Source organism: Poecilia formosa, unplaced genomic scaffold, assembly GCF_000485575.1.
Source record: "Poecilia formosa unplaced genomic scaffold, Poecilia_formosa-5.1.2 Scaffold261, whole genome shotgun sequence".
Lineage (NCBI taxonomy): Eukaryota > Metazoa > Chordata > Actinopteri > Cyprinodontiformes > Poeciliidae > Poecilia > Poecilia formosa.
The window spans coordinates 135,288-207,376 of NW_006800200.1; the positions used below are offsets into that span (position 1 = coordinate 135,288).

Genomic DNA, 72,089 nt, shown 5'->3' on the forward strand with positions numbered 1-72,089 from the left:
TTTTTACACTCCGCGGCAGGAATGAGTAATATCCAGAGGTGCAACTAAGTATTTTCTGCGATTTATGCAGAATGGTCCCCATCGTACTTGTTAGATCCTCTCTCATGTTATTATACTTCCACTTTCCTGTCTGCATCTTGGTCCAATCCTTGTGCCATCCATGACAGATATGGCGTTTGCCTACTACATATAAGGAAAGCACTACTGATATGCTCACAGTACTTCACTTTGGGAAATCCAATGTATTCTTTTAAAGTCAGCTCCTACGCTGAACTTCTAGATAAGTAATATTTTCTGTGGATTGTCATGACCTTATGGTCACCAATAACGCCAGTTCAGTGGGTTTTCCTTCTAACACAAACTAAGCTCACCTAACTCCGTCAGTGGACTGAGGAAAAAAAGGACTTTATTGGGTGGCGTGTAAGGTGTTTTATGTTTGGACCAGGAGGGCCCATTTACCGTGAACTGCATGCTCAGTCTTGACCACAGGTATTGATTGCCAGCAATGGTCATGGCGTGGCTGACTAGTTAAAGCCATGCATGTGCCCTCAGTGGGAGATGAAAATGAGGCCTTTGTGTGTAATGATCTGTGTATGAGCAGGGAGAAGAGGCCACAGAGACGGAGAGGAAGAGAAATGAAACGATTCCCTTTCTCTTTCATGAGAGGAACTGCACTGAGCCATGCTTGGCTGCTTAATGTGAGATTTGTTTTTTGAGGGGAAAATTAAAAAGAGAGAGAACAGAATGAGATGGCAATCGGAGAAAAGGGAGATAAATGCCTGAATATGCAGGCAGTGAATGAGAGCATCCTGATGCTCAGAGCTGAATGTGAATCCGTCTATTGGGGATAGACCGTGATGTGATCTGTCTAGAAACTGGCAAGCCCAGGTCTCTGTCACAACACTCTATGTGAGTTGGCCACAAAAACAACGGTCCCCAACAAAAAAGGGGGAAATTATGAATAAAAGACAGAGGTACATTTTTGTTTTCGAAGGTGCAACTGCAACGTTTTTTCTCTTCAATAAGAAGCTAAGAGTCACGACTTACAAATGTGCCACCAACAAAAGGCTTGAGTCCACATCCACCGCCCAGCAGTCCCCAACTCCAATTACTATATGTTAACCGGGCAAGCTTCACTACATCACTGCTTTACAGTAAAATTGCGAGTCACAAATAAGCAACACAATTCCACCGTGAATACCACTTCTATTCATGGTCTGAATTTGTGAGTAGTCTGCAAGATGTGCGAATTGGACAATCACGCATTGTCAAAATCGTTTGGAAATGGGCTGAGTTCAAGAATAGAGTGGCACTTCCTTTACAACAGCTGAATGAAACAGCTTAAACAGCAGTGATGGTGGGTGTGAAAATGCCAATCACTGGGAACAACAGATAGGGCACTGTATTCACAGAAGGAAGTCATATAAGGGAGAAAAAAAAAAAACACTTCTGCAAAACTGGAAATAAACAAGTCCACATTCTCAAAAGATCTGCATTTAGTCTAATTGCAATGCAGGAAAATACGTTATTTAAAGACAGTCTGGACTTGAACGTAGCAGACGAAGTGTTACGTGACCTCATACCCAAAGCCTCCAACTTCCAACCTGCAGGGACAAGTGTCTGTTCATTTCTCCACAAAGGCCTCATTAACACAAAACCCTTTCCCATCATTAAGACATTTGCAGTAAAATTAATTGAAAGACAGATTAAAAATAAATTAAGAAAAATGTGTTGCAGAATGCCTACGTGCACTTCATAAATCACCCTGGCAAAGCCAGGAGCTGCCTCCCCATAATTAACTGCAGACTATTTATTTTATCCTGACGGTGTAAATTAGAATTCAGACGCACAGATTATATTAGGGGTGTCTGCCATGCGGAACTGCTGAGGGGTGTGCAGAATATTTTAAGGATACAAAGAGGAGAACAGAGAGAGTATGGGAGAGAGAGAGAGAGATAATATGTAGAAAGGCAAACAATATGTAAATGCACACAAAGCAGAAAGATTACATTTGCGTCCCAGTAGTGAAAGTATTTATTCAGGCACGGCATAAAGAAACAGGAGACGGCACAATTAAGAGCGACAATCAAGTGTGTGATTAAATGAAACTGCAACGCTTGATTAAATGAACCGTTCCATCAACTCCTCGTCATTAAGAACAAGATTCAAATTCTGCTGCAAGTTTAAGCAGTGTTGCTGGCATGAAGCCTGTGATAAGTAACCGACTGGTGACATAACACTGCCCAGGAAATTTCTGCTCATTTTTTCCCCTGCTGTTTCTTGCCGTGTTCTCCTGCTGGATCACAACCTGGTCATTTCACATGCAAATGCAGACCGAACCTCTCCTGCCAATCAGCCGCAGACACCCCCCACAGACACACTTGTGTTCTCCCAGCATCTCTCTTGCTATCTTTGCACCTTTCAGTGTTACAGTCAGCGTTGGCCACACACTGCCTCCTCGTGGGCACATTGCCCATACTGGCACAGAGCCAGAGCTGCTCTGCCACACTTGACGGGCAAAACACACCCTCCCTCTCAACTTGCTCAAATTCCCCATGCATTCTTTTATCTGAATGCCTGCGGCCGTCTCCTCCGTCTTTTTTCTGCACCGCAGCTGAGATCAACACTTTGAAAGTATGCCCTCCAACCAGCCTGAGAAAAATCCTAGCACTCGTAGCACTAGCACTGCAAAGGAACAAATGAAGCCTATTTGAATTCCTGGCGATTATGCAATCAAACATGACACTAAGTTACCTTTAAACAATGTTACATCAATGCACTGAATCAGGTATCCGGTGTAAAGACGGATATAGTTAGCCACTGAGGGAAAGTCAAATGTTACTGCATAAAAAGAGCCAGAATTTGAGCCAGGTTTGAGTTGTTTATCCAAGTATTGATAAGACGATATAGTTCAAGACTCCCAGCAAAGTGAACATTAACCACAAAAAAATACTATAATATAATGTGCAGTGGAGCAGCTCACCGCCGACAAACGCAAGTGAAGCTTCACTATTACACCTTACTGTGAATAAAACCCTGAAAAGCAATATTTATTTGTAATCTTTTGCATTTCTACGTACATTTAAAATAGTGGAATGGGTGTCTTGGAGTACGTTTTTTTCTAAAAACAACATCAGGTTATCACAAACACTGCATCCTACTTCCATGTGAAGCCTGCAGTCATTTAGCTAAGGTCACTGCAATTTCCCATCTCTCCACCAATTTCTTTCTTTTGATCACTAATATTTTTAAACCTGTCACTCACTGTATTGTGTTAACTGGGGCTTTATCAGAAGATATTATGAATAAGGACAAAATTAGGCTGTGTATCTTTAAGAGTTCATTTTCCTTGCTTGTTCTGTGAAACATGTCCCACTGTGACAGCCTCGCAGAGGGAGACTTGTGTACTATGCTGCTCCCAACACAGACTCCATTTAAAGCCGACTGTTTCACAGGGCTAGATCTACCTCCCCTCTGAGTGTAATTTCGGCTTCAGCGTTTGTTGCATATTTCTGTATTCTCAGTTTCAAAATTCCTGCTGTATTTTTTTTTTCTGCCTCAATAGTGGAGGGTGGCGAGCATGGAGTGGGAGGGGGGGTAAGAGGAGGCAGTGTGAAGGATAAGACATGATCCAAGTGCCGATCGCAGCAAGCTTACTTGGTGTCAGATATTTAATGGATTTTTTTTTTTTTAAGTAAATATAATTTATAAGTTATGAAAGATCAGCATATCGGCCGTCAACACCGCTGCTAAATCGACACTCACCAAACTTTACCTGGCCAATGCTTTCAAAGCTTGTACCTCAAATAAAAAAAAAAAAAGTGAATTTTTAACAGTCATGGCACGAAGAACGACCAGTCTGCCTCAGATGTATAATTTGGTTTCCTTGGTGAGTAAAAAGCCTTGGAGGTGTGCATACACAGCAGGCATGTTTGTTAAGATACATGGCTAGTGCTGGCCTTTCTTTACAAGCACAGGGAAAAAAAAAAAAAAAAAACAGTAAATCACCATAAAATAATAAAAAAATATATATATACTTATTACATTCTGCACACTGCATACATTCGCTTCCTTTACATATTGCCCAGGCACAGCGCAAATGTGCAGTGCTGCACATGGGCAAAAACATGGTATGAAAAATGACAGAAGGGAGGGGTAACTGCAGACTGGAATATAATGGTGTGTTGGAGCGAAGGAGAAGTAATCATACCTAGTGAAGGGGGAGAAAACGGGGGAGGGAGGAGCAAGAAGAAGATGAGTCTGTGCCCTGTAGCAAGGAAATGGAGCTCCACTGCTTGGCTGCTGGATCCCTGATTCCCTGGTAACACTGCCCAAGAATTTCCTTCAGAAAGGTGTAACACTATGAAGCATCTGTTCTCTACAAAAAAAAGCAAAAAAAACAAAAAAAAAACACACACTACCTTTACACTCTAGAAGCACAGACGGTATGGATGCTCTGGATGGTTAGGTTTCCTGCTGTATTTCGTGTATATGTTTTTGTTGCAGAAGTAAATATTTAAACCCTCAAATCAAATTGCTGAACCAAATTCTGCAGTGACACTGATATTTTAGCTGCTTTCTGTTCTCCCAACTACTTGTGATTAGTCCAAAAATCCTCCAGCAGTTCCATCTTTTGCCGTTAGGTGTCTCTCTTTCACTTCACATTACTGAAACGCTCTCTCTCTCTCTCTCTCTCTCTCTCTCTCTCTCTCTCTCTCTCTCGCTTTCTCCGTCAGTCTATCACTCTCCCTCTCTCTCACCAAAAAAGGGATCCTCCAGTCCTGAACTCCCATCTACACATAATATATACACCACCATTTGAAAATGGCAGCTTTTTGAAAATTCACCTTGATTATCAGACATTAAAAGTGACTTCTCCAGAGCTGAGTGTCTGGCTAGGGGGATGGCTGCAGACAGCAGAACAATGCAGCAGGCTTGGTATTAATGCCTGGTTGTGGTGTGCAGGGAGGGGAGAGGAGCCAGCCCTTTGTTCTCTCCTACAGCCAATTATTTTTTACGTGTGCCTCTTTTCACAACAAGAGAGAATTTAATTTTAATGCACTCTCTGGAAAGAAGGGGGGAAAAACATCTACAGTACGAGAGAGGACTAGCGTCAGCAGTTAAGTGTATATGCACACATTTCTGTATGAGGCAGAGATGGATGACAGGGGAAACAAGAATGACATCTACCCAAACACACACAGGCGCTAGGATCGTCTCATGCAATATGCTAAAACATCAACAGTCTTAGTCCGAAATTCATACCAAAACATAACGGTGCGCTACCTCACCCTGTGAAACAAAGCAGAAAAAAAGAAAAAAAATAGACAACCACCTAAAACCGCATAAGCATAACACTGCTTATACACAGCGCATTTTAGCATGTTCATACCCAGAACATGACGACAAAAAAAAAAAAAAGAAGGAAAAAAAGCAGTGTGAAAATAGCAAGAATTCCTGATCAAGAGTCATAAACAATAAAACCCTAGGATTGCTGTTGGTAGGTATGCGTTCAAATATTTTTCTAATTGGAAGGGCACTTTATCTTACTGTCAGAGAGGCAGTAAAAACCAGTGGTGTTCCCAGACGGAGAGGAACAAAGCTTGCTGGCCTTTTATTAGTACTAGAGCTCTGATATATGCCTCTGCTCGAGGCTTTCATCAGAAACCTGGACCTAAACACATAAACAGACACACATATACACATGAAGCAGTGTTATCAACTGGCTGCAGTGAAAAGCCAAAGTAACCATTGTCGAACATTTCAGTCGCTGTTTTTTTTTCCCCTACACACATATTTCAGCAAACACCAGAAAATTACAACAACAAAAAAAATGTTACCAGCAGGAACAGAAAATAATTTTCAAGGTTTACAGGTTAAAGCAATGATAAAACATTGGGGATGAAAAAAATACACAAGAATGAGTTCAAATCAAGTAACAACAAAGCAGTATACAATGAAAATAAAAACTTCAGTACAACCAGACAGAGAAAAATCTTGCAGAAACCAGCAATGTGCAATTTTTAGGTCACAGGAGAATAAAAAACAAACAAACAAACAAAAAACACAAAATACAGTAAACACAAATATAACAGCACAAACATTTATATGTCCATCATGCAAAGCTTTTTATTTCTAAAGTTCCACTTTAAAAATACTAAAATCACACTAGAGAACCATGTTCACATGTACACCCAGCTATGCACACTCACAAGCAGCCAGAACGGCTACACACAAGCTAAATTAAATTTCAGTCCTTGGGCAGACAACTAAACTCCTTGTGTCCGGCACCTACTCCCCAGCACGGTAAAACCAATTCTCTGGAGATGGTGGAATTAAAGGGCAGATTCCTGCCTGTTTATGGTTCTCACTCTCTTCGTCTCTCAATCAAATGTTTTATTGGCAATCATTTGGTCCTAAAAGTCATGGTCTTGTGTGTCAGCTGGCAGGGTGACAACAGCTGCTGGACAGACCAGACCCCACTCCCAATTATTTACACCTGCATGAGAGGGCAGTAAAAAGCTCTAATTAACCCTGTGTTTAAGGGTTGCCACAGACCGTCTGCTTCTGATCTATCACACACACACTTTTATACTGTTAAAAATCTATTCAAAATCATCATTAAAAGTTGTTATTAATATGAACACAAAAAACGTGCTTATCAATTTGTTGTAAAGGCAGAGGGAGTCTGGAGCTGGCTCGTGGAGAAGGCAATTTTAAAACTATTACTATTGCCCCATTAACGCAACGATTACATATGAAAAACATATTGCACTGTGCACTACTTCGGCAACATCAGACATCAGTGTTTTGTTTTCGTCTTGAGGTCTGTGCAGCTGTAACTATACCTGCTGAGGGAAGGAGCCATGTTGGATACTTTGTCATACAGTGGGGAGGGTCTTCACTTTGGTCTAGAGACAGAAAGAAAGAATGACCATTTAAAAAACATGCAGCATATCCATTCTACAAAACTATATTTGTTTGCTGATGCCACTGTAGGTAATTTCAGTCATAGAAAACTCTTTATGTTTGATCTATCTTATCACCTTGTAGGTACTTGTTTGAATATTTTCCAGCCAAGTGGCTTACTGATGTGAAAAGTCACACTAAGCATAGCAATCTAATTTGAACTGAACACATACAATTTAACGAACTAAAATGAAGCTTTTACAAGTTATATTATTTTATTTAACATCATATTGACATTTTCAGGATTAAAAATGCAATCATATTGTTGGTAAGCATTCTGTGCATGCCTTCTCCATTCCTCTGTATATTGTGTCAGTGAAGCATTGTTTTCTCCCCTGCAGCCCCCTCCCCTCTCTGCTGCTCTCTCCTCTGGTGTCTGGCAGCAGTAATCTGTTCCTGAGCTAGCGCTGCTGGGATTAGGTAGTTGACTGAAGGTAGGATGTATGCGTCATTAAAGCGGAGAGCACAGTGTTGCAGGAGGAGAGACAAAGTCAACAAAGGTGACATGGAGACAGAGGACACGGAAATCAGAAACACGTGTGCCCGCACGCACACGTGCACGCAAATGCACATCTGCATAAATAAAAAAAACAACAAATAGAAAGAAATAGAAGACCAAATCTTTACTATATGCTTTTAGAAATATGTGTCAACCTGCATCAGTAGGCATAAAATACATCTTCTTGTCTTTTAGATATAATTTTCTTAACCTAAAATGAAAAAGAATAATGTGCTGTTGCTGTAATTTACGTCTTGGAGAGGGGGCATGCATTAAGCCAGAGGCACTAATGCATAAAACACTATATATGCTATAGATAGATAGTACCAGGAATGGCTTTGAAAAATTTGCAATGTCAAATTAGTGGTGCTGCTTGTTTACAATGTTCCAGATGTACCTTATTTTCCTCATCTAGCTGAACTTGCTCATTGTTATTCTTCAAAAAAAAAAAAATAAAATAAATAAATAAAAAACTTTACTAAGGCAACCTACAAATGTGCTGATAAAAGTGAGCTTCCAGAAATATATTTTTCTACACTTTGAATCACAAAATCCACAGTGTAAGGAAGTAGATTTTATCATTCCAGTATTAATTAAAGAAGCGTTTTTAAACCTCAAGCAAGCAAAACATCTACAACATGCAATGAGTAAGGGAAATATGCATTTCTGTAACATAACGTGGGTAACATTCAGTCCTACAGCACGGATAATTACCACCTTTAGTAACACATAATTTATTTTATTCTTAAAAATATAACAAAGGTTTCTGTTAATTACCAAGATGACATTATACACAACATATAACAAATAGTAGGGTATTCTAGAATAGAAAGCCTCCAAAGGAAATCTAAATTTAGATTGACCAGATTGTAGTGTGCTTGGAGTGGCTGGGTAAAAAACACCTTGACCAAGCATGACTAACGGTATATATTCACACCAGAAAAGTCCTTTGGTCGTCTTGTTTGGTCTGGACTGAAAGCGGGCTTTTATTGTTTTTCATTTGATGTGCTTTGCATTTTAGCAAGCGGACTGTAAACAAAGCCACGCAGGTGGCGGTCATCGCTCCCATTTGACAGAAATGACAGAGGACAGGACAGAAACAAATAAAACAAAACAAATAAAACAAACTTTGAAAGTTCTGCAGCAGCTTATTGCTGTTAACTTTCAAATAACAGCAATAACAGCAAATAACAGCATTGTGCTGCTGTTATTACAACTGCAGCACAATTTTGAATGTCAAGAGCAGATGATATGATGCAGGTGTTGCAATGTGATATTAATTTTGGAAAAGCAACTGCAAATTCAGCTGGTATTATTTCAGTACACGGAGCAGCACCGTTAGCAATAATGAAGGACTCATTTTTACCATAATGCCCATCAACGGTGGCTCATTAAGTCCAAACAGACATAAGTTTCCTGTGGACTTTCCGAATCAAGTCCAGTCTGCCTTCACACCAGAAGCAAACCGTACCATTTGGAAGCCCCTCAAAAAGCGGGTCTCGATCCGGTTCTTTGGCTTGAACAAGGATTTCCTTGAGTATCTTCACACCTGCACAAAAGGCCCAGACGAAAGGGGAAAACAAACTGTGGTTTGTTTAAAGTGGATCAAATGTGTCAGGTGTGAATACACCAAAAAGCTGACCTCTCAGAAACATATATTCTTCTGCTTTTGCATCTCAATGTTCATTTCTTTGGTTGGTAGAAATTTTGACTGGCTCTATAGCAACCTTTCATAATCTATCTGGACATGCTAACGGTTCTAGGAGCTGATCTCTTTCCATCCAGACAACACAGCAGTTGGTCTGACCAATGACATCCAGATGCTGGTCAGTGGTTGGTTTAAAGTCAACCAAAGATTAGAAGTAGCGGAGACTATCTCCACTCATCAGCCACATTTTAACAGTCAAATTGAAACTGACTTAAAAATTAATTTCCAAAATATTGGCCAGGGTTTGGTAACTATTTTCTTAAGGTTGTATCACAAGAAAGTACCAAGCAATCTATGTTTTCTGACTACATAAATTATTATTTAAGACAAAAACAGACCAAAATAATCTGCATTGCCTGACACTGTTCTACACTTTGGGCAACTGTTACTCATTGATGTGCTCCATCTGCTCAAGCATTTCACTCAATGATGAATTCTGCAAGGAATAAATATCAACCATGACTTCTACACCTAAAAACAAGACACAGGCTATTCATTTAAAAAAGAATGGTGGATACTAAGTAAACAATTATCTTTTAGCTTCTTTTAAAATGTCCTTTAAAATTTGACCAAAACTGAGGGATTCGATTTCCATCTATGATGTGTTCGGCTTTATTGGAGTTGAGTGGTCTCATAATCAATGTCTCTCCACATAAAAAGGGAAACTCTTGGATAGATATATCTGATATATTTTTTAAGCATTCACAGAACCATCTTCAAAAATGTGAGAAATTCCGCCTAAGTGACATTACATTTTGAAGAAAATTTAACATCTCAGTCCCCAACCAGAGAACATGACATTCTAATGATAAAGATAAGCATTTCTTAACCTGTACGGCTCTAAATCTAGCTTACAAAAATAAAAAATGACACGTTCAAATTATACAGAATCTGCAGAATGGTGCTTAACTTTTCTGTGGAGATAATCTTGTCAACTTAAATTTCTGCACCTGAAATTATTGCATGATAGCAAGCTGTAGGTGAAACATCAGCTGCTTAGAAAAAGAATGTCTGCTAATATATCTTACATGTATAAGTTAGTTATGTTTCATTTAATTACTCTATTTGAAAAGCATTTTGATGAAAAATAAATGTAAACATTTTAAGCAAAACAAAAAACAAAGAAAAAAGTTGACATTTTCTGTAATCAAGGTTTTTTTTTTCCAAGTATCAAGCTACACTGATCTCACCTGATCAAACTTTATCATCAGTAATCCACCCACAGAAAGAAAAAAAAAACATTTAATTTCTCTCCTCTCACTTATACAATACGTCTTGAGTAGATTGCCACCTTGATTACATCACTGCAAAACCCTTATGCAAAATGTTGTGGCCAGTTTAACTTGTTGAGCTAAAATAAAGCTATGATGCCTTTCATGGATTGTAGTCTGATTGAAAAACATGTGCCCCTATTGATGACTCAAAATCTGGTAAGTTATTCATTTTCATCTAGAATACTTAGGCTTAAGAAGTCACAGTTTTACATCAATAACCTTTCATTTTTATTTGAAAAACTTGCTCTCTCAAGGTTTTGGAATGAATAATAACAGTTTCTTAAAAGATATATTTATATATATTTCATAGCTCTGCAAAAGCCTGTTATGAATCCATTATTTATAATTATTACACTTTTGTTTTATCCTGACTTTTCTTTCTTTACTGTCAGACTTTGTTCCTATCTCTGTGAGCTTCAGTATATTAACCACTAAAAACATATATTTGGTAAGAGGAGAAAGGGCAGTTAGGTGAATGCATGACACTTTTAACACAGCATTCAAAAATTACATCTGATCAGTTATTTATGAGTGCGATATTCAACACACAGGTAATGCAATGGAGATTGCAATTTGGTATACAGCTCCACTTGCTGCATATTGAAAATTGTTTTTCAATAGGAGGTTTTTAGGGGTTCGTTTTATTTTGCTGCAATAAATGGGACTGAGTCACTATTCAGTCCGTAATTTAACAAAGCATGTAGAGCTACAGTTAATTAGGTAATTATGAAAAATCACTGGCAATAGATAAAAGAATATAATAATATTTTTTGTCATAAGAGAAAAATGCAAATTTGATGGTTCAACAAAGCCTTATTTTGAACTGACTGATTGTGTTCGATTTAATCCACACTTCCATCAATTCCTCACACTCATCATCGTAATCTGCAGAAGACCAGAGAACAACTGAAAGGATGTTGTATAGAGTTAAGTAATATCCATTTCAAATATATAAAATTATAGGAATTTGACATAAAATACTTACATTTCTTGGCCATAACAAAAATCTATTGAGAAATCTACATATATCAAACATTATAAACCAATATGAATTAAAAGTTTTTTTAACCTTTGGTTAAAACAAACTTCCCGGGGGTTTTGCACTCAAAGTTGAGTATGGCATGAATGACTAAAGCAGATATATGAACATTTTTTATATATATACACACAATTTGTTTTAACTTATTCATCTATTGGTTTAACAAATTTCTTTTGTTCTGCCTGCCCTGGTGATAATTTATGAATTGGCTTTGTGAAAGAAGCTATCTGCTATTTCACTCAGACAATGGTAAATTAAGGAATTTTTTACTGAAATTACTGCAACACAAACATGACAAACAGCTGTATCACCAGAGTTGTACCAGCTACTGCAACCAAGGTAAGCAGAATGCCATCTCTGAGCACAAAACACCTCAAACATTGATCCTACAACATCAAAAGACCATACCTGCACAAAAACAAGTCCCCCATATCACCTAAAACTAAGGGTACAATTCACAAAGATTCACTCAAATTTGACACTGGACCTGGCAACATAGGCATACAGAGGCATTATGTATGCCTATAAAATACAAAATACCATTTAAAGGGGTGGTATTATGTATTTTGTAGGCACATAGTGCCATCTTATAGCATCCAGTAACTATGTTACCTTCAGTTGTTATAAAAATGCTGTGTATATATCAAACAAAACTTAAAAGAAATTTGATGCCCCATCACATCAATTTCAAAACGTCACCACATCACTTTCATGCTTTGCACTTCCATGTCTAAAGGAAAATTAAAGCTATAAACATACAGTGATTTTTGAAAGGAATTATAAACACTACAGTATTTTATGTTTTTATCATTGTCTTTTTTATACAGCCATGTGCATGATGGAATAGCACATGAACAAAAAAATCAGTCTGCTCTGAACCTTAGCAACAGGTGACAAACCCACTATTGATCTACCAAGTGTCAGAGTGGTTGGTTAGTTTTCACTGTGAAAACATGAACCTTATGTTAACCTCCAAACATCAAAACACATTCACCACTTGTCAGAGTCCTATGGACATTTAGCCTGTACATTTAACATAGAAAAAATAAATGTCCATATTCCACTACCTGGCGCCACTGTAGCCTCTTTGTTTTGATAATTTTCTTTCTCTTTCTACGACGCATTACAATATAATAAAATGTACTGTTCAAGTTGCTGTCCTGCTCTGAATCTGCTGTAGATGGGACTGAATTTGAGGCCTTCTGAAATAGTTGCATGCTTAGCAGTGAACACTGTACCTCACACTGGAGCTCCTAGGCCTGGTTGAGCTCTCAACCTGTTTCAGGTGTTCTGGCGTACAGCTGGTCCTTTAAAGATCCATCCAGTTTTCCAGCTGGTCAGGCAGCAACTGAGAGATATTTGCTCCAGGATGTCCAAATGCGGAACCACAAAGGAGGCAGGTGCTGAGAAGAGGAGAAAAATCAATCTGGCACATACCCTTTCTGTGCATCTGTGCAGCAAACTCGCTTACTCTTTGCTGAAGCTACAATGTACAATAGATCCCTGAGATTCTAAGAAGATACTATAAAGCAAGGAAACATACAGTGTCCTGTCTTTCAGAGGCAGGCCTAATGTATTTAACTACAGATTGTGTCATGGAAATATCAGAATAGACACATAGACTCAGAAAAAATATTACATATAGGTACAAATAACTGAAAGCTGAAATGAATTATTGAATATATATGTATATATATATATATATATATATATAATATGTACAACAAGGATGGAAAGTACATTTTATAGAATTTTTGTATAGTGCTTGATAGAACTGAAGAATATATCTGTATATATAAAAACTAATTCCCTAAAGTTTAAATTACAATTGTCCTCTGTGTTTTAACACTAATCTACACCAGAAAAGAGAAAAGTAGAATAGTTACTTGCAATTCTTGACAAGTCTAAAGGACATCCAATAATATTAAAGAGGCCAATAATTAATACAAATCACCGGAGGTAAATCACAAGAGAGGAAGGGTTGGAGGGGAAGAGAGCAAGCGAAAGACAGAGAAAGAGAGAGAGAGGAAAAGGAGAGAGGTTGGGTGAAAGGAAAGGAGGATAGCATGCAAAAGACGAACAGACCAAGCTCCTGGTTCAGTTGGACGAAGGCTTTGTCCGGTGAGCCCGATTCTGCTGCAGGTGTCATGGAGACAAAATGGACTCACGGACAGCTAACAAGACCAAAACTCTTTGACCATCTGTATTTGGACTGGCAAATACTCCATAAAAACATGAAACAAGAAGAAAAAAGGCAATTTCTGTTGTGCTCAAAACAATGTTGTAATTTCAGCGTCCATCTTTACCTCCCGCAATGTGTCACACAGAAGAACCTGGCTGTAATTCCTAATTTAAAAATGCAGTTTATGCAGAAATCCATTTTACGGAATCGCTTAAAACGTGTCTCTTCCGTTAGCAGTCTCTTTCTTGTGTGCGATCCACACCGATAACCCTGGTCTAGCTTTCTTTCCCTCACAATCGCTCCCTCTCTCTCCATTCTCCCCTCCTAAACTGATCAATACTTCATTTAAATCATGGCATTAGCCCACCACTACTGAAGGGAAAACGTAACAATAAATACAAATAGGTAACGATATACAGTATGTGATGATTTGTGTTAAAAAGTTAATTTCTTTCAACTATAACGTAAGAAACAAATAATTTATATAAGTGTGAAAGGCTTCAGTGCCGTTTGGATTTGAGCTCCTAAGCCTCACACTGATCAATACACATTTAAATTGAGGCTGAAGAACGCTTTCACAACGTCTCATCTCATCAGAAAAAAGCAAACATACTATCCCAATTATCATCTCAAATGACTAGCTTTAGGGACACAAGCTGGATGCTGATAGAAGCAATATTTCATATTTATTCAGCAGAAATTTTACATTAGCACCCCAGTGTATAATTATCTAATATATATGCACACTCACACTTTTATCTATTCACATAATTCACAATGAACAAAATCAATACTGCGCTATTCTCATAAAGTGTGTCTGCATTAGATCAAACAATAAGCCGTTGAGAAAACTTACAACAAGTCTTGCTAATTTCCCGCGGCTCCCTGAAATGGCAGGCTGAAGTAGATGGCTAACACTCCTGTTCATCATTAAACCCGGATATTTACCTGAGCGGCCATTGAGTAACGGGCCTGGTTCGAAAGAAGTACCTCTGCTGTTTTCTAGATGGTGTCATTCCTTGGGGATGGCGGGCAAAAAGCTGATCGGGTCAGAATTTCCCCATTGCGAACATGGACGAACATAAGCGAGAATGCAGGAGAAGAGAGAATGGGCAGGAACGGACTGCGAGCCCAACACTAGGAGGGTAGTGGGTGGAAATGGAGCTGAAGTCGATCACCCGGGGGAACATCACTTACATATAGTCTGGCGCCATTGTTGACCAATGAGCAATTAAGCAGACAGACTCAAATTATTGATCAAGGGTTCAGACTCTTTTCTGTGGGCTAACTAGCCTGCCTCAGGTTGTGTGACAGCTGCTACAGCTGTGGACTGCGACAGGGGAAGTAGGAGGAAGGGCAGAGCTGGTCTTTTTCTCCTCAGGCCCTGATTTAGGCAATGGATATCATCATTTAGGCAGCTATCGATTGCTACAGGCTTGATAAACCATCATATTGAGCAGTCACACACAAGCAGAAAGGCACTCAGAAGAATTCAAACATCCAATCAAAATATATTATGGGACGCAAACAGTTGCTCTTATTGATACTTTGAACGGTGGTTCATTATTCAGTGTTCAGAATAATGGGAAACAAATAAAGACAGATGCTAACAATACATGAAGTATCAACATGCAAAAATTATGTCCACAGATTTTGTTTAGCACAGAATAACCACAGTGCTTAATTAATAATGTCAACATGGAATATTTAGCGTGTTTTCTCAACCAAAGATGCCGTTTTGTTAAGTCACAAAAAAACAAATAGGTGAGCGCCACCTCTTGGACTGGAACAGCAATGTCGAAATTAGTAAATAAGCTAATGAATAAGGTTAGCCAAATAAGAATTTAAACTTTAACACATTTTGTGGTATTTATTATACTAAAAAGTATATAAGAATGAATCATCTCAAACTCAGTCAGCCTTGTCATGATGAGAATGACAAATGCCATAATAAATCACTGCTAATCATACAAGATTCCAAGTTGTTTTCAAATATGATATTGGTACAAGTAATGTGATTGAAATATTTTTCTACTTCAAGTATGAGTGCTGTGTAGATTTAAAACTGACATCAGGAAGAGAATAAGTAAAATATATTTAAAGAAAATGTTAAAGATACTTTCTGATATCTAATGTGAAGAGTGCAATATCTTCTGGGTGGCAGCAGCAAAGCAAGAAATTTTACTAAGTTCAACACATTTATTAAAAAAGGGTGGCTCTCTTTGATGCTCTGCTCTGAAACCTCCAGAGTAAATTGTGCAAAGAAGCACGTCTCATAAAATATATACCTTAATTGACAACCCCGAACCTCCTCTTTATAAGACAATAAAACAAACAAAAAAATGTCTTTAGTCAGAGACTTCTTCAGAGTGATTGTAACGCAAACTGCTACAGGAGACTCTTTGAAGAAACTTAGTGAGGGATTCAGTAATATTCAATTTACATTTGGGATTAAGAAATTATTTCTTTAGTTAAAAAAAAACAAAAAAACAAACTGTAAATCATGTAATGTCTGACATTCAATTCAAAGGCATGTTTTTATGTGATAATACTACTGTGCATTATCATGCACCTCTATGGTAAAATAAATGTGCCTAAAAATGTAATAAAAAAAAGGTGCCTAAATGTAAAATGTAATAAACATGGATATAAACAGGGAGTGTTTCCACGTTTCCCAAAGCTTTCTTTTTTCATCTAATCCTTCCTTGTGTTTTGAAAACCAATTCTGCTGTTTCAAAAGCGATAGGGATGATAATAAAAAAACGGCATAAAAAAAAGTCTCTCTGAGGCAATTGCTCATTCTGCACAGCTTTAATGGCCTCTGCATCAGAAGGACACCTTTAATATTTGGACTTTCACGTCACTCTAGGCTAAATCCCTAGCAACCACCATAGCAACATACTCAGAGTTCAACGTGAAATGCATGGCAAGTTGCCTCCTGCCACCAAACAGAGAAAAAGGGACAGAAGATCTTCAGAAAGAACAGAGGCACATGTGAGAGAGGACAAAACTGGATAAGGATTCAAAAGCACCGCATTATAAATGGGTACATACAGATTGAATGAAGCAAAAAAACTCCAGAATTGCATTTGTTTACTGAGTTTTTTTCAGTGAAATAAATCATATTATTGTACAACAAATGCAGTTTAGGATAAAGGCTATAAGAATGATCTCAAAAAAATGTTTTGGACAATTAAAATTGTATTATCAATATAATAATAAAACAGGAACAATGCACTGAACAATCCATGTCATCACCTTCATAAAATAACGACAAAACTGATTTTAGCAAAAATAAATAAATAAATAAATAAATAAATAAATAAATAAATAAATAAATAAATAAATAAAAGAAAAATAAAGATCCCCTTTTATTTGTGAAAGATTTCCTAGGCAAAAGAAAAAAAAAATCAATTTTGGCTAAATCAATTAGGCCATTATTTAAGGAAGGTGAAGATATGTAAATTTGTTGTGAGGACACACGCACACAAATGCACTTCAGCTAAATTAAGATAAAAAGCACAGCTGGGCAGACAATTAGAGAAAAAAGCAACAGAGAAAATTTGAGAACTGTGATAAAGTTGTGAGCTAATTAACTCAAAACAACTGAAAAAATCTCCTGTGCCTCTAAGTAATCTCTCAGTCTGGGTCAGTAGGCTACTCAAACATTGGGAAGATTGCTAAGTGGACAGATCTCCAATAAGACAGTCATCAACATCCTGCACAAGGAGGGCAAGTAACAAAACATCCTCGCTAAAGAAGCAGGATGTTTACAGAGTGCTTTGCCCAAGCATATACAGGCAACGTTTTATGAAAAGAAAAAGTGTGGTAGTGTAGTGCACAGCCTTGAGAGGATTGTCAGAAAAATGCCTTCCAAGAATCTGATGGAGGCAGATTTACAAGAAGTAGACTGAGACTGGAGTCAGCTGGCAAATCCTACATATGGTCCACAAGGCTAAGGAAAGAAAGAGACTAGACTGTTGCTCTTTAGTCCAGTTCACTATTTAGATGAAAGGAAAGTTTGCATTTCATTGGGAAATTAAGTTTGCTTTGTGGAGAAAGAGCAAAGAAGCACAGAATCCATATTTTTTGAAGCCTAACGTGAAGTGTTCACAGTCAGAGAAGGATATCAAAAACAGGTTTAGTGACCATGGTGTTACTGTGCATGATTGGGCAACAAAACTGGCCAGACCTGAACCTCATAGAGAATATATGGGTTATTGTTGAGTGGAAAATTAAAGATAATCGGCCCAATAATGCAGATAACCTGAAGGCTTCTATTAAAGTAACTTGGGCTTCCATTACATCTCAGAATGCCACAGGTTGATTGTCTCCATGCCACGTCCTAGTGATGCAGTAACTCATGCAAAAGGAGGTTCGAGTAAGTATTGAAAACACAAATGAATTTAAATACTTTTCAGAAGCCTGACATTTGACGTTGCTGAAAATTTAGGATTTCATTGTCAGGAGGGAATAGTCAACAAAATGACAATAAAGGCTGAAATATTTAATTCCACCAATCTATACAACAGTATCATTTTCGGAGGTGAAGAACAAAAAAATATTGAACTTTTTCACGATAGTTCATCCAATGTGGTATACATCCCATTATAATCATCATTCATATAGCAGCATTAATCTGAAAATGGCACACACTATAGCGGCACAGTATGAGTTAATGCAATCAAAAAGCAATATACATTTAAATGTAAATCAGACAGAATCCTTTGGCCAAGCATTTAGCCTTTGAAGCAACAAAGTCTTTGTGCAGCAAAAGGTGAGAAGGACTGAAAAGAAAGGCCTGAATCAGCTAGATTGCATCCAATTTTAAATGTAATTAATGACTCACAGAGGAGGATTATGCTGACGGGATTATTTTTGACAACAATGTAGAACCCGCTGCCACTCACAAACACACATACTTGCTATTCATGCAAACGTTAACCCTCTTTAATCCAAGATCACAACGGTTTTCTGAACACACATGCATGGCTTTAGAATAGTTAAGTGTCTCTTTGAAGTGACCATTCAATAACTTTCATTACTACTTATGCTGATTATTTTTCGTCATATTGTCCTTGTATTACCTTAATCCAATTCTGTATTTTTAACTTTTTACTAAGGCAACAGAGTTCTCTTAAGGTCTCGCCAACAATAATCTGCTCCTTAAGCAGTGCAGTGCAGGCAACTCAGTCAAGTCCTGTGAACTTTGCAGAAGAACAGAAATGTTTGCTTTGCTCCGACATTTGATCTCATGGCCTTGACAAGGATCTCAAAACTGTCTCCAGGCAAATAAGAGATGTCTGGTGTTTCTCAGGGCAATGCAAAATCTAATTAGTGAAAGCCATGTTAATTTCAAGCAGCATTTCATTAAAGAGAAAAACATGATCAGCAACAAAGAGTTCATGTTTGATTAATCTAATAATGCTTAGTTTGTTTGTTTTAATCACATTTAACGATTAAGAAGCAGAGACGGATCTAAGTCATCTAGACAGAGGGATTTCATAATCTGCTTGTCATGGCAACCGTCTGATTTCCTGCCATTCGTCACAGTATGGATGGGCAGGATGAGCGGATGGTGTTCCAACACTCCACTTACAACAGAGCGTTGCTCTAGCCTCAGGAGGAGACTGCTCATCTTCAGAGGAAGCTAAGGTATCAATTTACTTTAAAGAGTCTCCATGCCAGCATGACATTCTGATGAAATGCACCATAATGAGCATGAATAAAAAAGCAAATTATCTACTAAAATAAAACAAGCTCAATATCTCTCATATTCCTGATGCCAAGCTGTGTCAACAGCCACTTCCAGCTGGATCAGTGTCACCAGTTTGGCTTGTTTACATTGCTGGGTCTTGAAATATCAGCGAATAATTGTTTATAAATCCTTCATACGTACACAAACTCCTGTGTGTAACTCCTGTTTCCAGGGCTGTTGATGAAAAATAATGAATTGTAGATCATAATTTCCATTTGTGATGTAAAGAGTATTAAATACAACTACTGCATTAACTGTACTGGGAGAATATAATGGGGACAATAAAACATAACTTTCAAGAAATAAAAGGTGAACACTGAATGATGATAATTATCTGTAATGCTATTCTGGGAAGAAATTCAGAACACAAAAAGTGAGGATCAAACTTTTAGTGGAAGAGCTATTTTAGGTGATGTAATGATGCAAGGTCTGTGATTGTTTTCTGGCTGCTTAAAAACAAACTAGTCTGTGCTGTGTTGCTATGGAAGCACCTAAAATACAGCTCTGTGCCTTTCTGTAGAGCTGAAATGGCTTTGTTGGGAGGAAGACATGGAAAAAGCATGGTGTACTACATTCCTCGTCATTCATAACAACGATGAAACAACACACAGATTGTATTTGAAATTTTGAATGACTGTTGTCCGTTATATTCAGGAAGAATTCTCACTTTTAGGATGCAATGACATAATAAGAGTGTTTGTTTGCCTAGATAATTTGGTTTGCTTGGGAAGGCGTGAATGTGCAATTGATTTCTGATGTGGACCAAAAAAGCGAACTCTGGTCTACCTAAAAAAATAGAAGTTGAAGTGAACTCTCACATGGTTTGAATGTATATCTGAATGCCACGCGGAACCACTATAGAAAAGCAAGACGTATAGCGCAGGCCATTCTGGTTAAGTGCAACTAAAAAATGTTTGTCTAAAATTACTGGGGGAAATGGCTCACGGACAACAAAGGAGAACTCATACAACCGCTAAAATCTCATGTCACTCCATTTTTGTTTACATTTTGTGAGGAAGCAAGTTGCCCTCATTTCTTCTTCAGAAATGTCATTTCCTTCAGTGGTTTTTGGTGCAGCGCCACCACAGGCGACGAGGGAGAACAGGTTTTTCAAAGGATTTAGTTGGTATGACACTGCAGTGTGAAAGCAAACCGCACCAGCTGAAAATGTGACAAATGTTGCAACTTTTGTCCCAGTCAAACCCAAGTTTTGTGTGAAAACAACTTCTTTCACTATTTTAGATATGGGTTATATTTATTGCATCAGATGTTTGTGTTTGTACATGTTTAAGAAATCTAAGTAACAGTGACTAATGCTGTTGACTAACAGCATTAGTCACTAAAAGAACATACTATTTGTAAAGTGTTTTGCTGCATCACAAGGATTTATGGCAACCATTTATTTATGCAACTACACTGTAGGGTAGAGTGTGCTGAATATGGGACAGGCCATGAAAATACTTATGTTGAAATTTTAAAAGAGCTCATCAGATCCTCCTCCCTCAGGAAAAAAACAAAAAAAAAAAAACACAAAAGAAAAAAACTCATTCCTCATCAGTGGGTGCTATCACTTGAATGGAATCAATCAATTGTGTTCCGCTTGGCTTTGCTCTTCTTTGCTCTTCGTTTCCAAATCCAATCTCTTCCATGTCATCTCAGAGCACATTTATAAGGGCCCAGCTTCTTGATTATCTCCCTCCCTCGCCTCAACTCCCCCGCTGCTGCATGCTCCAATGTATTAAATTAAATGAGGTGACTGTCCAGGTCACCCCTTACCCCAGCTTCCAACAGCACCCTCCTTTTGCTCCCCCCCAACACCACCACCTCACTGTTCTCACTGCTGGTAATCAAGGGAGAAGACCCTCCCTGCTAGTTTTGTGCCAGCCTGACTGCATAAATTAGCATTAACGAGAGCTGAAAAGACCTGCAGTAAAGGGAGGGAGAGAAGGACTGAAAGGAACAAAAACAAAACAAGGGAAGAGAGAACGGCTTCAAATAGAACACTGAAAAAGGTTACATTTCTATGTCATCATACCATCTATTTACTTTCCAATCTGTCTATTCGGACATTCTGTATGCTAGCTTTCCTCTTTTACAAGCCATCTCCTGGAGGCAAACCCTGACAAAGCTCTGAGGGGCAAAACAGCTGTGGCTTCGGTTCTTGTAATAAATGAATCATAGATGAGGCTTTGTGAACACCGTTACCATAATCCCGTGGCTCGATCTTAAAATGCGACGGGGTGCAAACGTTTTTGTTGTTCATCAAATATTGATGCATACATAATTATTTGAGCATAAGTGTGCAGATTGTGTGAATATGTAGATGCGTGTCAGTGGCGGAGCCATTTTCAGTACAGGCTTTACAAAAGAAATATGATTCAGGTGAATCGTATTAAGACTTAATCACCTTGGGGATGGATATAATTATCTTGTCATAACAAAGCACTGAACATGTGATGTGTTTTATTTCGATCGTATTTATATGTATTTAGTAGACTATGATGCATAAAACTCTGTCAAAACAGCAGGCTAACACAGGCCACATTAACCCTGCTTACTCCTCTTCACTGCTCAAATCCAACAATCACCATTACCTGTGATAAATGTAGGAAAGACTGCTATGTCACTTCATTCTGCTGCTCCCTAACTTTAATTGCTTAATGCTTTCTTTAATGCAGCACCACTCAGCTTCTCTCAGCTCTCCCCTTCACCCAATTTTTCCAACTTTTCCCTCCACTTTTCCTTATCTCCTCCATTGCCACCTCATTTACTACCAAGTTCTTCCTGGTAATTAAAGTTGAACTAAATGTCAGCTTCTAGTTTGAGGATGGCAAATTGGCACAATCACCCAATAACTGTCCAGTGTAGTGTTTTCCCAAGTGTCACACAGGAGCGACTTCTAACCAGATTTTTAATTAGAGCCAGTGTAACAGCAGCCTCCCACATTCAGAGACATGACCAATGAAGTGGCATGTCTAATGTAGGCATTCTGGACAGTTGTGTTATACTTTAATTGTATTGTTAGCAGTTGACACAGATTAGGACCTGTTGTGAAAGACAGGCTCTTGTCGGTGTTACCACACTGGAAAAGGCACCAAATAATTTAAACCAGTGGTCCTCAAATGGTGGATGGATCTTCATATCCCACCCAAAGGTCGCGTTAACCGAAAAGTTTCTGTATTTGACCGGTTGTTTTTTTAAATGACGGGAAAATTTTAAGCCTGTCGGCCATTTTGACAGGTTATAATTAACACCCTTGACAGGTGCACATGCGGAGACATTATAGACTTCACGCAAAGATTTAATTTCATTGGCAACTAAACTCAATCAATAAAAAGATCCTTTCTGAATATCATCTCATGGACACTGAACCAAATGCGTCTTTCTGACCGGGAGCTGACAGCGTGTTGAAGAGTTATGGACAAGACGCTTGGGAGCGTCTGGTTAGGAAGCGCATTACAAACCTTTGGTAGAAATGGTGCCTTTAATTCCAGTCTCCATGACATACCAGAGAAAACTAGAGAGAATGCAACATTGTGTTAATCCATTTATAGTCTAAATAAAGGAGGAAATAAATAACGGTGCAGAAGTTAATTAGACTCCGCCTCTGCAAAGAATTAAACTTAACTCATCCTGCGGTTTTAACAAATGGAGCCTTCTTTGTTCACATTACCTCCCGCGACCCGAAGGAGAGCGACGTTCTGGAGGAGCGCGGTAGATGTAACATCTGTCTGTTTCGGAGAAGCAAAACCACGCAAAAACGAAATTAAAAATCCTCGTAAAAGCGCACGTCCGGACCAGGCACAGTGTAAAAAACTCGCAGAGTTCAATTGATCGGTTTGGATCAGACAGATCCAACTGACTGATGTATCAGCAATAATAATACTCATATATATACTTATATGTACTAAGTATATATAACCTACACTATACTTAGTCTTCACTATTTGCTCTATTTTCCTCCCTGAACTTTGCATCCTGGTCATAAAGAATTATACTCCAACATAAAAAAACAGTGTGCTTGTCAACAAACATTTACCTTTTGGTATCACCTTTGCAAACTAAATGTCAGGATGGATTATCTATTTCTAATATCTACTTTTAATTTGTTAGTTCACAAAAAGAATAAAACAAATGAACCAAGACTGCATACATTTATCAGGCCCCAGTCAATGATCAGATTTTTTTATGGGAGAGCCAAAGAACTAGTCTGCTGCCTCACTTGTAAGAACTGAAGAGCATTTTCTGTACAGCTACTTACTACTGGCTCAGAGTTTTGCTATTTAACAGCATTTCTCTCCCAGAGGAAGCAACTAACGGAACTAGTCCCGCCATAAACTTTACATACTCTTTCCAGTGCTTTTGTTTTCTGTTCCCTCCAACCAGTTGCAGATGAAGGGAGTCGGTCTTTCTGCTGCCACCACATACTTGCTCAAGATGGTGCCCTGCAGTGGCTCCATTAGGCTCACCTAGTTTGACTTCTCTTGGCATTACATGAGCAACTATCTTTTAAAGTAGAATACTATAAATATGGTCAGGACCGTACTGTACTTGAATCTGTGGCTATGATTGATAATGATTGATAACAATAGTTCATTATTATCTAGTTATTATTATCTAGTTCATTATTATCTAAGGTGGTCATCTTAGATAAAACTGTATTAGAATGATATGGATTGGACTTGTTTGGTCCCCAAAGTACCAATGGATGAGAATTATTTTAATTTGGTATGAATTCAATATAAAAGATTAGTAGAATTGCATCCAACACACAAGAATAACAAGGACACTATTTAACCAGGTTAAGGTAATCATGTTTCTTCAGAGATCCTTTGGAGTGTTGCTCTGTCGGACATGAAAGCATAAACAGTCAGAGCCTTGATTTAGTGTCGAGGACGATAGATTGGAATTGTAAGGACAATAATGTTCATGTCCAAAAGTGCTGCCGGAGTCAACCACAGCATCATAAACATTTTACGGCATCCCAAAATGGTTTACTGGTTTTAAGACGAAAGTGATGATGTGTGTTTAATACTAAAGCAATTTGCTGCCAAGGTACATTACTGCAACCTTGTCATACATCCTCATCATTACAAACAAACAAGCAATAAAACTGATATGCTAATTACAATCAGAAAGCCACTCTTAGTACACAGATATACTGAAAAGTACATTTGATCTACATTTAAACAGGACAGTTAATTGTCTAATCACTTTACTAATTAAGCTATTTTATATAAACACAAACGGCTGCTCCCTTTCACAGTTGTTTTCAAACACCTGATTTTCCTCACCTGTATCTAGTGTCATTCCTGACTCATCCCTCAGTATTTAAGTTCAGTGGTTTTTAGTTGTCCTTTGCTGGTTCCTTCCCTTACATAATCTGTTTCCCTGTCATTCCACTATCTGTTTTTCTGTTCAGGTCCCCAGATCTGTATGCTTCTGCTGTCTTTTATTTAAGTCTCAAAGCAATCTGGGCTTCCTCTGATATCAACATTTTAAACTACTTTGAATATTTAACTACTAACTGTACTGTTTGACAACTAGGACCAACTGGAATATATGTGTGAATGAATTGAAATGACTTTACTAAAGTGCCAGGAGGTTAGCTGTGAATTGACACAATATAAAGTTTAAGTGAAAACCTTCACCATGATCATCCTGAAATCCTGCATGCATTTTGGTCCAGCTAAAACTAATACATCATGCACGTAAAAAAAAAACAAAAAAAACAATATGAAGGACTTTTTATTTCAGCGCAGTTCGCGTCCATCCACCAGTCTTGAGTAAAGAGCTGGACTGCATAATTTAAGACAGACCAAAGCAATCAAAGTTTATCATTACAAATGCTATATGGAGAGACAGTTTTCCCCCATGATTTATTGTAATCACAGCAATTAGTATCATTTACATGCCTTTAAAAGAGCTTGCAATTATGTGACTTATGTAACATTTCTAAACTTGTATAGCCATCAGCAGAGATAATCAGGTAGTGCTAGACAAATAAGGCTATTATTGCAGTCAAGTACATAAAAAAGACCAAGACGTAGTCAGGTTCAAAGTTCACGCTGTGTAGAAAAGAACTGAAACTGGGGTCAAATTAAAACTGAGAATGAACATTGAACATTCTTATGGAGAGACTTTATATACACAAGCCTGCACACGCATCCACACGCACCCACACACACACACACACGCACACACACACACACACTCAAATACACACATTTAGATTCAGGTGTTTCCAGGTACATTGGATTGTGGTTGCCACTAAGTACATCTTCCATTACCTTTTACGACGTAAAAGGTAATATTGAAAACATCATTTTCAGTTATGTTATAATTGTTATTATATATCCAAGGGTTGTTTTTTGCTGTAGTTTCTTGGTTCTTGTTTCTCTGGCTTCAGAAGCAGACTTCTATAGTGTTGACTGGTATTCTCTATGCTTATTTCTCTCATCTACTCTTATCTCCTTCTTTCCCTTTAAACTTTATACCCAACCTTTCTCCATTTCTTATCCATTTTCATGTCCATTGTATTTGGGAAAAAAAGACAGAAAATGACAACCAAACCATACATGCTGTATGAATGGACTTATCATCAGGACTGCAGTTAGCTTTGTTGAATGACTGTTTCCTTTCAAGTTAAATTTATCCTTGAACCACTGAAAGTTTAGCAAAATTTTAGAAACATGATTTTCCTAATAATTGTTTATTTTGATAGTTCTGTGCCAGAATTTTCTTTAACCAACCAGTTACTGCATATTAGAACTACAGAGAAGTAAAACGGAAAAGACAGGCCTTGAAACTATGTACCACATGACTTAAATGAGAAGTATATATAAGTGAACAAAGAAAACAAAGAAATGACTGCAGATAAAAGAGGTGGAGGGCTGCAATATAAGCAAGGAGGAGGGAAAAGGGTGAAAAATGGAGACGAAAAATTAGGTTATGTATATTGCTGGCAATTCACACATGCACATTCCATCTAAGATCCCATCAGCTGTCAAATTGGGAAAGGGATGGTGATTTGGGAGTGGCAGGAATCTCAACAAGGCTAGGTCTAGGCACACCACTGAGACCTAATCAAAACACAATCACGTTTTGGCGCCTGAACAGACGAACACTGGCCTTCACCAATACCACTTAAGGTCTCCGCTCACATTCACACCCATGCAGCTCTGAGGTCACTATTTTTATCACACACATAATCATGCACATGCACACAGAAAAAAACAACAACATTATATTGTAGTCACACATGAACAAACACATTCTGTCCCACGTAATCATAGTTTGGCTTATTTCAAACTAACCTCTGCTTTAAGTTGTCCAGATGATGTATGAAACTTCCCAGTTAAGGATGGGCTGTTATCGCTCTGCATGACCTGTGACTTCAGTTTATCTCCATTATGCAGTGGTTCATTTCAAAACCTTCACCTCTGTTGCTAGTTATTGGTGTGGCAGACACAGATAGGAGCTGCAGTTGGATATAGGAATAAGACCAAATGCTTCTTCAACTGAATTTACCTGACCTCTCTAATTCCCTGTCCCTCAAGACAGGCCTTATGTGCCTATAGTCAAGCCCACAGCCCACTCACTGAGGTGTGACAGCCTCACGACTGACCGGCTCCCTGGTCAGCATTCTCACTGTTAATCCACACAGATAGGCCAAATGCTGACCACTAGCAAGTAATTGCTTGGAGGAGGCTCTGGCAAAGCCACTTGGATCTGGGAACAGGTGTCTGAAAGCAAAAGGAGAGCTTTATGTCCTGTGATTTTCTCCGTTCTGCTGATCTAAGTGCTTCCATTGGGTAGATATCAGTGGTAAGATTAAATCTCCAATGTTATGAATTTGTAATCAAGGTTTTTGTGAGTGTTTTTGTGAGTTTAACCCAAATACTGAATGTTTACATTTCTATCATAGGAAAAAAACATAATCTTGCGTGGAAAAAAAAAAAAAAAGTTTGCTGTTCTAACAGGGAAGATTCTGAAGACTGTAAAACATTTTCTTATTTACTGCCTCCATTTGAATTTGGCATCATTTTCTGAGAGAACAAAGAGGGTCAGTTGTCAAGGCTCAGTTGTGTCAAGAGCCCTATGAAATCCTCTTGACTTCAGCAACAAGAAAAAAAAAGACAGTGGTGAGAAGATAAACCCTTGATGTGATTAATGCTTTGACTTTTCTAATGCAGAAATGTCATAAGTTAGAATGCGCTCTTAGAAGGAAACCTAGTCAATGTAACGTCGGTTCCCTTCCTCTTTACATTTTATTTTAGATTATTTTAGTAATCGAGTAAGCTATAGATTATTCTGACCATTAATGAAGTAACTGGATAAAATAATTTAATAAAATACAATTTTGGTAAATTTTGTCAGAACAGCAGTATTAATATTGGATATCAATATCGGATTAAATTTTAATATGAATGGATGAAAATACTTTATTAATCCCAGAGGGAAATTCACATATTTCAGTACAACCCGTCCAATATAGACAGGTGTCTGAGGCTGCAGCCCTTCAATCAGAAGGAAGGTGTCACCCTTTCCGTGTATCCCCAACAATTACTTCTCTGTAGCTTAGAAAATTAACATTTACCTTGAGCATCTCGTTACTTATGTAAACCTGGACTAAAATTACACAAAAAAATATGAAAATGTATTCAATTTAATAATAAAAATAAAGAAGCAGCAGACTGACAAAGACACTTAAAAACAAAAAAGAACACTCCAGTGTTTAGTTTCCATATTCATCTTCATTCAATTCAATAGATGAACTCTCACTTTACACACTAAAGCTTTTATGTCCATGTGTCCATGTGAGCAATGCATCTTTGGCACCTTAGTCGTACAAATATACAGTATGCCAGCTATGTACATGCGCTGCCTGTAGCACCTTTTTGTTGCAACTAGGATGGTAGGAAATTTATTTTCCGGTTCATCTGTAAAGCTCCACTTACACTCTGCATCAGATACAGAGCTGGTGCGCAGCTTCATGTGTTCCATCTATTTGCTCCAACTGTATAAATGCACCCGCCGCACACTTTACTGCCATTCGCTCTAAACTAGCCACTCGGCAGCAGCTCGGGGAGGCTGTTGTATTCCATGCATTGTGCCAGTCAATTTAAGAATGCCCCTGAGTCCCCCGTAAAATGATGAAAACCCAGACATGTCCAGGAAAAAGAGGACATTTTGTCATGCTATTTTGTGCCAATAGCACATAGTATTTCACAACAACTCATTGGCGGAAGTAAGAGTGTCGCAAAACACAAATAATTATCCAGCCAGAACAAATGCCGCTCAGTAGTAAAACATAATTTAATGAAGATAATTTGCCTCGAGGAATTGTAATGATAGAGGTACTCGAATCACTCGATGAATCGTTACAGCCTAGCTTCAACAATTTCCAACAAATGGTTTAAAGCTACTTTATAGAATGATGGTTTGTTTAAAAAAAAAAAAAAAAAAAAAAAAAAACTTATTGAATAGTCACGGAAAGGTCAACTAAAAAGCTTTTTTGTGCAAATTAATGGTTCTAACCTATCTTCAGTATGACAGCAGGTGTCTAAAACAGGCAGTCTGAAAGAAGGGATGAATGCTGAAACGACCCAAAGGTTTCAGGGTGTCTTTTGGGTCCAGAGAGCAGACTAACAACACAAGAGATTTGGAGGAATGAGGAAAAGAAGCAAAAATACTTGGTTTAGAAAAAAACAGAGCAGTGAATTTTGATCGCACAGACACTTAGCTGTCCTTTTGAGAAGGATTATGGAGTTTAAGTGCTACAGTGTAGTTTCAGATATACTAGTCCACAGACAGCACCCCGAAGCTTGGTATCAACTTAACACTGACACACCACACCATGGCTTCAGAGATTACAAGGGGTCTAGATGTGCCTTTTTTGACACAAAGTGCAGTGGTGTATACTTTAACACTCTTCTTTCTCTTCATTTTCTTTTCCTCTCATCTGCTCTTGTCTCCCTCACAGACCCTTTCTGTGAAGTGGCACAGAAGAGAAAGAGCTGAACGCCTGTGTCTGCTTACTGGGGCAAGTGAACATTTGAAGTGACAGAGGGTGATGCTGGCTTGAGTGCTGGAGAAAATGCCTCTAAGCTAAGTGAAGGACCATTAGGGAGACAGTGATAAGATGCATGCATGTAGACAGGGCCTACACAATGTTCACCTTGAACAGTTTGGTTTCGTCTGCCTAGGAGAGCAATCACATGGGGAGAGTGCAGCATCAAACTCCAATCAAACTCCATCTCAGCTGACAACAAAATCAAACTGGCGTACTCATGTCAAAAGGTCCAATGGCCCACACAACCTGTTATTACTCATGCACAGTGGCTAGCCATTATTGAGATACCTTCTCACTTTTTTCAGCTTTTTTGGCATTTAGCAACTCAACAGAACCTTTCAAGAGTGACCACAACACTGACGGTCTGAGAAGAACTTGTCAAAAAGCAACAATTTAAAACGAAGGCAAAGACTGAAACAATTTTATATACTGATGTGAGGGACTGGACACTCCACCTGTTCAGGTGAACAGGTTATATTTCTAATATGTTTTAGAAGAAAATGTCTTTGCAGTCTGAATATTATACGATTATAAAACACACATTAGTTTTCTGATAATAAAGCACACATTAGACTGTAAACTTTTGTTCTATAGAGCAAGATTTACAAAATTAAGGGTAAAAGCAAAATCTAGATAGTGAAAACTATCTGGTTTTTGTTGTGACGTTTTATTGTGCCTTCAGCCAAGAAAAGTCCTGTCAGAGCAGATTACGCAGCAAACGTATAACTACACACACCTGAAAAAAGTTGACTAATCAGTTTGAGTTTAGGAGTATGCAATAAAAAAAAGTCTACAGTGAGTTTGATCAGAATTATTACAATATTTGAGTTAAGAGATGCCCTCTTCTGCTATATTATGAATGAATCTGGAGAGCGTGAAAAGATCAGGTCAGTTAGGCTGCCGTTTGACCAAGAGAAGAAAAGCACAAAAGGAAAAAATACCCGTGAGGATGAAGTCATCAACAAACTTCTAGCCTCTTTGCAGCTGAGGCTACGATGCCCTTTAGTTTTGTGGAAGAGGTTAGGGTGTAAAGAACTGAAAATAGCTGTTGTCTGACCAAAATTGAAAACGACTGAGTAATGCTCTGGTTGCAAATTAAACCTTGGAGGTATTTTGTTTGGTAAATCACTTTTTTTTTCCCATTTCAAAACCCACGAAAAAATAATTTTCTTCTGCACAGTTATGATTACCAACTCCGCATACTTCCACACAAGTATATTTTAGGTATGAAAATTAAATCTACAATGATACAGTTAATAATCTGTGGGTTTGCTTTTATTACAATTTTATTTTTTATTTATTTTTTTTTTTAAATTGTGTTTGTAAATTGAACTGTCCTGAGTATGTTCTGCCTCTTGCTAATTTAGGCTTCTCGTCCCCCTCCTCTCTCATCACACACACTCCTGACCCTGAACAGAATGACATGAACGCTGAAAATTATGTGGAAATGAAATCTGTAGAAGTAAAACTTTTGATTTTTGAATCACTAAAATTAGAAACTGGAAAACAGGTCAGGATTTTTACAAATGTAGCAACACCAGAACAAAGATAAAGAATTAAGCAGCCTAGTCTCTATCTTCTCTCTTCTAACCGGTTTTTGCAGACTTGGAAATTTCTTAAATAATTCATGTTGTTAATAACCATCTTGCTCTCTCTTGGCACAGAGCAGTCCTGTGCAAATATAGCAATGTGCCTTTGTGTACACTTGTGACGGCACAGCAAAGTGAAAATGGAACTGTGTTTGAACAGTGCAGTGAAGGTGTACGTATGAATGTGTATGTGATTGCAGTATAAGTTATCAAAGAGTAGGCAGAATTGACTGATCTGATAGTTGACTGTGGTTATTAGGTGAGCTACTGAGTCAACACAGGGGGAAATCACAGATGCCTTCCCACAAAGACAAAAAACTCAAGGTCACAAGCTGAGCTGTTTTTGTAACCACCAAGTAGTTGGAGCAATGATAATGGCGCATAAATAGCGCAATGACAAAATATAAGAAAAACTCAATGGTTGCAGTCCAGATGACAAAATCACTTAATGAAACTCTCATTACAGTCATTGTTAGCAACATCACATCATCGTCATTTGGTCTTATTCAAGGCTGGTATTGTTCTGGATTATGTGAATTGCATTCTCTTTGTTACTGTCTCACAATCAGAGCACTTGTGAGCTCACCGTTTTATAAGTCCATCTGTTTCTCAAACGGGTGAGTAGGGGTGTGGAGGGGTGGGTAACAATACAGGGCACATTCTCTGCAAAGATGACCTTGGCGCGTCTGATGATTTGCAGAGAGCAGCAATATCAATAATAATGAAGAAATTAATAAGTCGGTCCATTGGCCTAGGGTCCAGACTAAAAGAGGCGGTGGAAGGGGGCATGGCTAGCAGAAAAGAGAAAATGGAAAAAAGGTTGGGGTGGTGTACAAGAGGGGGTGGTAAGTGCACGATTTCCTTCGCAGCAGTGTGGTGCTGCAGTCCACGCTGTCACACGTCAAAGAGGGAGCAAATCAAAGGCAGCTCTTTTGATGAATATAAAACAGAGAGTCCTGCTGAGATGCACTCTCCCTCCCTCCCATTCTAATCACACAGCCGCAGAGGAGACTGGCTGCACCAATTCAGCCCCCCACCCTCCTACACCCCGGCACAAAATGAAAGGCGAGAAGAAACAAGGAGAAGGGGACAGCGAGCACACACAATCACAACAAAGCCTGCTTCATAATAGCAATAAACACTTGTTCTCTCGAGACATCTGCGCAGAATGCTGGGTGTGGTGTGGTAAGATACAGGAGAAGCTGAAATGGCATCAACAATTTCTTACCCCCCACCAACCCTGAAAAAAAGGTTATTTTTCCAACAAACAACAAACAATCCAATATTTCTCTATGTATGAACTGTACATTTCTCCAAGTCTTGAGAGAAAACATCTATTTTATATTTGCTTCGGAGCAACTGCACTGCTAACAAAACTGGTGAATTTAAAATGTCCTCCTTAGCAACACTAAAAATGCTAACTCGGTAACACAGTCAGACATTTTCCCCTGATAATAAACTCATAAAATCTTTCAACAAAGAAAGCTAACGTCATCTTTAACAAACAGCTAATGAGTATTGTGTTTTAAGTGTTACCTATTAGGAACAACGGCATGATTATTAGCGATTACATACTCTCCAATTCTCTATTTTTTTATTTTTTTTTTAATCATTTTAGTATAAACCTCTAAATAAGAATTTTCTCTCATTTCAAACAAATCTAAATGTGCATCATGGCTTCCATTCCCCTTGGGATTTGCTCCACCATTGGTCCCCAGGCAGTATTTGTGTGTGACACCAAAGCCCACTCCCACCCAAGTCCTGAGCCCAGAAAGTGACACATGCATGGGTGTCGCTGCCGTTTCACCTCCTGCCTGCTGAGGTATAAGGCAATTTCCTCAGAGTGGCGCATGGTGAGAGAGAGTGTAAAGGGCTAGCCGCAGCCCAGCTCTGCTGCTCTCTTTGATACTGTCAAGGAAGAGTAATGGCTCTCTGCAGCAACAGCCACCACCAAAACTAATGTAGTGTGACTTTGGTTCTCCTTTCCAACAGATTACCACTACAGTGAGGAAGAAGGGAAGATGACAGCGAAAACTGTTAAAAATGTAAAGAGGAACAGAAAAATCTATACAAGACACAGCAGAATCCTATCACAGTTGAGATTCAAATTTCCCAACTTATGATACTCGTGTTCTCAGCATGTTTGCTGTTGCCAAATTCTACTACGAACCAAGCAAGGTCTAACTCCTGTTAGTCAGAACGGCTCTGAATAGTAATTTGCCAGAGGGATGGCAGCACAGTAAGCCAAAGCAGCAGGGTGAAGAGTTCGTACAAAATTTTGGTATGGTCAACTTTATTTTTATCTCCAGCAAACATGGAAGTCAAATTGATTTACACTTTGATTCTTGTTTTACCTTGATAGACATGGAAAATATACTAGACTTTTCTGATGCTCTTAAAAGTTGCCGTGGATGACCTTGAACCAGACCTTGAAAACCCAAGTTAATTTTATATACTCAGATAAAGGAACACCAGAACTAGCATGTGAAGAGTGAACACGTGTTATTATGGCCGAACTAAGTTAGGCCAAAAAGTAATGGCAACCACCTAGTTTTGTGCTTGCTTACAAACAAACAAACAAAAAAAGACGTGGCTCACACAGCCACATGGAAACATGAAACCAGTGTTCTGAAATGCATCCACTCTAGATTCCTGTTTCAAAAATCACTGTCTAGTCCCCCAAGACGCTGAAGCCGTGTAGATGCAAAGCCTAAATCAGGGGTCACCAACTCCAGTCCTCGAGGGCTACCATCCTGTAACTTTTAGATGCGTCTCTGCTCAAACACACCTGGATCAAATAAACTGCTCGTTTCCAGCCTATTGCAGAGAGGAATGAATGCTGGTGAGGGAATTCAGGCATTTTGGAGCAGAAGTGAATCTAAAAGTTGCATGATGGTAGCCCTCGAGGACTGGAGTTGGTGACCCCTGGCCTAAATGATAAAAAACAAACAAACAAACAAACAAACAAAAAAAAACTGCATTTTCATCTAAAATTGTCTCTGTGTGGATGAAGCCTTAAGGCATATTCTAGGATATGGTGCATATTCTGTGAGTCGTGCTGACTCTGTGCTCAAGGTTGGGATTTCATTTTCAAGCATACTGATAGCCTACATTTCTCATGACAAATTATTTTATTTCCCACAGTCCTAGTGGATACAAGCAAGTTTGATGAGCTTCTTGGGCACCTAGCCCTGTTTCTTCTCCTTCAGTTCAGTCAACGCAAACTTGTGTGCGGGACAGAGAGTGGCAGTCATGCTGCTCGTACCCACAACTGGTTGTACTGACTCTCAACCTTATCAGCTCGGTGTCACATGCAAAAATGTTTGATATGAACACTGCTTCCTGCTGAGCAGTTTACTGTGTGACACAGAGTATGCGTACGCGGCCATAAAAATTGACCTTTGCATGGACATGTCCAGCGGACATCCGCTTAGAATCTGCCTTGAGTACGCACAGACGTGAAGTTCACCCGAGAAATTTAGGGTGTTTAGTTTGCTGTTGATTTTGACTTTAACACGTTATGCAATTAGAAACATACTCAGCAACCAGCCATTCATAGACTACTGAGTACATATCATAAACCTGTAGGCTTTTTTGTAACTTGTGTATTAAAAATTCACAAAGATCATTATATGGCACCTGGACTGAACAAATCTATGTCCAACGTAAAGAGTAGTTCACAGTTGTTTATGTCAAATTTATCTTACAATGTTAAATTTATGGTCAAATTTACGATACATTAGGCAGATAAGCCACAGGCCACAGGGGCATATCTGCAGATATCCCTCTTGTATGCAAACCATACCAATTTAATAGAAAGATGAATACTTGATTTCTATTTTGAAGTTCTAATTAATTCATTGGCATTTTTTTTAAAACCACAATTAAGCAACTACAAATATACTTATCTGTTTATTCAATGGGTTTCAAAAGGATATTTCAGTTTGGGAAGTAGGGATTCTTTAGGCACTTATGAATAGTTATTACCTAACCTGAAGTTGGCAGTAAGCTCCATAAAGACAGAAACATGTTTATCCTTGAATACTTGTTTAAATTGTCAGAAATGGTGTGAATTTAACAGTGATGGGGAAAAAAAGAAAGGGAAATGGTTCAAAGGAGAATCGGATGAGGTGAGTGTAACAAGGCAGGGGCTGTCTGAAGCCTGTGGCCTGGGGCATTGCATGGAGAGAGACGAGGTTGTGTGAACACTGCAGGGTACCGTTTGAACGCAGGGGCTCCTCTAACAACTACGAAGGCCAGGCTTTCAGCACCATGGGTCACAACTCACAACAGCCTGGCATCCTTACACATGGGTCTCAATGAGGCATTAAAAAACACAGAAGATGGTAAATAGAGAAAAAAGAAACAAAGAAACATTCAACAGAGGAAGCAAACATTTCACAATCAATGCATTATGAAACTGTTATTCCATTTGGTGTAAAGCAAATGTCTTTTTCAAAGTGCAGCCTTCCCAAGTACCCTCAAGACTGTTTCCTTTTTCTAACCAAAGTCAACGCCCACCTCTGTCAAGGCCTTCCACCCACACTTTATTTGTTCAGTGTTGACTTGTGAAACACTGTGACCTGCCTTCATGTATACCTGGGCTTCTCTTAATCTCTGGCTTCCCTGAGGTTGTCTTAGTAAAGCGGCGCTTTGACTGAATAATGTCCACATTTGAAGAGTTTTGCGTCTTTAAAGGGTAATTATACAATGCTCATTATTTCTGACCTCCTACCCACAGCAGACCCAGCATTCTGCCTTTACTGGGTGTTCCAGATTTCCTAGACCTCAGCATTAAGAAGGTTCTTTGATCCCTCCACTGTGACAAAGCAGCAACACCAGTCTTACTAAATGAACCACGCAGAGTTCATGCAGCAGGAAACAATATTAAGTAGAGCTTAAGAGAAATTATGCAGATCCCCTGAGAATAAATAAAAAGAAAAGATTGGAGCAGAGTTCTGAGTATAATTAATTTAAATCAGTTGGAGGAAGATGTTTGATTCTGAATCACTGAAGAACAGTCTAATAATACCTGAATTTTTAATGAACTGTTCTAGAAATTAGGAGTTTATTTAACAGAAGCCCAACATTTCTGTCAATATCTTGGAAAGTTAACAAAACTACACTACAGATACTTCAATTATGTGATCTTAAAGGGATTTCAGTGCCTGACCAAACTTATCTCAACAGATGACTTTTAGGACTAAAAGCAACTATTTAACCAAGATTCCTTAAATATATCGATTTCTGCAGTACATTACAAATTATTTCTTGAATAGGGCCCACAAAAAGCAGTTTTAAGAAGAACAGGTGATCTCTTGACACAAGCCTGATACAAGTCAACCTGACTTGATTTAAAACTTAGCAGTAGCTTTTGCTTGTTTACGTATCAAAGTTCAACTCCAGACTCTCTAAGATCTTAAAAAATGTCATAAATGAAATACCATGTTTTTAAATTCATACTAAGAGAGCCCAAGCTTGCACAATGTTCAGTGTGAGCAATTTTGAACTTTCATACCAATGATACTAATCTTCCTCCAAAAGTCACCAGACCTTCAGTCATCAACACTTCAGGTAGTTTCTCTTTTAACCAAACACTTCAGAGTAATTGCTAGAGGTCAGCACTTTCATACTGAAAGAAATCAAAATAATAATGACTCCTTATTAGAAATACTACGTGGAAATTCACACAGGAAACATCAAAAGGTTTTGACAGGGTTCATAGGGTGGGGGGGCATTGATGAGGCTCAGTCATTATTCACATCAAAGCAGAAACTCAAAGGGGGCATCCATTGGGAACCCAGACTCAAACTGGTGCAGCAAAAATAAATACACGGATAGCAATTCTGCAATTGGGATAATTCACTCCTCTGAAATTGAAACATATTATTGGTAGCCATTACCAAAAGGAAAAAGCACTTTTAGGGGATGGGTTTATGAGTCCAGTTGAGGGACTGCCAGTGGAGATAGGTAGAATATAAATGATAGTAACACAGTAAAATGACATAAAAGAACTAATAAAATATATCACCTAGAGGAACCATGATGAACGTACACTGCAAATGTGCACTTCAGTAAACAACCAGACGATGTCAATTATATCAAATTGGGCCGGCTATGAAGCATTTCTATTCTGGTACTGGCACAATCAACCTTTTGACAGCAGGCTGTTAGATGACATCTGTCTGTTGTCCTCCAATTTGAGTTCCAAAACAAATAATTTTTGCATTTTCTTACTTCTAACAAGCCAAATCATGGTGACATGAGAGCTGTCTGTTTGTTTTTTTTTTATACATATATATACATTTCCAGACAAGTATACTATTAGAAGTGCATAAATGAATTTTAAGTTGGGTGTACCAAGAAGTAGAAGATAATTACTTGAGAAAAATCTATATAATTCCTGTGATTCGAGATTTAAGTCATTGTATTGACCTCTTTACCGACAAACCATTTTATCTCGGGAAATAGGAAATGTGTACTGGAAGGCCAAATTACAACAGCATGTTTCAAGGCATCAAGTAATATTGCATACACGAGTTGCTTTGTGTTTCTAAGCAGTTAAAATAAAATGCATGCTGGCGATGTTTTGTACACCGGCATTCCTATGACTATTTATACATATTAACTAGTTATTACTCAATTTCTTAAATCACAATAATCAGAATTTTTTTTACAGCTATAAAGCCCCGTGTTTGAATCCTGGACTGGAATCTATCTGCTTTGAGTTTGTATATTCTCCAGCATCCTCTCACAAGCTAAAACTGTATCTGGTAAATTAGTCTTTCAAAATTGCCATTAGAAAAAACTGAGCATGTACATCATTGTTTGTTTTGTGTTGCTGTGATGTCTGTACATCACAAGGTTACATAGAGGCACAGAGTATAGTCCAAAACACACACACACACACAAAAGTCTACCAGAATAAGATGACCTCTGCAGGGTCTCAGAGTGCTCTAGGCTGCATCAAGAAAATGCTGTGCTCTCAATTATAAGTGATGGAGTAAAACAAATATTTAACTGTTTTGAGCATTCACCAAATCTCCACAGATTGTGGTGGTTACATGTAGAGGTGGCTGAATGCTTGAGTGTAGGGCAAGGTTCAGAGGAGCCTAGGGGCAGCAGTGGTAGTTTATTTATGGCATGTGGTCTGCATACACTGAGATGGATAAAACCCTCCTCATTTATAAAGGACAAGCAGTGCTTTAATTACTGTAATGCTTTGGCAGAGAGGAGTCAATGTGCAGGTGCTTAGGCAGCAACCTAAAAGCATCTCAACAAGCACCTGAAATGAGCAACACATTCAAATAAATACACCAAAATATTAGCATGCATTGGGTCTGCTATGGTAGGGCTCCAAATTAGAAAGAAGTGCACAGATCTCCAAAAAGGTTGAGATAAATTCTTACATATACAAGACTTCCTAAATAATTAGAAAAAAAAGCCTCTATGATAAGAGATGCATCCTCTTCAAGAAGCCAAAGAAAGTCTAGTATTCTCTTAAGTATTGCTACTTTGATTCACAGACAAATATGTTAAGGGTCTTTATCTACTGTCTTAAATAATGAGGTCAAAAATATCCAACTATTCCTTCTGACTCTCCGTTCACGATTACAATTGTTAAACATCCATTGGAAGCAAATTGAGGCAGTTTAATTTAAAAACTAAAACATTATGAAAGATGTAGAAAACATCTTCCTTAAAGGCATTAATCGAGGTGTTCAATGCTAATTTTGAACAATAAAATTGTGTATTTTTAAAAAGTTGGCTTTACATTAATAAATAAATGTTGCAAAATATGAAAACTATGCTAAAACCAGAAAACAATCAATTTGCTCCAATGCCCCTTGTACTCTCCACCTCCAAAAAAGGAGAACCCTCATCCCCACTCAACAACCCACCAGTTTTCCTCTTCACATTTTTTATTCCAAGATATCTCCACTCACTCCTCATAACCTAACCCTCCACCTACAAACCCCATTCTTTAACACAACTAGGGAATTTCAATCCTATTTCACATCCTAGAACAAATTCCTTTCCTGATTACAGATGCAGGCATCATTATATTTCAGACCACTTTTCTTTTAAAAATGGACTGAAAACCTTTATTCTTGTTCCCGGGGGCCCCCTTTTACTCTTCTGCTATGCTCTTATTAGTCTGTCTTTCCTGCGGCCTGCTGGGGGATTCTCATCGCTATTCATTTTCTGTATCTCTGACCTCTGTGCGGATGGAATTCATCTGACCTATCCCTTGTTGTTTACATTACTTTGGAGAAAGGCAGCAACTGTCTGGTGCAGCTATTAAAACATACACACAAATAACACAAATAAATGCACAAGAGCCATGGAAATGCAGGAAGAAAACAAATGCTATATCTACTAAAGTCCAGCAAATCAGGTTTAAAAAATGTACTCAATACTACTGATTACCATTCTGGGTAACACTTTATTTGAAGGGGTGTGCATAAGACTGACATGACACCGTCATAAACATGACATAACATCTGTCATGAACATAAAGAAATATTTATGAATGTTTATGACTGTTGTCATGAAGTGTCATTCGGTAAATAATGACACTTTTAATGCAAAGTTGCTGTAAAAGTTGCATTGAAAGTCCATTAAAAATGCCAACTTTACATGAAATTAACATAATTGACAAAATCATGCAAAATTGGCACTTAAACATCAAAAAGTCCTGCATGAAAGTTTAGATCTGATGTAAATACAGATTTTGTTTACACTACTATTCTCTAAGAGTTTTGCTTATATGTCTGTACAATGAATGAATAAAATTGGAAGCCCAACTTTTCAAAAACAAAGGCAAAAAATATGTACTGATGGCGACAGAAATAATCAGTCATAGAGGAGGGTTTTTTTGTTTGTTTTTTTGTTGTTTTTTTTTCGTGCAGGAGTCTTTCATAAAAGGTCTGAGTCATTGGTCTGTCCAGGAAACCCTGCAAAGAACTGTTGGAGTTGATGAGCTTGTCCAGCTGAATGATATACATCGCAAGCCACAGGCAAGAGCTGTCCATTAGTTAGCAGGGTTCTTGTAATGCCCAGCTCTAGTACATTATTTCCAAATGCATCAGTCAGCGTTGTGCAGCACAGATAAATTCTGATGCTTAGGATCTGTAATGCATACACTCAACGCTTCTATATTACGCGACAGGTTAGAAGGGCAGGAAGAGAGAGGGGGGAAAAATGTAATTTATTTTTTACTGCAGCCAGTATTCTTCCCATTAGCTTCAAACGTGAGATAAGTTATGGACTTTAACGAGCACCTTTTGCCACCAGAGCACGCTGCACACAAGACTGCAGGCAGAAGAGGTGCACTAAGGGCTAGAGGAGGAAATACTGGCAAGAAATGTGTGGAACTGATGACCAGGCAGAAGTTTCCAGTCAGATGTGAATAAAGATCACCAAAAGAGTGTAAATGAAGTTGTTTGGTGTTAAATACCAAGAAACTCTCAAGGTAACATACTGCTTTTGGTTTAGGGACAAACTAAAGAAGAAATTTCTAAAGTAAATTAAAAAAAAACAAAAAACAAAAAAAAACAAGCTGGACCAAAGTGTTCTCCATCAAAATAAAAAAAACAAAAACCACAATACTAAAAACAGCAAAACAAGATTATAAATAAGATAAGTTAACTAAATGCATAAAAGAAAACTCAAGTGATCTCATCTAAATAAGACTAGACTAGTCTAAAGTAAATAAACCCCAAACCCAAACAACCCAAGACTATGACAAATTGGTTGAGTTATCCACTTCAAATATGCTCTTCTGTGTGCATAAATAGATGAATGCTAAGTGTGACTTGCCAAATATATATTTTATTAGAGCTACAAGTTCACAAGATGAATTGCTTTTCCTCCAGACACACTTTAATGGACATATATTAAATAGCTACTTCAGGTTTTCCAGTCATTATCCATATTTACTTCAAAAACTATGCTGAATGTTCAATATTCTCAGCCCATATACCCAGTTACAACTAAACTAAGATGGTTAAAATCAAGCTTAGCAAATAAGAAGCAAGATCCACACTATGCTTTGACGAAGGACTTTGTGATTTGTGATGTTTGTTTTCAAGAGGTTGAGAACATTTTTTTTTTAAATTGCCTTTTGTAGAATCAACAAAATAAAGTGCAGTTTATTTTCATCTTCCACACAAACCAAGCATGGGCTAAAGATATAAAGATGAAAAGACAGCAAAGCTATGCACAAGTGTCATGCTGTTGTATCTTACATCTCATCATGTGCCCAATGTTTATTCCAGCAAAACTGATAAAGCTTTAATGCAGATAAATTATAGAGGAGCTACAAGAGTCTTAATCTCTCAGTCCAACCAGTTTAAATAATGCATGATTGCTTACAACTACATTAATATGCTTTTCATGCAGCAGTTAACTGTTTAACAGCCCCAAGTCTCTTCAGAGTCATGATTGTTTCACAATTAGACTCATCACAAATGTGCATGCTGGTGTGAAAAAAAATATGTCAGCTTCCTTTAACATGGAATTCTAAATAGTGGAGATTCAGAAAATACTGGGTGGCACTGTTCTTGTTTGCCCTTGGGCCATGACTTGTGGAACATCAAGCTGGAAAAGGGACAAATATGAAAGAATAGGTTGGTAAAAAAAGGCTAAGGATTTAGGCAGATACGGACAGATTCAAGCAAACATGTGAAGATGAAAGCATGCTTTAGCTCCCACTATGGTGAATTTGTTCTGCAGGAGCACTAGGTTGACTTGGTGGTCTTTTTAAGTTTCTGATTTAGGAACATGAAATAAGAATCCTGGAGTTAAAATTGGAGAACAAAGGGATCTCCAACTTTCTGCAGCACCATTCACTACAGATCCTCAAATTTCTTATGGCCTTCAGATTAGTTCAAAAACAGTAAGCAGAGAGCTTCATGGAATGGGTTTCTGTGGTCGAGCAGCTGCATTCAAGCCATACATCACCAAGTGCAATGCAAAGCGTCGGATGCAGTGGTGTAAAGCACGCCGCCACTGGATTCTAGAGCAGTGGAGGGCCATTCTCTGGAGTGGCGAATCGCGCTTCTCCATCTGGCAATCTGATGGATGAGTCTGGTTTGGCAGTTGCCAGGATAACGGTACTTGTCTGAGTACATTGTGCCAAATGTAAAGTTTGGTGGAGGGGGAAATAAGGTCTGGGGTTGTTCATCAGGAGCTGGGCTTGGCTCCTTAGTTGCAGTGAAAGGAACTTTGAATGCTTCAGCATACCAAGACATTTTGGAAGTTTGAAAAACACCATCACCTAATAGGATAAATGACAATTAACAAGGACCTCAGCTAGTCAAGAACACAGGAATCACCTCGCTCATTACAACTGCTGACTTTTTTTTTTTTTAGAATGACTTTCATTTATGACTATACTGTTGTTCCATAAACTCAAATGTTTTGTCTTATACAAAGAGACAAGCTTCCTCCTCCATCAGTGGGCTTTTATGTTTTTGCTAAATATATTTCAATGAATGAAGCGACTTAAATATTGCTGACCTACACATATATTTTTTTTAAATATTTAATCAAGTGTTTGCTGGAAAGTTAGCTATCTTACAAAACTCTTACTGCCAAAATTGGTTCAACTTTGACATTAAAAATCAAAATCAGTCAAACATGACATGATTATTTCTTTTATTGAAATTTGCATGAGGATAAGTGTTACATGTAAACAAATACTGGACACTATTGCATTTATATCCTTGGCTAATTTGTAACGCATGTCCCCAGATGGGGCTTTAACAACATAAATCAGCTTTAAAACAATAAAAAAAACAAAAGATAAAATATGAAACATAACATAAATGCTAAAATAACTCAAAACAGAACACAATAAAACAAGAACAATCGTGGAACCTGGCTGTATATCAGCTAAGATAAACATAAAGATTCTTGCCATTTTATAGTACAATTCAGTTACTATGATACATTCAATTATAAAAATGTATACAACTTGAAAGAAATTTGACGTCACAGTTTGACATCTTGAAATAGACCTCTCTCTCTTGAAGAAGCTCCTACTCTTCCCGAAACTCCGCCTTCAGAATGCTATCACAACAGTGTTCATCCATTATGTTGTTTGCAACCATTCTTAGGAGTGTTGGACTGAGAAGTGGTTTGTATGACAAGCTCAGCAGATGTCCAGTTTCACCAGGTGTTTGCTAATTTCTGCTGTTGCTAGTCTGGCGGAGGTTTGTGGGGCAGGTCATGGGGTGCTATGTGAACCAGAAGCTTGGCTGCAGACCTTTGTGAAAATAGGTGGCGCCTTGAAGGAGCAAGCGTTTAGGCACCCCTGCCCTGAATGGTTGCCACGGGAGATTCAAAGATTTCTCAAACATGCATGAAAAAAAATCAAAGCAACACTCCAGGTGTGTTTTTGGATGAGAGAAGTACATTCTAGCATAATATAAGGGTTAAAAACGTAATACATACCATTACCTTTTGAAAATGGTAGGCAGGAAGTAGTTCAACAAGTGTCTGTATTCTTGCACCTTGAGTGCCAACCTTAGGTCAATTTCCATTTAGTACTAGAACTGTGAATCTCTAATATCTTAGAGTGTTCATTTGAAATTTTAAGTAATAATAACTAAATATTCATGCATTTTGGTTGTAAGGACCAAAATACAAACAGATTCAATTGTTTAGCTGTTATTTTTATCAAAACAAAACAAAAAAAAAGTCTGAAAACTTCATGAGAATGCATATTAATATGACAGGACCGATTTCAAGTCATTATGACAAACTTACAGTTCTGAAGTATACTTTTTACACATTCATAAGCGATCAAAAAAGTACAGTGTAAGGCACATAATACTTGTGAAATTCTGAAACAAAATTTAAGTACCACATGAATAACAAATACATAAAACTGATTTCGTGTAAATGCTGTTATGTGACGAATTGTAAACGACGACTACATTTAAAGAAATACAGACAGAATATTTAAGTCAAATTAGAAAAGTTATGAGCTTAGATTACGGAGATGAAAAACAGTTTGAGAGTAGCAAACAGTGCATAGAAAAAGTTATACACAAAGACAAACAGCACACATTTCATAAACCCGTCCGTGTATATGTGTGTGCGCGCGCATCAGCACAATGAGGTTAGTTGCTGAATTACATAATGACGTTTCCTTTGTCCCTCTGTCCTTAACACACAAACGGGTATTGGTTGCAACGGAATCGATTTCAAACAATATTGAAATAGGTAACTACAACTGTTTTTGAGTTCAATTAAGTGTTCTTGGCACTGCCATAGGTCCATAACCATAAGCATGGCAGTGTCAAAGTTTTAAGAAATGCTGAAACTTACATCTTCCAGATCACAATGAGCATAGGTGTGTGGTGAAAGTCACAAAAATATAAAATTTCTGCAATTTTTCTGGCTTGACGACCTGAGGAAGAATCAGATTTTCTTTTTTAAATATGTCCTCTCTGCGATGGACGGTTCCGTTTTCCAGCGCTGTCCTCACTGGCTTCTTTTCTTCAAGATTGCCGCAGAAATTTCTTTGTCTTTTGCTTTCTATTAAGCATGCAAAGCAGACCAATCATTACAAACGATTTGCATCGGAATAATTGCCACAATCATGATCCTCCTGGGAAAATAAGGCGGCCAAACCTCAGCAGTTTATACAACACTGTCTGCTTCTCGTCTCCCTGGATACAGCCTGGATGCTCTGATCTGGTCTTGGCTGGGTTGAGTGGTGGCATCACAGGGCACTGGAAGAGACTGACTGGAACCCACACACATGCCTTGAGACATAGCCTCTCTCTCTTTCTGCGCTTCCTTCTCTCGCCCAGCCAGCTGCCATCATTGAACAGACTCAAGTAGAAATCCTCCACAACAGGAAAAAGCTGCCAGCTCCAGTCGAAAGTAGGGAAAAAAAATCCACATAAAAGCGGGCATCAAAGAAAGAACATAACATTCGCTCTCCTACAAGATAAATAAAAAAGTCAGAAACTGCAGCTGTTCTGCCCAGTTGAAATCTTCCGCCTTTGTTTTGCGTCTTCATTTGTTTGGTTTCGCAGAGTTTTTTTTTTTTTTCTTCAGAGAATTAGCATTTTCTATTGAGCATTTCTAGTGTGATTTGTACCCCTCGAAACATTTTGCCCATACTCCCCATACCTCCTTATTTTCCCATCCATCTGCCAGACAAGTTTTCCCAGTCAGTCACAGTACCCAGCCTGCAACCCCTTTTGTGGGTGTGCTTGTTTAGTACAGGTCTGGTGTATGAGTGTGGCGCACGCCATGCCAGCCAGTATAGGAGGGGAGACGTGTGAAAAAAAAACAAAAAAAAAAACAACTCTTTGTAAGTAATGAGAACGCTGAGGCAGAGGCAGGCACTCATAAATTATACGGTTCATTTGCATACTCAGGGCATAAGACATTATGCAAATCCCACCAATTTGCATAATGAATTCCTCTTGTTGCCTCAATTGCCCAGTTGCTACTTTTTAGTTAATAATAAAATAAAGAATATCTAACAATAATGAATAGTATATTCAAATCCTTGTAAGCTCTTTGAGTTTAAAAAAGGGGATATTTTCTGCAGTCAAACCTTTGTCTTTGATTGAACAACCAAAACAATCACAGAATGTAAACAGGATAAACAAAGAAAAAGCATCTCAGAGTTAGAAAAAATATCTCACGGAGTCATTTGTAAATACAAGTAAAACTTATATTAATTACTCAAATCTGTTTTGACTAATTAAGCAATCCAGTGCATTGCTAATTAAGAGCACGCTGCAATTCTCTCAAGGGAACAGATCCTTTTATCTATTAATTTAACCACTTCTGTTGCTTGCCTTCAATCTCGTATGAGCCATAAACAAAAAATACTAGAAAGCCATTGTATTTGAGATAGTTATTAACTATGCAGTGTTATCAAAACTATTGCAATACACAATTATTTATAAATTGTTTATTTGCCATTATTTGCCAAGTAGCAGTAATACATGGGATTAAAATACATCTTTAAGTGAAACAAGCGATTGTGAATAAAAGCTAAAAAAAAACAAAAAAAAAACTAATAAGATCGTTAATAGGGGGATGGGAACTATCTAGAGTGACAATAAAACAAGAAAGACTTAATTAGAGAAATTGCAAGACAAGAAGAGGGGGAAAAAAGGAGATAATGCTAAATATTAAACGACCTGGGCAATATTGTGCAGTAGGATCAGCCAGTAAAAGTCCACTTTAATCAGCTACAGTCAGATAGCTTTGAGATATAGCTTGAGGTCCTTCACTTTGCACTGTGGCACAAACAGCCCACTCTGGTTTCACTGCACCAAAAAGAGACTGGATTGAGGACCAGCGCAGAGGAAAGGCAAAACTGAAAATCACTAATGCAAGGCATTAAGGCTAAAAGGCTTAACTCAGCAGACCTGATCAAAAACTTTTATTTAAAACTGTCATCTTCGATCGCTGGCTATTGGAACCAATTAGCACAAATGGTAATTAGTGTAAAGCAGCAGACAGGAAAAAAAAGAGGGCAAGGAAGGATGGGTGTACTGGGCATGTGGAAGAAAACTACCATAGAGGAGGAGGGTGAGCAAGAGAGGGACAGAGATAGAAAGGGGATGGGCAAATAAGGGAAACAAGGAGCGAATGCGCCTGATGGCAGGGAGAAGTTGGCACAGTGCCATCCATTCAGTGCTAGCATCAAGACGGACTACTGTTCGCTCAGGGATTTGCTGATAGATATAGCTCAGAGGACAAAAAGGCTGCTGTCGTTTTGATAGTGCCAGGCTTCTGGATATTTTTATTTTACTTTTTTTTAGGATAGAAGGCCATCTTATGATTGAAGATATGGATCACCAGACATCCTTCCATTCCATCTTCAATGCCGATTTGGAGGACTAACGAACTTACGATGAAGACTTGACAGTAAAACCTAATGTTAAGATGTACTGAAATGGAAAAGCTGTTAAAACCTAGCACCAAAATTGAGGTAACGGGGTGGATGTTCAGCTCTCTAGAGTGCAACCACAGAGTTAATTACCGAAGATGTGAGACCGGAAGTCCAGTCTTGATAATGGATGCCAAGCACACAAGAAATGGGAGGCGGAGACAGAGTTGACACAGGATTTATGAATAACGACATTCTATTAAAAAAAAGCAACAAAAAAAAACTTTGAGCTGTTATGTTGGGATAACGGGGAGTGGCGGTGGCACAGAAAACTCCTCCCACTGACTCATTCTCACTCTCTCACTATCCATCGGAGCTACCGCTTGTGATGCCAGGCAGTCAGCCATCTGGGCAGGAGACACCATGCCATTCCTTTCGTTAGGAGTTAAGGATGTACCCTTTGGAAAATGATGAACCAGTCTCACGGTGGGCATTTAAATACGCAGGCAAAAATTCCTACCTTGGAGGATTGCCAGGGACAAATAATTCGGCAGTTTTGAGTCTCGACTGGTTTACCGGCGGGAACGTGAAGGCATCTGGCATGAAAACTGGCAAAGGACACTGGAGATATACCGTTATTAAACCCAATCGGCACGATGGGATACCCTTCGCGTATCAGCTGGTAAAAACAAAAGAGAACGAACAAACAGGAGGAGACCTTGCAGAGAAGATAGGGCTAATTAGAGCAAAATTAGCATCGTTAATTAGGCTGCGTCATTCAAAGAAACAATTTTAATACGTAAACAATAGGCTTCATAATGAAGAAGCGCAGCAACATCAACAAAAATCAAAAAGGAGTATATGTCACGAGGACAGCAGCAAAGAGTCTGACTTTTAGTAAAAGGACATAAAGCGAAAGCTTTCTTATGCCAACACCCTTCCCCCTTTACTCATCATTTTCCCCTGTGTAAACTGCCATTCTACACTGAACTGGCTGGCAGCAACGTTCAACGTTCAATGTCTACCACTGCAACAGATGCCACCAATCTGCTAGTGGCAAAAGGAGGAGGGAAGAATGGACCTGGGGGACTGTAGCTGAAGCTCAATAGCAGCTGTTTACAATGCCAAAGACATGAAAGAGAGAGACAACAAAGATGCAAACATAAGGATGCATCTTAATCAACTCCAAAAAGAAATTATCAATGGACAGTTGGTTATACTAACTTTTATCCTTACTTTAAATGTGCAGATGTAAACAAATTTTATTTGCACTGTGGCAACATCATCATCTCGTGAAGGGACATATTTCTGCACATAAAAATAGCACAGTGGAATGCAAACATTTACGTTATACATCTGCATATAAAATGACAGTGAAGGTCTTTAAATACTAGAGATTCAACCTTAGCAGTATGACAACAACAGTGAGACAGTTGGCACAGAAACTACTGGGGCGTTGTGAAACGGGCACACAAGAGATTGAAATGAGGAGGAAACCTGAGTACGAGAGACATTCAGGGGGGAGGTGCTGGCCTGCTTGCAACCACACTGGGGGTACTGAGGCCGTGGGAACTCATTACATCCTCCACACCCACATCGCTTTGACTTTTTTCTGCCCTTTCTTGCCAACCACCCAAAAGAACTGAACAAACTCCACCCTTAGAGGATTTTCCTTCCTGCGCTAAACTATCATAAACAGATGCAACACAGACCTAACAACTGGTCTGAACCACAGCTAGACATACTCTCTGGGTCGCAAGGAATGTTTCTCTGGTCCCAGTTCTGCTGGCACCGGGTACAGATGGGCATCGCTGCAAAGACACATCGGAGGATTTCATCAATTACGCGTCATTATCAACATGCACATGGAATTAAAATAGTAATTAGCAACGCATGGATATTCATCAGCTGGGTCCCCTTCAAACTGCATTTTTTTCCTGGGATTTATTTGGAAGAACACCATGGTTGTACAAGATGAATAATTAAGAGAGGGATTTTGACTTCTTTTTTCCTTGCTACACAAATTTGGAGCAATCAGTATGTCTGAATCTGCCATCTGCACGACTCAACAAAGATCGTTTAAAAGATGGCATCTTTTCGGGCATTTTAAACGCACTAATCAGGATCGCGACAAACGCGATTAACAACGTAATTAGTAACTGCTGGCGCATTTCTTCTATATTCATCAGATGGAATCACGTGGATATTTTAATCACTCGGAACTAATCAACGCTGGATAATCACCCTTTTATTTGATTCCATGGGGGATGTTAATTGTGGAGCATCTTCATTGCACAAATGGATTACAAAAAAAAAGAGGGCTTGCACAAGAGAGCAGGATGGAATGGGGGGTGGAGTGTATCTGTGTGTGTTTGAGAGAGGGAGAGAGAGAGAAGGAAAGAACGGGGATATTTTTCTTCCTTCGTTATATGCCAGTAGTCAAATAATGCTACAGTACTCACAAACACCGGAGAGAAAAGCTCCTGCATTGCGAGTCATGTTCAAGGCACTTTTTCCTGGGAAACCTGGTCTCTTTACTTTGTGCGTGCTCTTTGTAGCACCATCTATCATGTCTGAAGACATCTGCGTATCCTGGCTCTGGATCTTACAAAATTGGGCGGAGAAGAAACCTTACAGGGACCTAATTTCTGTCAAACTGGATACTATTTGTGTTATTCTCATTACTAGTGCATTAGAATTGTTAATCTTCGAAAGAGTGGCGCTTGGTGGAAGTGGAATGCAGCAGAGAGACACTGTAGCGGGCACTGGCTAATGTCTTCTATGCTTAATCATCCTACAACAGAGCGGTTTTATGCATATTTCATTTGCATATCATTAACCGCCAAAGCATACGGGCAAATGGCAGACGAGAGCGAGGGAGTGGAAACCGAACAAAAAAAAAAGAATTGGAAAAAAAAAAAAGCAGCTCATTAAGCGATGACAATCTTCAAAGAAGTGTGCTTGATTCAGACAATCTGCCTATTTGTTTATTTCAAAATGACTTCATGAAAAAAATAATTGCTTTCAGCCTTTCGAACGAGGAATAATTAGTCGCGTTATAATCTATGCAAGAGGCCATCGCAGATACAGCGAATGTCTGTTCATGTAGGACTAATGGATGTTTGTTGATTTGTAAAGCGAAACAGAAATTTCATTATTGCAATTTCTGACTTTAAAAAGTAAAATTATTGATCGAGCATGGAAAGTTATTTCTTTGAAATCATATGCACTGGATTCATTCAATATGTCAAATAAGATTAGAGCATTGCAAACGGTACAAGTCAAGTTGTGTGTTTCATTTAAACAAGCTGAAGAGTGAGAACAAATCTTTTCACTTAAAAGGAACAATTTGCACCAGTTTAATAATATCTTTAGACAACTACATTTAAAAAAGCTCAAAATACGCTTTAGTGTTAATTTCAAATGATTTAAAGCTCCTGGATATGTCAAGTACCTGTGATGAATCAATCTAACACACACACAAACAAAATATGTGGCAAGATTCGAAGCTTTTAAAACGACAAAAATCACCACAAGTTAAAAATGAATGAAGAAATCCACACATTTTTCAGACCTTCAACAGTTCAAAGCATTCTAGCCAAAATATAACTTTAGTTTCATAAGAAATAAATTACTTAAAATAACCTATCAAATTCAGAGTTTAGGTTTTGACTTGAGGAGAGTTAAAATTGTTGTAAACAATAGCGTACTCATTGGCAACATTCACTGTAAAACAAAACAAAAAAAAAACAAAAACATTGTGTGTTTTCTTCCTCTGAGATCTGTAGTTTCAGTTGCACGTACCCCCCCCTTCTCCCAAACTCTCTACCCACCCGCTCCCTTTCTCAGGCACACTTCTTTAATTCTCCTCCCTCCGCATGGCACCCCCCCACACCCCCAATCTCCCTCCTAGACAGAATATTCAAATGAAGTGAGCTTTACGCCTCACACAATTAACCATGTTTAGTAATTTGAGAAACGAGTGCCGCAGGGCCGGGGGGGGGGTTGTAGAGATGAGTAGCAGGCTGGCAGGGGGAGGCCCAGCGAATTTGTTGGGTATGAGCCTGGCGCTTTGTAATCATGGCACATGCAGATGTCGCTGTAGTTCTTCCAAAAGCGTCTACTAACAGAACGGGAGGGAGGGGGGTAACGAGGAGCTCATTTGGCATCACATACCTCCACCGTGCGTTTTTAAAGAGTGAAAACTGGTAGTGCGTGAGAAAGTGGGTGGCAGCCAGGGCTGGTGAAGTTGACATGGGTGAGGATAGGCTTAAGGGAGATCTCTGCCAGCATAAGAGAATGTGGATGCAAATAATAAAGCAGAAGAGGTTAAGCAACACCAGTGAGATGTCAGTGTATTTCTGAGTCTGTCATAAGATGTAGACATTATGCAGAGTGCTGGTATTAATATGCATGCGAGCCCTCTTTATTATGCAGCTCAACGTGAGGTAATATTGCCACGCTGCTCTGCCATGCCTTGGTTACTCTCTGAATGTTATCTCTCTCTGAACAAACAGAGCCCTCATTTCCTCACTCTCCTATCAAAATGTTTAATTAGCTATCATATCCAGAGGTCAATATGAAATGAAAACACAAGCTCCATTGGTAACAGGTGGAAAAAAAAAAAAAATCACAAAGTTATATATCTCAGCAGGATAATAGTGTCTCCATATTATGAGTTTAATTTCATGCTTACTTTTAGCAGCATACATTTCAAACTCGTCTAGGAAAGGTCATTTGCATCTGTTCACAGTAATAAAAAAGCAATAAGAAAATAAACAGTTTACTCCATTTTTCACATTCAACTGACAATAGGATATTATGTGCAATGACTGATGTTTCTCAGAACTTCACATCAAACTCTAAACCAATGAGATATAAACATAAAATAATAAAATTTCAAATGGATGTGACACAATTCCACCTGACTTCCTTAGAACCTCTGATTATAACATGTAATATGAAGAGCCACTTTATGCAAGTGGTTATTTTTTTTAGCAACACCTTTTAAAATAAGTCTTGCTTTAGTGCTAACTACACAAAGCTATTCATTATGCTGTTCAGCAAAATTCAAGATGAAAAGATTATATTAAAATCAGTACTCAAAATTCTGCCTAAAAATATGATGTTTGCTGTGTGTAATATTTGGGCTATCAGTGAAAAAACTAAGTTGTTGTTTATCTACTATCTTATCGTCTCTTGCATTAGTAAATCACCTCTACAACGCATTTGGAGACCTATAACATCTGTCTTTGGCTCAACACATTGTCAGCAGAAAAAACCTAGAATAAGCTGTTACTGTTTGCAATCATAATGCAAACATTTTAAGAGCTTTTTATAGAGACAGAGGCCAATTTCAAGACATCAAATTGCAAAGTCGGATTTCTTCTCTTATTTTTTACAGCATTTTCTTATCAACTGAAAGTAACAGTTACTTGTTAGTGCTATAAAATGGCACTATGTGCCCAGAAAATACGGGATAGAAACCCTTTAACTTGCTATTTTTCCAATGTAAAACAACTGCACATCAAAAAACTCAATTTTAAAACTAAGAATTGGGTGCATCATTAAGAATTTATTGTAGGTTTTATTTAATTAACACTGGTTCATAATTATACAAACAATCTATATATAGCATTATCAGTATTTAGTTTAGTGTCCCCTAAAATATTACACATTAGCTGAAAGTTAGTGGTAGCAACTAATGTCAACAAGGTTCTGGCATATTTCTGATGGGCTGCTCTTCTTGGCATAGTGCAGTCCATCTAAATCAGTTAAGTTCCTGGCAAGAATCTGACTTTTAGGAATAGTTCTCTCTTTCTCTCCCAAACCCAAAATCTGGGAAATGTGTGGACTGTGTTCAAAAAACACAGAAAGCCAACCAATTTAATCAAACTATTCTCCCAAGACGAGTGGTTAAATATACAGCCAGAATCACAGCAACAGTGAAACCTGCTAAGTAAGATTTGCCCAGCCTCCAACCTTGTATAAATTAGAGAAAATCTATAAAATATACAACCTTCTACATCCATACTAATTCAGGTTTTGCAAATAATTTCAAGTCTTGGGTTATATGTTCCATTCAAAGAAAAAAAAAACAATGGTTTAAAGTATTAAAGTCCAGAATTAACATGATATATATACCTGTGATAGGTAGATGCAGACTTTTCACAACAATATGTGTGGCAACCGTTTTGTCCAACTGAGCAACAAGAATGTTTCCTCAGCTGCTGTTTTGTGTGAAGTCAGTAGATTAATTGGTTCCCAGCAATTCTGTCAGATTATTATTAATATGCTGTCATGGAAGCAACTGCAGTGACCCAATGTATCTGTCCAGCTTTTCATAAAGTGCTGTGAAGGTCAACTGTCAATCAGCACACGCAGTATGATAATAAGTTTTTAAAGTCAGTACGAGGACGCCATTAGCACTAGCAGTAATGGCTGATGAAAGAACTGTCATAACTGATAGCCTCTGGGGATGATTGCTTCAAGACTGATTAGGTGAGGAGACAAAGAAGAGAAGGTGGAAGCTTCACCGCAGAGTGCACATACATTTCAGACAACAGACGAGATGGTCCTACATAATAACATCAGCACACAAAGAACTATCTAACAAGTTAGATAATGTCTAGTGGCCTGGAGTAATGTCTTTAGTAATACAACGTTATAATATCGAAGCAACAAAGCCCTGATTCTTCAATAAAACTGAAGTCTTAAATGAATGTCAAGGACACATCGAGGAGGAAACACAGACAGACTAAGTGCAGTACTATGACAGAGATAAAGATGTACCATTACAGTTCGACTATTCTGCTTCGTTTGGTGAGAAGCAGCCTGTTTCAAATAGTAAAGATTGACTACCCATGAGAAATAACAAGAAGAGCAGGAGATCCTGTGGGAACCAGTCACTAAATGCCCCTTATGGGTCCTACATATTCTCTGAGATACTGTATAATTGTATGGGATCATTGGCAAGTGGACAGTTTAGTGTCAGGCAAATGGAAGAAAAAAAAAGGTTCAAGAGCTTCCATGATCCCTATTCAGAGCCGAGTTTAAAACAAAAGCTTGGACGGATAAGACAGAGGAATCGAAAATATCTGAAAAAAAAAGGAGAAAAAGAGGAGAAATAAGTGCAAGTGCTGAAGATGAGACAGTGTGAAAGAATGGCTTGTCTGTGCTGGTCCCACATGGCCTGAACTGGGCAGCTGGCAAGGGAGCCATTACATGCATGTCTCTGACAGCTCACTCTCCCATTAAGGCAGCAGAAAGTTAACACCACCACTCTCATGCCCTGGCTTTGTAATGCAGACTATATTATCAGCCAGTGCATATACTTTAATAGTTTTAGTGGAGAGTTACTTCACATTTGAGATCTTTATAGGCACTTAAAGCATTCACCAAAGTCTTTACAAAGAGATTGAACAGCAATGGCATTAAAACACTTGTGACGCATTCTCGTGTTCAAATAGACCAAAAACCGGTAATATTTCAATGCATGTTCTCAAATTATAAGACAAAGACTCCCCGGACTTTTCAGTAAAATCAGTCAAATTCACTTTAGATACAGCTTGTAAGCTGCAGAACATGCCATTGGCACGTTCTGAATTTATTCTGTTGCCAATTGTAATTTAATCCAGATCAAATCTAGATCCCAGAAATAAGATTTTATGAAGGCATGCCTCTGATTACACAACATGAACTGATCTACTGAGTTGTTGTGCCGTGCATGATGTCATTGATTACACAGAAATAGAAAATATCATGTTTCAAAAATGTGAGTACGGTGGATAACCCATTATATATTCAATAAAAAGGTCACAAACTCTAAGTTGAAGTAAAAAAAATCAAATGTTATAGTTTGCCCAAAACTTGAATAGTAAAGTTTGTTTAATATCAGGAAGCCAACTTATTTAGTCCATTTCTATTGTTTTTTTTTGTTTTGTTTTGTTTTGTTTTTTTTCATTGAATGGCTTCTGCTTTCCTTCACTTTTTCCTCCTCTGGTTTCACTTTATCCTTTTATGTGTGTGGTCTTATAGAAATATGCAGATTTTGCTTGGTCAAATCCTATTACTCCCCTGCTTTTTGCCTGTTCTGCTAGCATTGACCTGATGCACTACAGCTGCCAAGCTACTCTCCTGAGCTCAACATGTCAGACAGCTACAGTACTCAGGCACGATGCTTCCTGTCTCGCATGCCACACTTGTCTAACAATGCTGAAGTCCATCTGAAACACCATGAACCTGTGACTGGGAAACTGTAGGAACAAAAGGTAACTCAAAATTTACTGCACTGTCCAGAGAAAACATGTGTGGTTAAAATCATGCTGAAAAAGCAACACTTGGTGGGGAAAGCTCAGGAGAAAGAAACAATTAAGAGAATAGAAATAGGCAAAATTGCTAATGTAAAGGATACTGTTTTAAGTTATAAGTCCTTGAAAATGACTAAACTTAAATGTTCACGTCAGTGGATCTGTGGAAGCAATTATGCTACACTGAAAAGTAACTAGAGTTATTAAACCAAATTTCTGACGCATGTAATATGTCATATGATGCATGTATATGATTTTTGTTTAATTGGTAATCTGAAAGCCGAAGCATGTGCCTTTCATGTAAACGTAGAAAAAATATCACTCATGTAATTTACAGTGGTTACACCATAACTGTGAAAATTCTGGGCTTAGATTAACTACAATCCAAATTATGACTTTTACAATATATGTTCAAAACTTATATAAGTATTTCTTCTTCTTCTTGTTTTTTTTTTTTGTTGTTGTTCTTATAGTCAAACTCGTTTTTCCACTGGAAAAGAAGCACGGTTCATGATATGAAGCACCATTTAAACTGACTTTGCATAACGCAAAGATTTATTTATTTATTTTTTTTATCTCAGACTTCAATAAAATATTCCATTATAAAAGAAAACTTAAAGAACTATGGAACAAAGTGTTTTAATCAAGACAATGTGCCATTTCCGTGTTGGCTTTTAAAGTGAAATCAAGTCTTACCTGGCTCTTTATAGATACAACTTACAACTTAGTCCAGACGTCTTCAACCATCACTGGAACTGCTTTATCTGAAAAGAAGTTCAACATAAAGAAGAGTGAGATAACTAATATAAAAAAGATGACAGTCTAAAAATAGCAGGTTCATAATAAGGAATAAGAATCAGATACTCTCAATAAAAAGACAATAGGAATTGAAAAATTACATCAAATAGGGACAAACAGACAAAAGGAAAAGGCTTTTTATCATGCACAGATTTTTACTTTATTAACGTTCCACTTTGTTTGTCATACAAATAACACACCTACTATATTACCCATCCCATTACAAACTATGTAGGACATAAAAGTCAGCTCTGTAGAAAATAAAAGAAACTCAGTCTCCATTAGTGTATGTCTTTAAAACATACACTAGAGTTTTTCACCAGACATTTTGCAGATCAAAAACTGGTTTCTAAAGATATGCCTTTGTCTAATTAGCAAGATCACTTCTCTGAAGCTGTATAGCTCTTAAAGAATTAATTGTCTTGTCAATGTAGACAGTGGAGCCAGTTGTTGCTGACGTGACCAATCAAAATAGTTTATTTCAGTAGTTGTGAAAGTTAGTCTTGTGACGCTATAGGTTGTGAAATCTTAGGAGGGTTTGTATTAGGTGTCCAGAAATCAAATTACTTTAAAATGTGTGCTTGTGGTTTATTTTTTACATACTTGCACATTATTGTCAGAGCTTTGTGCGGCACAAAGCTCTGACAAAAATTGAGAACAAAGGTGTTAAAAGTTAATTTAACACTTGTGAACATATTATTTCCGTATTATAACTTGTCATTTTTTTAACATAAAAAAAAAAACAATGTGTTAAGTGGTAATGAAGGCAGAAAATTGCCAGGAAGTGGATCAGCTTTTCTTCTTAGTACGAACTTAATAATGCACTACAACATTCTGAAAATTAGTTCCTAGATTTTTTCCAAAGTCAGTCAATGTGTCAAATAACATTTTTGAATGATGACAATTAAAAACTTCTTCCCTCGTTATTGCAGACCTTGTTGTTCTAAATCGGGGCTTTATAATCTGCAAGCACTCTATCCTGTTATTTTCAAAACTATGTAGTAGGAACGATCTATTGCATTATATCATGTGGTTGTGTATGAGTTAAGTCACTTTCAGAGCTAAATATTGTGTTATGCCACAAGTTTCCTGGCTGGAGTCAGTTTTTCTCATGTAAAACAAAATAAATGCGGACGTATGTCTTTTATATCTTTATAAATTATGTCGGTCACAGATTGTCTGCTTGAGTGTTTTGGAGTTGTTGCTTATGTGTTTGATTCATTTTAAGTGAATGGCAAAAGCACCAAGCGCCTCCATAGCTTTACAGGAGTAACTCCTTAGTTGAATGCATATTTCATTTATCCATGATTTCTAGTTTTTCTGTGCACCTAAGATTTATATGTATAATTTGCTGCATGTCAAAACACTGTTGTAGAATGTAAAACACAACAGAAACTCCAAATGTGATATTACAGCAATAAAAAAAGACACCCATCGTCACCCAGTATAACCTGATTTATCTTAGATATTAAAGTAGTGGAAACACAGTTCTCCTTTTAGATGTAAACTTTATCAATATAGCTTAATTATGTTATGTACCAAAAAGAGTCAGTATAAATATGCACAGAGATTATGCACAGTGATTATGGAGAGCCGTTATATTTATATATACCGTTATATTATTACCGTAGGTTATAATATGGTCGTAACTTCCTACCGGTCCATGCCTAACAGCAATTTGAACTTTTCTTATGTTATGGCAAAAACAAAGCTTAAAAAATTAGCAACTTTGACTGAAACTTTTTGAAAAAGGTGACAACGCCCTAAAATCTGTAATTTTAGGATGCGACAATCATAAAAATCTATTGCAACCGTCTAAGCAACACTCCAGGTACATGTTTAATGACGGAATAATGTTCTAACATGATCTCAAAGTCAATTTTTGCATAATCTCCCACTTTAAGTTGTTCATGGTTTTCTGGAGCAAATGTAGCAACTAAGTTAAGACATTGCAGTTTGGTCTTTGTTTTACATCCAATTCAAGTATGTATCATAACTAAAAAAAAGCACTGCTAAATATCGGCGTCAATAAACTGCGTCAGTGTCCATATTTGTATATTTTCAAACAATAACTTCTGACAATGATTGCTGGAACAATTATGACTAATATGTCATGGCAGGTAGAGGATTTCTAAAGACACACTTCACTGAAAGTAACCCTTCTGAAAACAGAACATGGTGGTGCATCTCAAAAAAAGCACCCAGGAAATCCTTCTTAATAAAACCTCCTTTGTCTCTTTTAGTCGTCCTGCTCTGTATTATCAGCATGTTGCAGAAAAGTGTTGCAATTAGAGCAGCTTTTGTCATGCAAATCAATTTGACAGCACAACAATCAGTTAGATATGCTGGCTCCTGTCTCTTTCCCCTTCATTCACCTGCCCTCTCCCTCTTTTCTGCATAGTTCTCCCTGGCATTTGTAGCCATTCCTGCATTTGCATTTTTTTTTTCTCATATGAGGTTAGTGTATGCATTACTCAGGGCAAGTGTGCAAGGGTATTAGTGACATATGATAAATGCTAAATTCAAAATCCTAACGTATGCTACACTGTAATCTTAGACACAAAGCGAGATAAATGTCTTCTCTATAGTTCACATTGAATATTCAAAAATAAATCAACAGTTTCACATTTCCTGATTGAACAATTACTGATTTAATTCAAACTTGCACCTCTTCAGAAGCAGCAACTGTCACCATATGAATCTCACAACTAAATATAAGCACACATGTGCAGAAAAAGAAAAAAACAACAACAACAAAAAAAAACAATACAAGCCAACCTGTCAAATAAAAACATTTTGTGGACAGGGACCAAAGTCTCTCCAGAAGTCGTTTGATTTTCTTGTCAATTGTTGATGTTTGCCTTTAAATATCACACTTGCTAGTTTCCATCTCCTCCTCCGCCACTATTACCTAGTAATTTTGCAGTTATTTTTTGTCAAATGGTTAAACACGCTTTTTTTATTTCTTCCTTTGGATTCAACAAATTTCTTGTACATTTTGTTCTTTGGTTTATTGACAATTTCTGCCCATGTAATAAATCACTTTCATATTTTGGAGGCTAACTCCATGTTCTAATCCTGACTAAGTCCACTGTGTGGGCCAAGCTAGACCCACTAATGTCACTGGAAGGTGTGTATGTCTCAAAATAATCTTGATCAGAGGAGCAACAAATTCGATAGGTGAGCATCTGGTCTATAGGTGAGCAGACCAGGTCTCCTTTTCCAGCAGCCTATCATATAGACCGAAACCAATAATAAGTGTGTTCTTCATTAATTTGACTAGTATACTTTAGAAAAAATAAAAATAAAAAAAATCAGTATTTTCTCGGAATTTTATGGTTTTTCTATGTTTATGTTCTCGTGACTTGTTTCTGTTTTTGGCGTAGCACGTCCCACTTTCCGAATAGCGTTACAGATTTGTGCTTTTCAGACAGCAAATAATACTTTGGAGTCAAATTAAAAACAATGTTTTGTTTAAAGTTTTGGCAGTTAAAATTTTAATAAAGGTTGAAATAAGCAAGTAAAAGTTGACACTGTTGCAATTATTTAACCTTTCCACAGTCTTACCGTGATGCTCAGGAAGAGCGCAGCAAATATCACAGTCGGACAATAGGGAAGCGGGGTGTCCCGTCAGTCAGTGTGACCCCAACGGACTGTGCTATGAGTAAAAAAGCATCTCTTAAGACTCGGAGAGGATTAATATATGAATATGCACACTGAAAATGTGTTTGCAATTGTCATGTATAATCACATGATTTTTATAAAATTATCTAAATTCATATTCAAGTTTTTAGTTATGTGCAGAAGCAAGACGAGAAGACAGTCTAGTAAAATCAGAAGGAATAGCTGCTGCTTTTTCTAAGGGTCAGACAGATTTCTTTTGACAAAAACAGGGAAAATTTAAAATATATTATAAAAGAAAAAGATGTGGGCAAGAGATAAGAGAGAGTATATTCCAGAGCATAAAAGTGAAAGAGACAAGGAAATCAAAGCTGCAGGAAGGTCTGTATGCCTTAAAACTGAAGTCTCAATCTCATGTAGTTTTCCAAGAGCTTTGTAAAGGCATTGGCTTGAAAGTCATGAATAAACATTGGACTGACTTTCTGTGCATACATCATACATCACAAGTGGATACTATCTAATGGATGATATTTCTCACCCCCAGACACATGAAACACCAGTGAAATTCCCAACAAACCCATTCAGCCACACGTATGTAAAACGGACCACTGACAAACAGAAAAGGAAGGCCTGAATGAAAGAAAAATGGGAAGTACTTAGAAAAAATATATTTTACCAAAGTGGGTCCTTCATTCTAGAGGCACAACATTAATGTTATAGGAAGTGGGTCCAGGGCACAATCTAGGATTGGTTACCAATTCCTGGTGACAGAAATGGATGCAAAAATAAACTACCAGAGAAATACCAGAGTCTGAGGTATGAAGATGTGGACAGCACCAGGCCCGTACATGAGCCACGGCCACTGGATCAAATGGCTGACTTTTCTCTACCAGTATTTAGCACTGCATAAGAGCGAACTGATAAGGGTTCATCCTGAATATGGCAGGGGCACCAAAAAGCATTAGAGAAGCCAAACATTAGCTGAAGGTTAACATAAATGTTGATTTAGACAAAACTTTGCATATGTTAATCCTGGAATGTCTCAAGGTGTACAAGGTCGACAACGTTCTGAGTCTTCATTGCAAACTCTGTGAATCTTACAGCAACTTCGAACAAATTATGCATGTCTCAATAAAATGCTGTATATACCAAAGAGATTGCGTTCTACATAGGCCTGAACTCCATCTACCTACTAATCAACAAGACTGGCTATGGATACTGATTCAGAAATAAGATTACCACCACTCACCCCCTCTACATGGATGAGATCAAGCTTTATGCTAAAAGTGAGCAAGAAATCAAATCACAAGTTCTGAGAAGTCCAACTCAATCGCAAGAACAGGGTCCAGGAAATCAACAGTTATGCCTTGCTAATAATCAAATACTTTGGGGAGAAAATTAAGTTAGCCCAAGAAGGAAATTCAGATTCCCCATGCATGGTAGACTCCACTCTAAAGCCAGAGAAAAATGGAAATTCACATTATCACAACTGTTCATTCATGATGAATGTTGACATTACAAAGACAAAGCTGAGTATCTATATACGACTTGGTCAAGTTAACCAGCAAGTCTCCCAGCATTTGCCCAAAACTTCAATAGTGGTTCTACTGTAGATGTTTCAAAGGGTTTAATTTTCTTAAATGCATCCTAAAGAGCAATATGACTCTAAAATGACAGACTGTAATAAAAAAAAAATAAGATGTGGCTATTTCTTTATAACAAAAGGTTGCTAAGAAATGTCTTTAAAAAGTCCAGTTGGAAATAGCATTTATGGTAATGTGTGGGGTTATGGCAAAGAGACTATCATTTCAAATGTATTTGATTTTGTACCTGAAAGTGTGGGTGTATAAACTTTGAGGAGCCTTAGGCAACTATGTTGCAGGACATTTCCACAAAGGATCATTTAAAAATATCCATCAAAGGCAAAAACTAGTTTATGTATGTCAGAGCATATACATTGTAGGGCAGGGGGATGTACACCTAGCCAATCGTGAGAGCAGTGTTGTGCAGCCAACTGCAGTAATTTCTTTGATCATTTTTAATGGCCATTCTTTCATGTGAGGCTGCCTCTCATACACATCCCCCTGCAGGTGTCATCTCATTCCTTCAGCTGCAAGATTAGTATGCGGCAGGCAATAAAAAGCCAGACCATTACACTGTGCAGCACACATGCACAATCTCAACACAGTGGGATCATTACCTTTTCAAAGGATGATATCAGCTCACTGTCTGCAGAGAGACACAAAGAAAGCAATGCAGGCTTACCAGAGAAGAAACCAAAGGCAGACAAAAAAAAAAGAAAAAAAAAAACGGCAAACCACAGCTGCACTTTGGATTGGAAGGGTTGAAAAACGCTCCATCAATCAGCATCCAAAATGATGAGAGGCAGGCATGCAGACAAAGTCTTAAGATCTAGTTTTATGTGAAAACTTAATCAAGACAGCAACATTTAAATTAAGTGAAAAGGTTGGTGTTGTTTCACAGTACCTGGGTAATTTCTTCTCATTATGGTTCCTATTTTATATTCTAATCTTAGTAAACATCCATCCATTATCTAACACGCTTACCCTTGTGTTATGCTGATGCCGATTTCCAGCGGTCAACGAGCGAGAGGTGAATTACGCCTTGGACAGGTCAAAAAACCAGCACAGAGACAAACAGGACAAACAACCATAAACATTCACAATCACAACTAAAGAAAATTTAGAGAGACCAATTAACCTAATAGTCATGTTTTTGGACTGTGAGAGGAAGTTGGAGTACCCAGAAAGATCCCAGAGAAAATGCAAACTCCATGCAAAAAAATCCCTGGCAGGGATTTTAACCAAGGACCTTGTTGCTGCAAATCAACAGCAACACCAAATATAAATGTTAATGTATAATAATGTTCACAAACATAAATAAAATGCCAAACAGAAACCAAAAAAAGAATCCAAACTCCAGCTTTATGTTGCCATCGACAACAGTCAAAAAAAAAAGGAAAAAAAAAAAACAGCGTTGCACTTAGCAGGGTATTTAACTGGTCCTTTGGCTTACTTAAAAACCTGTGTAACTGTAACATGGTAGCAGGTAAAAAGTCTGTCTTGTCAGCAAAAAGAAGACCAGTGATATTTGTTAATTTGCTTAAATTAGAATGTTTAATACGTAATAATACATGACAAAAAGCTCATCACATGCGACCTCATACAGAACCATTCACAGTGGTGCAGTATAATTTATGTTTGATCAATTTTGGTAGCTCTTCAAACTTGCTTACTCTTCACCCAGCACCTTTAATTTGAGAGTTTATGTGTGTACTAGACAATATACTATGAATATATAAACATTATGTATGCAGTTTAAGGTTGATTGCCGTTTCCAAAGAACTTTTAAATGCATGTTGATCGAGGATTTCTATACTGCCCCATGTTCCCATCAATAACAAACATTATTTAAAAGAATCTATAAAGCAAATGGATCAGCAGGTCCTACATGATGAATACAAAGCTGTGCAATCACTATCCAAGATGTAGAAAATGAACCCAACACATTTAGGAACCATAAAGTCTCACATACAGTCATCATAAAATGCATGACGACTTATTTTTTTAATTTTTGGGTATCAAAATATAGAATGTTGTAAATGAGATATTAAATTAGGTTTTTACAACAAAAAAAACAAAAAACGTTTTGCACATGTTGAAATTCATTTGAAGAAAACGCTTCTGCTGGATTATTCACATATTGGGAAAATTCCAAACTCTGTAGTTGGAAAGATGTAAACTACCAACGTTTTTATCTCTATAGTGGGAAAGATGTAAACTACCAAAGTTTTTATCTCTATAGTGGGAAAGATGTAAACTACCAAAGTTTTTTAAGCATGACTTAAAAATACAAAATCAAAATGTCAAAAAAACAAAGCAATTTTTGACAGTTTACGTCAGTATTTAAGAGTGCAAAAAGATATGCTTATTTAATGTTTTTTCCATCTCTTTTTCCTTCTTTACTTTGCAAACAGTTCAACTCCAAGGACATACTTCAAATAATTTGACTGCTTCACATGCAACAAAAGCTACTTAGCCCTGATACAAGTTCATAAGCCCATTAATCACCAGAATCTGATAATATCAATTAGTCCAGTTAACAGGGGAAGTCTAGAACAAACCCCCGCTTTTCACTAAATCCTTCAACTTAATCGCCACACATATGGATTCAGGCTAATTGGAGTAAAGCGGAGCTTTGTGAGGGGCTGTTGAAAAGTTCCATTAAGCATATATCTATATTTTTTTAAATAAAATACATAATTTTATTTAAAAAAAATCATTTATAAGTAACATATATCAAGCCTAGGGATAAGAGGTTAGTTTTCCTGAATCTAGATATCAGCTATTAAGTTTCTATGTAATAGCTAGTTAATTAGATATTAACTGTAACACGAAATTGTTTTAATTATATGGGAAAATCTAAGTAATGCGCACTGATTAGACAAAACTAGTCACTTTTTGTGCATCTACTTTTCAATTGCAAATTGTCTTCATAATTTTTCTTATGCCTAAATAATCTGGTATCTCTTTCAAAGTGAAGTGTTTTTTGTTTTTTGTGAAGAAAGAAATTTATGCTAGATTTACAATGTCGATTTTACTGTAAAATACATTTAGAAGTTTACAAAGTTCCATATCACCCAGCCCTCCATTGTACAATATAATGCTTAATGAAAGATGAAGTTGTAAATAAGTTTTTAAACTTAATTTAAAAGAAAATCTTGTGTTTAGACAACAAATGTTAAACTGCTTTGTGATTACATATTGTATTTATCTCTGTTTAAATCATTAATCAGTGTCAGCCTTTGGCTACTTAACTGACTCACTTCTTGATCCTCAGATACGGCCAATGTCAAATGAAACATTTATCAATGTGGTGCCTACAAAGCCAGCTTAACTCTAATACCCTGGATATGTTCACATAATTGTCATATCAGTCTCCACACATTTAGAGGTGATATGACTGCCAAGGACAATCATGCAAAAAAAATAATAAAATAAAATAAAAAAAATAGTAAGGGTTCAATGTCATGACTGACCATATTTTTAGGAAGACTTGTAGCAGCAGCAAAGTACCTTTAAGAGAATACAATAAAAAACAAACAAAAAACCCGATGCATAGACTTTATATCACTTTAAAATTGTTATTTTTTTTCTGTCTGCAGACAATATATCAAAGTATGATCTCTAATCATGGGATGCAATCCAAAATATGCTTACATTTAGTCCCACTGATTAAAGGGTCCATCACTTTCTCTATTAATAGCAATAATATACAGTTATCTTTACACTCACATTACATGTTGTAAAATTGTAAAACGGTAAACCTCTATTAAATATGCATTTGTAAATAGTAAAAATATCTTTGCAACAATAAGCTATACAAACATGTATATTAAATTCTATTTGCATTTTGGATCAGTAAAACTTTTTTTTTTGCAGATGAGTACATTGCTTATATTTCCAAAGTCTTACATTTCTAATATCANGCGTCTACTAACAGAACGGGAGGGAGGGGGGTAACGAGGAGCTCATTTGGCATCACATACCTCCACCGTGCGTTTTTAAAGAGTGAAAACTGGTAGTGCGTGAGAAAGTGGGTGGCAGCCAGGGCCGGTGAAGTTGACATGGGTGAGGATAGGCTTAAGGGAGATCTCTGCCAGCATAAGAGAATGTGGATGCAAATAATAAAGCAGAAGAGGTTAAGCAACACCAGTGAGATGTCAGTGTATTTCTGAGTCTGTCATAAGATGTAGACATTATGCAGAGTGCTGGTATTAATATGCATGCGAGCCCTCTTTATTATGCAGCTCAACGTGAGGTAATATTGCCACGCTGCTCTGCCATGCCTTGGTTACTCTCTGAATGTTATCTCTCTCTGAACAAACAGAGCCCTCATTTCCTCACTCTCCTATCAAAATGTTTAATTAGCTATCATATCCAGAGGTCAATATGAAATGAAAACACAAGCTCCATTGGTAACAGGTGGAAAAAAAAAAAAAATCACAAAGTTATATATCTCAGCAGGATAATAGTGTCTCCATATTATGAGTTTAATTTCATGCTTACTTTTAGCAGCATACATTTCAAACTCGTTTAGGAAAGGTCATTTGCATCTGTTCACAGTAATAAAAAAGCAATAAGAAAATAAACAGTTTACTCCATTTTTCACATTCAACTGACAATAGGATATTATGTGCAATGACTGATGTTTCTCAGAACTTCACATCAAACTCTAAACCAATGAGATACAAACATAAAATAATAAAATTTCAAATGGATGTGACACAATTCCACCTGACTTCCTTAGAACCTCTGATTATAACATGTAATATGAAGAGCCACTTTATGCAAGTGGTTATTTTTTTTAGCAACACCTTTTAAAATAAGTCTTGCTTTAGTGCTAACTACACAAAGCTACAAACAGCATTATGCTGTTCAGCAAAATTCAAGATGAAAAGATTATATTAAAATCAGTACTCAAAATTCTGCCTAAAAATATGATGTTTGCTGTGTGTAATATTTGGGCTATCAGTGAAAAAACTAAGTTGTTGTTTATCTACTATCTTATCGTCTCTTGCATTAGTAAATCACCTCTACAACGCATTTGGAGACCTATAACATCTGTCTTTGGCTCAACACATTGTCAGCAGAAAAAACCTAAAATAAGCTGTTACTGTTTGCAATCATAATGCAAACATTTTAAGAGCTTCTTATAGAGACAGAGGCCAATTTCAAGACATCAAATTGCAAAGTCGGATTTCTTCTCTTATTTTTTACAGCATTTTCTTATCAACTGAAAGTAACAGTTACTTGTTAGTGCTATAAAATGGCACTATGTGCCCAGAAAATACGGAATAGAAACCCTTTAACTTGCTATTTTTCCAATGTAAAACAACTGCACATCAAAAAACTCAATTTTAAAACTAAGAATTGGGTGCATCATTAAGAATTTATTGTAGGTTTTATTTAATTAACACTGGTTCATAATTATACAAACAATCTATATATAGCATTATCAGTATTTAGTTTAGTGTCCCCTAAAATATTACACATTAGCTGAAAGTTAGTGGTAGCAACTAATGTCAACAAGGTTCTGGCATATTTCTGATGGGCTGCTCTTCTTGGCATAGTGCAGTCCATCTAAATCAGTTAAGTTCCTGGCAAGAATCTGACTTTTAGGAATAGTTCTCTCTTTCTCTCCCAAACCCAAAATCTGGGAAATGTGTGGACTGTGTTCAAAAAACACAGAAAGCCAACCAATTTAATCAAACTATTCTCCCAAGACGAGTGGTTAAATATACAGCCAGAATCACAGCAACAGTGAAACCTGCTAAGTAAGATTTGCCCAGCCTCCAACCTTGTATAAATTAGAGAAAATCTATAAAATATACAACCTTCTACATCCATACTAATTCAGGTTTTGCAAATAATTTCAAGTCTTGGGTTATATGTTCCATTCAAAGAAAAAAAAAACAATGGTTTAAAGTATTAAAGTCCAGAATTAACATGATATATATACCTGTGATAGGTAGATGCAGACTTTTCACAACAATATGTGTGGCAACCGTTTTGTCCAACTGAGCAACAAGAATGTTTCCTCAGCTGCTGTTTTGTGTGAAGTCAGTAGATTAATTGGTTCCCAGCAATTCTGTCAGATTATTATTAATATGCTGTCATGGAAGCAACTGCAGTGACCCAATGTATCTGTCCAGCTTTTCATAAAGTGCTGTGAAGGTCAACTGTCAATCAGCACACGCAGTATGATAATAAGTTTTTAAAGTCAGTACGAGGACGCCATTAGCACTAGCAGTAATGGCTGATGAAAGAACTGTCATAACTGATAGCCTCTGGGGATGATTGCTTCAAGACTGATTAGGTGAGGAGACAAAGAAGAGAAGGTGGAAGCTTCACCGCAGAGTGCACATACATTTCAGACAACAGACGAGATGGTCCTACATAATAACATCAGCACACAAAGAACTATCTAACAAGTTAGATAATGTCTAGTGGCCTGGAGTAATGTCTTTAGTAATACAACGTTATAATATCGAAGCAACAAAGCCCTGATTCTTCAATAAAACTGAAGTCTTAAATGAATGTCAAGGACACATCGAGGAGGAAACACAGACAGACTAAGTGCAGTACTATGACAGAGATAAAGATGTACCATTACAGTTCGACTATTCTGCTTCGTTTGGTGAGAAGCAGCCTGTTTCAAATAGTAAAGATTGACTACCCATGAGAAATAACAAGAAGAGCAGGAGATCCTGTGGGAACCAGTCACTAAATGCCCCTTATGGGTCCTACATATTCTCTGAGATACTGTATAATTGTATGGGATCATTGGCAAGTGGACAGTTTAGTGTCAGGCAAATGGAAGAAAAAAAAAGGTTCAAGAGCTTCCATGATCCCTATTCAGAGCCGAGTTTAAAACAAAAGCTTGGACGGATAAGACAGAGGAATCGAAAATATCTGAAAAAAAAAGGAGAAAAAGAGGAGAAATAAGTGCAAGTGCTGAAGATGAGACAGTGTGAAAGAATGGCTTGTCTGTGCTGGTCCCACATGGCCTGAACTGGGCAGCTGGCAAGGGAGCCATTACATGCATGTCTCTGACAGCTCACTCTCCCATTAAGGCAGCAGAAAGTTAACACCACCACTCTCATGCCCTGGCTTTGTAATGCAGACTATATTATCAGCCAGTGCATATACTTTAATAGTTTTAGTGGAGAGTTACTTCACATTTGAGATCTTTATAGGCACTTAAAGCATTCACCAAAGTCTTTACAAAGAGATTGAACAGCAATGGCATTAAAACACTTGTGACGCATTCTCGTGTTCAAATAGACCAAAAACCGGTAATATTTCAATGCATGTTCTCAAATTATAAGACAAAGACTCCCCGGACTTTTCAGTAAAATCAGTCAAATTCACTTTAGATACAGCTTGTAAGCTGCAGAACATGCCATTGGCACGTTCTGAATTTATTCTGTTGCCAATTGTAATTTAATCCAGATCAAATCTAGATCCCAGAAATAAGATTTTATGAAGGCATGCCTCTGATTACACAACATGAACTGATCTACTGAGTTGTTGTGCCGTGCATGATGTCATTGATTACACAGAAATAGAAAATATCATGTTTCAAAAATGTGAGTACGGTGGATAACCCATTATATATTCAATAAAAAGGTCACAAACTCTAAGTTGAAGTAAAAAAAATCAAATGTTATAGTTTGCCCAAAACTTGAATAGTAAAGTTTGTTTAATATCAGGAAGCCAACTTATTTAGTCCATTTCTATTGTTTTTTTTTGTTTTGTTTTGTTTTGTTTTTTTTCATTGAATGGCTTCTGCTTTCCTTCACTTTTTCCTCCTCTGGTTTCACTTTATCCTTTTATGTGTGTGGTCTTATAGAAATATGCAGATTTTGCTTGGTCAAATCCTATTACTCCCCTGCTTTTTGCCTGTTCTGCTAGCATTGACCTGATGCACTACAGCTGCCAAGCTACTCTCCTGAGCTCAACATGTCAGACAGCTACAGTACTCAGGCACGATGCTTCCTGTCTCGCATGCCACACTTGTCTAACAATGCTGAAGTCCATCTGAAACACCATGAACCTGTGACTGGGAAACTGTAGGAACAAAAGGTAACTCAAAATTTACTGCACTGTCCAGAGAAAACATGTGTGGTTAAAATCATGCTGAAAAAGCAACACTTGGTGGGGAAAGCTCAGGAGAAAGAAACAATTAAGAGAATAGAAATAGGCAAAATTGCTAATGTAAAGGATACTGTTTTAAGTTATAAGTCCTTGAAAATGACTAAACTTAAATGTTCACGTCAGTGGATCTGTGGAAGCAATTATGCTACACTGAAAAGTAACTAGAGTTATTAAACCAAATTTCTGACGCATGTAATATGTCATATGATGCATGTATATGATTTTTGTTTAATTGGTAATCTGAAAGCCGAAGCATGTGCCTTTCATGTAAACGTAGAAAAAATATCACTCATGTAATTTACAGTGGTTACACCATAACTGTGAAAATTCTGGGCTTAGATTAACTACAATCCAAATTATGACTTTTACAATATATGTTCAAAACTTATATAAGTATTTCTTCTTCTTCTTGTTTTTTTTTTTTGTTGTTGTTCTTATAGTCAAACTCGTTTTTCCACTGGAAAAGAAGCACGGTTCATGATATGAAGCACCATTTAAACTGACTTTGCATAACGCAAAGATTTATTTATTTATTTTTTTTATCTCAGACTTCAATAAAATATTCCATTATAAAAGAAAACTTAAAGAACTATGGAACAAAGTGTTTTAATCAAGACAATGTGCCATTTCCGTGTTGGCTTTTAAAGTGAAATCAAGTCTTACCTGGCTCTTTATAGATACAACTTACAACTTAGTCCAGACGTCTTCAACCATCACTGGAACTGCTTTATCTGAAAAGAAGTTCAACATAAAGAAGAGTGAGATAACTAATATAAAAAAGATGACAGTCTAAAAATAGCAGGTTCATAATAAGGAATAAGAATCAGATACTCTCAATAAAAAGACAATAGGAATTGAAAAATTACATCAAATAGGGACAAACAGACAAAAGGAAAAGGCTTTTTATCATGCACAGATTTTTACTTTATTAACGTTCCACTTTGTTTGTCATACAAATAACACACCTACTATATTACCCATCCCATTACAAACTATGTAGGACATAAAAGTCAGCTCTGTAGAAAATAAAAGAAACTCAGTCTCCATTAGTGTATGTCTTTAAAACATACACTAGAGTTTTTCACCAGACATTTTGCAGATCAAAAACTGGTTTCTAAAGATATGCCTTTGTCTAATTAGCAAGATCACTTCTCTGAAGCTGTATAGCTCTTAAAGAATTAATTGTCTTGTCAATGTAGACAGTGGAGCCAGTTGTTGCTGACGTGACCAATCAAAATAGTTTATTTCAGTAGTTGTGAAAGTTAGTCTTGTGACGCTATAGGTTGTGAAATCTTAGGAGGGTTTGTATTAGGTGTCCAGAAATCAAATTACTTTAAAATGTGTGCTTGTGGTTTATTTTTTACATACTTGCACATTATTGTCAGAGCTTTGTGCGGCACAAAGCTCTGACAAAAATTGAGAACAAAGGTGTTAAAAGTTAATTTAACACTTGTGAACATATTATTTCCGTATTATAACTTGTCATTTTTTTAACATAAAAAAAAAAACAATGTGTTAAGTGGTAATGAAGGCAGAAAATTGCCAGGAAGTGGATCAGCTTTTCTTCTTAGTACGAACTTAATAATGCACTACAACATTCTGAAAATTAGTTCCTAGATTTTTTCCAAAGTCAGTCAATGTGTCAAATAACATTTTTGAATGATGACAATTAAAAACTTCTTCCCTCGTTATTGCAGACCTTGTTGTTCTAAATCGGGGCTTTATAATCTGCAAGCACTCTATCCTGTTATTTTCAAAACTATGTAGTAGGAACGATCTATTGCATTATATCATGTGGTTGTGTATGAGTTAAGTCACTTTCAGAGCTAAATATTGTGTTATGCCACAAGTTTCCTGGCTGGAGTCAGTTTTTCTCATGTAAAACAAAATAAATGCGGACGTATGTCTTTTATATCTTTATAAATTATGTCGGTCACAGATTGTCTGCTTGAGTGTTTTGGAGTTGTTGCTTATGTGTTTGATTCATTTTAAGTGAATGGCAAAAGCACCAAGCGCCTCCATAGCTTTACAGGAGTAACTCCTTAGTTGAATGCATATTTCATTTATCCATGATTTCTAGTTTTTCTGTGCACCTAAGATTTATATGTATAATTTGCTGCATGTCAAAACACTGTTGTAGAATGTAAAACACAACAGAAACTCCAAATGTGATATTACAGCAATAAAAAAAGACACCCATCGTCACCCAGTATAACCTGATTTATCTTAGATATTAAAGTAGTGGAAACACAGTTCTCCTTTTAGATGTAAACTTTATCAATATAGCTTAATTATGTTATGTACCAAAAAGAGTCAGTATAAATATGCACAGAGATTATGCACAGTGATTATGGAGAGCCGTTATATTTATATATACCGTTATATTATTACCGTAGGTTATAATATGGTCGTAACTTCCTACCGGTCCATGCCTAACAGCAATTTGAACTTTTCTTATGTTATGGCAAAAACAAAGCTTAAAAAATTAGCAACTTTGACTGAAACTTTTTGAAAAAGGTGACAACGCCCTAAAATCTGTAATTTTAGGATGCGACAATCATAAAAATCTATTGCAACCGTCTAAGCAACACTCCAGGTACATGTTTAATGACGGAATAATGTTCTAACATGATCTCAAAGTCAATTTTTGCATA

The 72,089-nt window shown here is 37.5% G+C and overlaps 3 long non-coding RNA genes across 3 annotated transcripts in view; all 3 read right to left on the reverse strand.

The window, feature by feature from the left end:
* Positions 1-4,216: 4,216 nt before the first annotated feature.
* Positions 4,217-59,628, reverse strand: LOC103150720 (uncharacterized). The gene is made up of 3 exons (XR_001664532.1): positions 55,973-59,628; positions 6,849-6,911; positions 4,217-4,378 (listed from the first exon to the last, which is right to left on the reverse strand). It is a non-coding gene; the product is annotated as an uncharacterized LOC103150720 (long non-coding RNA).
* On the reverse strand, positions 42,738-45,762 carry LOC107838465 (uncharacterized). Its single transcript, XR_001664533.1, has 2 exons — positions 44,738-45,762; positions 42,738-44,641 (listed from the first exon to the last, which is right to left on the reverse strand). It is a non-coding gene; the product is annotated as an uncharacterized LOC107838465 (long non-coding RNA).
* Positions 59,629-69,031: 9,403 nt separating the features above from the next.
* The window catches only part of LOC107838466 (uncharacterized), a 20,397-nt gene continuing 17,339 nt past the window's right edge, over positions 69,032-72,089 (reverse strand). Inside the window, exon 2 of the long non-coding RNA XR_001664534.1 lies at positions 69,032-70,166. This is a non-coding gene — a long non-coding RNA (uncharacterized LOC107838466). The remainder of the gene's footprint in view (positions 70,167-72,089) is intronic.